Raw genomic sequence first — 59,495 nt, forward strand, 5'->3', positions numbered from 1 at the left:
ATATATATATATATATATATATATATATATACACATATTGTCTCTGGATTAATTTTAATATTTGTATTGTATGGAACAAACTTTTTTTTATTAATTTGTCATAAGAACTACATTATTTGTGTCATAGGATTAAACACCTACAGCTATATTTCATAGCAAGCCTTGAAATTAGGTATGAAGCCCAATTCTGAAAATCATAGATCTCCTCATTAAAATACAATCCACCTCATTTAATGGGGCAATATTTCCATATGAACTCATTTACGACGTTTTAAACTGACCCTGGGGTTGAAAAGTATAATATTGATTGACACATCCTTCCCCCCGGTCCAATGAGTGCATTATCACAAAGTGGAATCAGTTGTTTATTTCTCTCTGAGGTTGAATCAGTGTGATTCATCAAATTGAAAGACACTCATCTGATACAGATTCATGACACAGCGTCACATCAATCTAAGACAGTCTGACAGCTGCTCTGGGTCTCTCGATTGTGTTGCTCACCCACCTGACTGACTGGAGCCCGTTCCCGCCTGGTGTGGAAACTGGGACACTGGACACTGGGGGGTGTCACCAGTAGTGTTCTCTGTGTGTCAGTGTTAGTGTGCCTCCCTGCTCAGGCTGCAGCGCCACCACTCTGCACAGCTACTGCCCTCTCCAGCCTGTCCACCACACTGGTGTCTGTGGCCTGGCTCCGTGTGTCCTCTTCACTGTGTCTGTGGCCTGGCTCCGTGTGTCCTCTTCACTGTGTCTGTGGCCTGGCTCCGTGTGTCCTCTTCACTGTGTCTGTGGCCTGGCTCCGTGTGTACCCTTCACTGTGTCTGTGGCCTGGCTCTAGGTGTCCTCTTCACTGTGTCTGTGGCCTGGCTCTGTGTGTCCTCTTCACTGTGTCTGTGGCCTGGCTCTGTGTGTCCTCTTCACTGTGTGTCCTCTTCACTGTGTCTGTGGCCTGGCTCCATGTGTCCTCTTCACAGTGTGTCCTTTTCACTGTGTCTGTGGCCTGGCTGAGTGTGTCCTCTTCACAGTGTCTGTGTCCTCTTCACTGTGTCTGTGGCCTGGCTCTGTGTGTCCTCTTCACAGTGTGTCCTTTTCACTGTGTCTGTGGCCTTGCTCCGTGTGTCTTCTTCACAGTGTGTCCTCTTCACTGTGTCTGTGGCCTGGCTCTGTGTGTCCTCTTCACTGTGTGTCCTCTTCACTGTGTCTGTGGCCTGGCTCCATGTGTCCTCTTCACAGTGTGTCCTTTTCACTGTGTCTGTGGCCTGGCTGAGTGTGTCCTCTTCACAGTGTCTGTGTCCTCTTCACTGTGTCTGTGGCCTGGCTCCGTGTGTCCTCTTCACAGTGTGTCCTTTTCACTGTGTCTGTGGCCTTGCTCCGTGTGTCTTCTTCACAGTGTGTCCTCTTCACTGTGTCTGTGGTCTGGCTCCATGTGTCCTCTTCACTCTTTAGTTGAAAACACAACGAAATGCATGTCATTAGTCCACAGCAGCTAGCAGTGGACAAATGCAGAGCTATATTAGCAATGTATTGAAAGCAAGGAATGAGTGAACCTTGAATAAGATTTGAGCAGACGTTTGCAGTCCCCCTGGAAGCCAAATCCCCGCTCTCCCTCCCCGTCCGTCTTGAAGAAGGAGCCTCGGCCTGTGTGGAGCGACGAGGACAACAATAAATTTGGATGTGTATATGTATTGTGTAAATAAAGGTATACATTGGTGTGTGTTAAGTCTTACTAGAAGTGTACTTAAGAAGGATGAGGTGATGCCAAGGGTCGGGCCAGAAGGTAGTTTGATGTGTTTGCTGCACTGCACAACAATGACCAACTGGGAAAGCCCCACCGAAGATCTATCATATATATGTGTTGGTTTGTCTGTGTGTGTGTGTGTGTGTGTGTCTGTCTATCTCTCTATCTGTCTGTGTCTGTGTATCCGTGGGTGTATGTGTCTCTGTTTGTGTTGGTAGTTTTAATTGCAATTGAATTGTAAGCACTGGCGGATCCAAGGGTTGGTAAGGGGTAACAGCTTCCACCCCAGTAAGAAAGACTTGCCACCCCAATCTCCCCATGCTAAAATATGTATTTTTTTACATTTTAATCCTGTCCGACATTCGCTATAGAATAGTTACTGTGTAGTTTTTCTGCGAGACGTCTCTGACAAGAACGTGAACTTTAGTTTAGTGAACTCTCTACAAAATAGTTAAGGTGTTGGATGGGGACGGTGTGTGGTGGGGACTGTGGTAGTGCCAGTTCCCGTTGAGGCGGAGTGTGAAGAACCCAGAGAAGGTCTGCCACCTCCACAATATCATATAGATAGGAGAAGCTAGGGGGCTGGTCTACTATGATGGGATGCCAAAACTCTGCAGGCGGTGTCAGGGTCAAGACCTCGGTGTTGCCCAGTGCACAGCGGTGGTCTGTGGCAAGTGTAAGGGAAGTCATCTGACACATGCCTGCAGAGAAAAGATACTCTGAAACCTCTGGGGCTGTGAGGGCCATGTTTATAAGAACTGCCCCCAGTCGTACGCGGATAGAGTCGGGTCTACCTTCTCACGGACCAGCAATGCAATAGTCAAGCTGTTTTGTTTGCCATTATTGTTGAACTGAATTTTAAGAATTTTAATCATGAGCATTAAAATTTGTATTGTTTTAATTTGTAATGTAAAAAACTAAACCAAATAAACAGTATTTTCACTATTTTATCAGTATTTTATGATTCTATCAGTTGTTTATTGTTTTGTCTAGTGTGGAAGTGTTGTTTTATAGTCCGTGTCTTGGCCTGTTTTAGACTTTCCTCACAACTGCTGCATTCAACTCCACTCCTCCCCCACCTGGATTATTCACCAAGACCATTGCAATGCTCTCAATTTTTTCCAATCAATCTCCTCCACATTCATTGCTGTTTACACTGGACTTCTGCTAGGTGAGCTCACTCCATTCTTTTGACATTGGCTTGTTTTTCATGATCATTCTCGTCAACACATTGTTTATTCTTTTGTTACTTTGCAGAACAGTTCATTTTGCCTTTACTTTGTTACTTTTCTTCAGCCTGTTTTCAATTGTGCATCCATTTCAATCTCATTTACCCCATTCCAAGTGTCCTAATTCTTTTCTATAGGGTGTGTTACGCTCCTCAGTGAAGGGGAACATAACCGCCCATGCACACACACACTGGGGTAGGAAGAACAAATGTAAAGGCAAGTGCACTACCAAATGTACCCGGAAACAAAACAAGTCTCCCAAAAGAGGGATTTTATTTCCTTTTTAACAAGCAAAGAACTACTTGTTAACCAAGTTAATGAAAGTTAATAACAAACAGGTTTAAATATATAGAACATGGAACAGGGTTACACAATATAACAATAGTCAGGTTTTACAAATAACAATAGACAGATAAGGTAAATAAAGGGGTGGTGGTTAACTGACAAAGGGTAGGAGAAGGACCGTGCGAATGGTCTGTGAAATCAACAAAGTAACAAAAAGGCCCTGACTTCCCTACACCTCTATCTCTACCTATAACAATACTAAGCCCTGAATCTAACCTACCTGCTACAGAAAGATGGTGACATCCATTCGTTCCTAACCTAGTGTATATAACAAAAAGCTATGTGATGCAGAGTTTACCCATGGGTTTCTTACCTAGCCCTTCTCCATACTGACAGGAGCCGGAGCCGGGCAACACAAAACTAAAACAACGCCATACCGCTCTCTCTCCACACACTAAACAGCACAGGTATATATAGGTGATGGGTCCTGCTGTGATTGGCCGGCAACAATAGATGGGGGAACCAATGAGGACAGGTAAAGCACCCCCTCTTCAGCAACAAATCCCCACAACCAAAAGAGAGCTCTTCATCAGCAAATTGCACCTAAAAGAGAACTACAGACAAAATCAAAGACAAACGGCAACACACAGATTCACAAGAGACCAGGAACGTAACAGTGTGTTTGTTGGGTTGTTTGTATGTGGATGGTCTGAATGCTTCAGCCCAACACTTTATTTCTTCCTTCTTTTTCTGCTGTTGTATTCCATGTGCTTTTCTACCTTTACCAAGTTATTTTCCATATCCATTCATATCCCTTCTATATCCTTATATACTATAATTGTACTCTGCAGTCTTTCTCTTGTCCTATATTCTATACTTCACTTGGAGTATACTATACAGCTGTCTGAGTTGTGGGAAAGCAGCCCCAACTGTGAAGAGCTCCTGCATGGATTTATTCAAGCAAGTTTTGCAGGGGTAGACCACCAGATTAAGGCAGCCATTTCCATTTTTGGTCTTTTTGTCTCTAACAGCTCTGCAATTGTTGCTCATTCTTCTTGGCAAAATTGCTCAAGCTCTCTCAAGTTGGATGGGCACTGTTGGTTAAGAGCAACTTTCAAGTCTTGCTACATATTCTCAACTGGATTGACGTCTTGGCTTTGACTGGGCCGTTCTAAGACACTCAGCTTCTTCTTTTTAAACCACTCCAGTGTAGCCTAGGTTGTGTGTTTTCCACAATTGTATGGCTGAAAAGTGAACCTTCACCCAAATCCAAGGTCTCTTGCAGACTGAAGCAGGTTTTCCTCAAGGATTTTTCTATATTTGGGTCCATCCATCATGCCCTCAATCCTGACAAGTTTCAGTCCCTGCCGATAAAAAGCTCAAGGAGATGAGTAGTGTTGTCTTCGTGCCACACATAGCGTTTTGCATTTAGGTCAAAAAATGCAATTTTGGTCTCATTTGACCAGAGAACTCTTTGCCACATCTTTGCTGTGTCTTCCACATGCCATATGGCAAATTTGATGTGACTGATCTTCAGCAATGGCTTTCTCCGTGCCACTCTTCCATATAGCCCAGCATTGTTGAGCACCAGGGTAATATTTGTCAGTTTACCCCATTCTGTCAGTGAAACTCTGCAGCTCCACAGACTTAACATGGGCCTCTTGCTGGCATCTCTGATGACTGACCTCTGTACCCAGTCAATTAGTTTCAGCAGACAGTCTGCTCTTGACAGGCTTGTGGATGTGCCATATTCTTTCATTGTAATGGATTTAACTCTGCTCCAGGGGGATGTTCTAAGTTTGGGATATGTTTGTATAGCCCAACCCTGACTGCTGCTATCACAAAACTTTCTCTCTGGCTAGTTTTGAAAGGTCCTTGGTCTTCATGTTATGGTGGTTGCTTGTATATGCTCACTGACATAAGCTGGGGCCTTCTAGAAACTGGTGTATTCAATCTGAGATCATGTGACACTAATTGCATACAGTTGGAATCTATTCAAATAATGATATGACTTCTGGAGGTAATTGGCTGCTCCACAGCTTATTTAAGTGTGTCATAGCAAAGGGTGTGAATACTTATGCAAGGAAGACATTTCATTTTTTTATCTGTAGTTAATTAAAAAATATAATTCCAACATCAACATTATGTAATACTTTGTTTTGATCACTGACAGAAAATCCCATTTAAATATATTTTAGTTCCAGATTGTAACACTACAAAATGTCCAAAAGTGCTTGAATTCTTATCCAATCCATTGTACCTTTTGTTTTGTGTTGTGGGACAGCACCTATCCAGTCATGGATCTGGGTGAGATACTAATATTTATATATGAGTAATATTTAAATTATATCTTATACTCATCCAACAAAACTAAACTCACTGTTTTTGAATATATATTTGACTGCATCAAATTGGACTTGCCAAAAATAAAAATATGGAATTAATATTTTATTTTATATTTTAGACTGTGATGGCAAACTGCCTTACACCTCCCTACAGAGGTGCGAGAACAGAGCAATTACTAAGAAGAGCAGGATTTAAAGAATGATAACGATATGGCCTTGAACTTTGGATAATGGAAGCAGATTAGGGGCTTTCTTGGTTGCTTTGTGTTTGTGCTTATGATTAGTGATGTGTTTAGAGAGGGACCTGTGCTATATGTGTAATTAGGCTCAACGAGGAGTAAGGGTTTGTTGTATGTTTTTTGACTGTCTGTTTATTTTGAACACCGGGAATAATAAATTGCCACAAATTCACCAAAATACATGCTGTTTTGCTGAGCCCCACCTTTCAGAGACTTTACATTTATATGTAAATAAGTGACTGGTTAATATGTGCCTACCGTCCACTTGCTAATCAAGCCAACCATAAACCAACGTTGGACCAACAAAGTTTCATGTCTGCAAAATGTTTGCACTTAAATTTGTTAATTATATGTTTTTTCAATATTAATAGCACAGGCTATGCAACCAGTGGCGTAGGTTTCATTTCAGAAATGAAGGGGAAATGCATTTTCATTCCGTTGAGGGATGGGGTGGGGGGGTGAGGGATGTCATAGAGTGGAGGCGTTAATTCAGTCGTGAATAATGACAATGAATTAATGTATTTTTGAAGTTAGGTGTAAGGATATGCACCACCCTAAATGTGCAAATGATTGCCACTCTCTCAATATTTAGGGGGGGATCTCACACATCACACACACAGAAGTCCACAACACACATTCACAGAGTATTGCAGAATGACTTTATTATTATTATTATTATTATTATTATTATTATTATTATTATTATTATTATTATTATTATTATTATTATTATTATTGCTAATTTTACGATTATTTTTGCAGTGTGAGGCATGGTAATGGCCAAGACAGTGATGCAAAACTAACACACCTTCCATGTCAACATCTTTGTCACCTTCTTTATCATCATTGCCTGACTTTCAGTCGTCATCCCCCCGAGTGACATCCCACTCTAGCTGGCTTTACCTCACTCAGTCTAAATCACACTTTTGCTGAAATTGCCCAAACAGTTCAAACACACATTTTTAATATCTGGTAGAAATGTGATCCTTAGATATGCCCCAAAGTGACCCTTCTGTGTACATTTCATAGTCATACACAATGTATTTGGCAACATCCTGGAGTTTTAGCAAATATCAGCAAATGAATGTCATAAACGGAAATACAAAGCTACTCAAAAACACTCCATGTAATAAAGAGACATTGAAAGACTCCTGTTTAGGCAGAGGGAATACAGAAGGGTCACAATTTGTAACATACATTAAAAATTGTGGTTTCTTCTATATGGGGAAATGGGGATATGTGAAACTTCTACCTCTTTGCCCCCTTTCCTGCCTCCACCCCCCACCCTGCATCAATACACACACACTTCTTGAATCGCCCCTGCCCCACACTGATGACACACGTCCGTCTGACAGCGGAAGAGCTCCACCTTGTGCTCGAAGTGCTGGAAGGCCTTGCGTCGTTTCTTGGCAATTTTCTCATTGTCTTTCTTCCTGAAGATCTTCAGGGAATTCCCACTATACAGCTTGTTGAACACAAAGGCTTTGGGTCCGGTCCACTGCTGGAACACGTCCAAGTCAGACAGGAGGCTCTGATTGGAGTTTTCAAGACAGTCCTTGTCACAGAATGGACTGAGGGTCAAGAAGACAAGACACTGGCTCTTGTCCGCTTGAGCCATCATGAGCTTCTCCAGTACTCGGCTGTGGAGCAGCTGATGCTCAGGGGACTCCAAAGTCTTCTTGAAGTACTTTGATCTCTCGGGCACAGCCGCCACCAGCTCCTTGCTCTCATACAGGGACTTCTTCTTCAGCACCTGGGTCATTGCAGAGAGTGCAGTCATCAGGGGAGTCTGATTCTGGAGCTCCTCAGATCCCTTGCACACGCCCACCGAAACCACCACAGCAATGGCGAACAGCTGATCTTTGGGCCTGGCATCATGGAAACAGAGATGAGAATTGGGGTGTGAACATCAGCCATGTCTGTGAGTGTCTGAAGCGCACCTTGACATTCATAAACTGAGTTAGGGTCTGGCTCTCTCGTCGCCTCTCTCTATTTGCATCTCTCTCTCTATCTCTCTCTCTCTCTCTCTCTCTCTCTGTCTCCCACACCCTCCTTCTCTCTCTCCCTCCTTTCTTTTTGTCTCTCCTTATTTGTTCCCATTTGTCTCTCCCTTCCTCTCTCTCTCATGCTTTCTCTCAAACCCTGTGTCTTTCACTCTAGTAATCTCTGAGCTTCTGTTTTTCTCTCCTTTCCCTTTTCTATTTTTTGTTTTCGTTCTCACTCCATTTCACTCCCTCGTTCGTTCAAGACAAAATCAAATTAGCTGTGCTACTGCAATTTCCCCTTTGCTTTCGAGAAAATAAACATAATCAAACATAAAATACTCACTTTGCAATGTTCTTGCTCTTGGCAGTTTTTGGCAGCTTGCTGTGATACATGGGAGCGGGAGACAGAACATAAAACCATTTCAAGTTACATCAATACATCCCCATCAATTTGACCCGCCGACATTTGGTCCCCATGACAATTCACTACTGCAACAATTCGTTCCCGCAGCAATTCGTCCCCACAACAATTTACCAGATTAGCCTACTATACACAAAACAATCCAAGTCTGAGGATTATAATCAGTAGACCCGTTCGCAACATGGAATAAACATAAGTCATATGAGCACACCTCAGCACACAGAGTGCAGAAAAAATCACGACAAAAATAAGGAATCTCTTGCTTCCATAATACACAACGGTCGCGTTTGTGTAGCACAGATTTCCGCAGCACAGTTCTGCACAGAAATTCAGAGATGTTCGTTCTTCGAGTGCTGCTCCGTGACATCACAAAGGATAGGAATATATAATGATGGCAAGGGCAGGTGTAACTGGGTGTGTAGAAAGATGGCTGAAATGGGATGATTAAGGTGAAGGTGAACAACAATCCATGGGGAGATGGGATCAGGGATGGTGACCTATTCTTTTAGCTTTCTATTTTGCCCTCTCTCCCCCACTCCCTCCATTTCTCCCTCTGCTTCTCTTCTCCTCTCTCCCCCTCCCTTCCTCTTACATTCCTCACATTGCCACTCCTGTCACACACTGTCTCTTTCTATCCCTCCCTCGCTTTTAGTTTCTCTCTCCCTCTCCATCCCCCACTCACCTTCTCAACTGAGCAACAATTTTAGAAAGGGCAGTGGGGTCCACTCCATCCCCCGCCCCTGCTTCAGTAACCTCTCCTCCATCTGCCTTGTCCTGATCCTCCTCTTTCTCAGCCACATCCTCTGGCGCCTGATCATCCTGCGCAAAGCTCCGCCCCCCCAGGCACAGCAAAACAACACACAAAGCAAATCTCTGGAGGTGAGAGAATGGACAATTATAGAAAAAATAATACAATTACACCAATATGCAACCAAAAAATTAATGTAATATATGGTAAAAATATTTGCTTTTTATATATATTACAGAAGAAAAAGTATGTTTTAAGTGAAAGTAATTCCTGACAAATGCAAATAAACCTCTCTGAAATGTGTTAATATTTACCTTAGAACAATGGTTCTCTTTCATAGACCCGGGGACCCCCCTTTGTATGAGAGAGAACCCCTGACAACTCTGTGCTGAATGGGGTCATATATACATTGAAATTCATGCCAGTAATTCATCTCAGAATAATCAATTCTGGAATCTATTCTGTTTTTTTAATCATATGGATTGGACTCCAGCACTATATTGATCTTGAAATCGATATGAATATTTTTAGTAATTGATAAAAAGCAGACACAATGAGAGTGCAAAAAGCTTTAATTAATTAATACAAACCATTACATACATTAAAATTCCCAAAATACTTGGGTATTGCATTACAGGATTTAGCCGATTTGTTGCGTCATAATGAAATACTAATCACACGTTAAACTGTACAAGCTTAATTCAGTCACTACCATTGCGCTCAATGTAAAACATTCAAGACAATAAATATTGGTACAGGATTCTTGCCTTCTAAGCGAAGTGATTCGTTTATATTTACACCAATCAGCCATAACATTATGACCACCTGCCTAATATTGTGTAGGTCCCCCTTTTGCTGCCAAAAGAGCCCTGACCCATCGAGGCATGGACTCCACTAGACCTCTGAAGGTGTGCTGTGGTATCTGGCACCAAGACGTTAGCAGCAGATCCTTTAAGTCCTGTAAGCTGCGAGGTGGGGCCTCCATGGATCGGACTTGTTTGTCCAGCACATCTCACAGATGCTCGATTGGATTTGGGGAACACCCCAAAAGAGCTGCAGTTTTGGAGATGCTCTGACCCAGTCGTGTAGCCAACACAATTTGGACCTCGTCAAAGTTGCTCAGATCCTTACGATTGCCCATTTTTCCTGCTACTAACACATCAACTTTGAGGACAAAATGTTCACTTGCTGCCTAATATATCCCACCAACTGACAGGTGCCATGATAACGAGATTATCAGTGTTATTCACTTCACCTGTCAGTGGTCATAATGTTATGGCTGATCGGTGTATGTATTTTATTAAGTGTTGATAAAATGAAACATTCACACATTCATACACTTTAACATTATTTTTACAGATTTCAATTTTAATTAGTGTATCTGATATGCAAGAAAACGGTATAGCTGTAGCTTTGAGTTTCTAATAGAATTCATCTGCTTATTATTATGTACTGTATATGTGTGTAATAAACTGAGCTTTATTTAAGTTTACATAATTGTTTAATTGGTTTGTAGCCAACCACATAATCCAACAATAATTAAATCTTGATAAAGTCTTGCATGTAGCCCCAGAATAGTTTTAATAGTTATTTTGATATTACACATGTATGTGTGTATATTTGTATTTTCTTAATATTAATGATACAATATTATCATTACTAATACTATTACAATACTACCAATACTAATGATGATAACAATAATAATATCAAGACTACTAATAGTGTTATAACCAGATGGCTTGTTGATTCAGTGGCTCTGTCAATACTCACCATTGCTGTGTTGTCTTCGGGTCTGTATCTGGCCGTACGGCTGTATCTGGTGTCAGTATTCTGTAGAGTGGGAACCAACACAGGGTTATTATAGTGGAGTCAGAGGGAAGAAAAGACTTGTCCTGCCTCTCTCTCTGTTTGACAGCCCCTCCCTCCTTCCATCTGTCTCTCTCTGTGGGTGTCACTCACGGGCGAGGGTATTAATATTGCCTCCTGTGCATGTTCCTGTCCTTAGTTATTCCCACTCCACTCCAAATCTCACTCTCTCCCTTTTATGGTCTCTCTCACTCCCTCTCTCTGTCTCACTCTCTTTTATTATTAATATTATTATATTTCTTATCCAGGGCAACAATATATCACATTATTTACATACATTAATAAAGTAGCTTAATATGCAGAAAGATCCCATTTGACCAGACAATACTTGATCTCTTTGGACCCTTGCATTAAATAAGTAAAATTGCTTTGCATGTGCCAGACAGAGAGATGGAGCTGAATAGATAGAAAGGAGTGCGATAGAGAGAAAAACAAATAGAGCTCCAGAGAGAGGAGTGAACAGATAAACATACAGAGAGATAGAGTGAAAGACCTACAGAGAGGACTTTATTTGAGTTCTGTCTTATCAGGCTAATTTATGAAACAATGAACAGTGAGGCTCACTTAATCACTTTTTTACTTAATTGCTTGTATTGACTATTCATTGCTATTCTTTTTGGCTCATTCACTTGTGTTATTTTCATTTGTATCATTATTGCCGATTATCATTAAGGTGTGCATTTTATTTTACTCTGTGTTTCAATAATTGTTTAATTGTTCACTTGTATATTTTCCTTTGAACATCACCTTCTCCCCACGCTCTGCCTGTTAACGCACCTGCTCCCCGACACTCCGAGAGAGGTTTAGCCCTATAAAAAGAGGGCTGGAGCAGGACAAAGGAGATTTGACCTCTGATTGCAAGCACAAGCCCGAGCACGAGCACAAGCACTAGCTCCAGAGAGGGGACGCTGGACCTGAGCACGGGAGTTCTTTGAAGGACTGAAATGGCATAATTGCATTGGAAGGATCCCTAGAACAGAAGACTGTGGAAAGTTGATTATACTGGCTTATTTGGCAATCACTCTTGTTTACATAGACCTGTGATAAAAACAAGAAATGAGAACTGAGATGATATGAAATGTAGCAAAACATAACTTTTTATACATTTCCAGTCTGTTGCTGAGGTCTCTGGTATCTTCTCCCCAGCATAGCAACCCCATCTCTCCTCTTATAAAGACATTATAATATTATACTATATTCCAACAAAGGCACATTCTATACACCTACCTGGTGTGGTTTGTCTTCCAGCCTTCCCTTACGTGGTGGTGTGGGTCCAGTGGTGCAGTGGCTCCCCTGAGGAGAATACAGTCAGTCAAGGCAAGGGGCGCAGACAGCACAAGTGAAGGACACTGCCTTGCCTGTGCCTGGCTGTATCCAGCGACCGGCCCTGGAGGCCATGCTGGTAAAGAGGAGGAAGACCACGGAGCGCAGCTGCTGGGAGATGAGCAAATTCTGTTCAGGACAGTGCTATTATTTTATTTTTCTCTTCTTTTGAGAATTTAGGAGGGGGAGTTTGTATTAGGATTAGGGGGATGCTTTTGTAGTTTTTAGGATTAGTTAGAGCAGACATAACTTTTATCTTTTAGGAACAGTTTTTATATTTAATTTTAGAGCCCAGTGAATTTAAGGCTGTTTAGAATAGAATCATAATTTGGTTCTCCCTGGATATATCTATACCATTCATAGAGTATCCTTGCCTTGCCTCTGAAAGTGAATACTGTCATCAATAAATTCTGTTCACATGCCCGGCACACAGACAACAGGGTAAAGTGTAAAGTGTGTCGAAGCTGCATGTGGAGAGCGTACATTTAGATGGTGTTTGAGGTCCCTTCTCATTAAGTACTAGGCGTGCCGTAGTCGGCTCATTAGTGCACCGGTGCCATCTCCAGCTGTAGACCCGGTGACATACCTTTATCATACAAAATGGTATGGCACAAACCACAACGGACAGGAGAAGGGAGAGAGAAAGTGGGGGAGGTCTAAGTGAGGTGCAGAGGGGTGTGTTTCAGGGAGAGGGAGTGGGTGAGAGAGAAATAAACGTACTCAGATCTTTCATTTGAAACATTTAGTTAATAGTTTATGCTCTGCCTTACAAAAGTATTCAGACCCTCTCACAGTATTCACATTTTGTGGCTTTAAAGCTTGCAGTCAGAACACTTTGAAGTAGGCATTAATGTGTGTTATATACACAGTCTTCTCCACACATTCAAAGCAAAAACAGAAATAAGTAGAGACTTCATATAAAAATAAATCAGGATTGCACAAGTATTCTAATTATTCTAAGTATTCTAAATTAATTTAGATGGCCATAAGAAGCCACATAATTAGTTATTGGCCTCTGTCTGTGTTCAAATTGTAGTTCTCATGATGTCAGAATACAAACCCCTGTCTCTGTGAGGTTCCTCAGTCAGGAAGTAAATTTTAAGTCTCAACCATAAAGGCAAGGCAAGTCAGGGATAAAATAATTTTAAATCATCAAGAAATGGAAGGTGCATTGTACCACCTAGCCACTGTCTAGATCAGACCATCCCTTTAAACTGAGCAGCTGGGCAAGGAAGAAACTGGTGAGGGATGTAACTTTGAGGGTAAAGACAGTTTTGAAAGAACTACAGAGTTCAATGGCTGAGATAAATGAAAAAAATGTGAATCAGTCAACAATATCCAGAACACTTCACAAAAACTAGCCTGTATTGTAGGCCTTATCTTACTCTTATGTCTTCAGTTTGAGCATTAAAGTGTTGGATACAATAATGTTTATGAATTTTGTAACTTCACAAAATGGGACAGCATAGGAACGGTCTAAACACGTTTGCAAGACACGGCATATAAGTGAGTGAGTGAGACAGAAGGTACACAGATGGTTGTGCTTTACAATTAAAATAGTCTGTGAATATGTGCCACGGGAGGTAGTGTCACGAGCAGGGCATGACTGGCCTTAATCACTTGATTATTTAATTATTGATTGTTGGGGTTTTCCTTCTGGTGGCCACTCCCAGATACGCAACCTGAAAAGATAAATGTTGTAAGTCGCCCTGGATAAGGGCGTCTGCCAAGAAATAATAATAATAATAATAATAATAATAATAATAATAATATAGGATGAGACATTATTATTTCAATTTGCACAATAATAACTACTTCTGTCAAGGGACATTACCTACTTCGATTTCCTTGTGATTCCTGGTCAGTCAGCGTGGTGCCAGTCCGGGTTTTGCCTGGCCCAAACAGCTACCGTCCTTGGAGGGTCTATAGATTAAGCACGTTCTGCAGCAGGCATCTCACCAGGGGCAATTCGAGAATTTTGAAAATTGCGGGGGCATAAGGGGGAAATGAGTCCATCCCTGAGCATTTGTTCAGTGCAAGAGGGAATGGTATTAGTGAACAAAATAGGGTCCCCTTAATGTGCAAAAATAAAGAATATGCCTCATTGGACAGAATGGGTACACAACCCCCCCAAAATCACTGGAATGCATCTTTAAAAAGCCCATTTTAACCCATTAGCTAAAGTTTCTGCTACACTGACAATTAGTTGAGAAAACCAGAGCTTGCTAGGGTTACCAAACCTGAACTTCCAATAAAGAGGACACTTCAAAAGGTGGGAGTGGCAGTGGGGGGGCTGGAGCTAAGTGTTATGACCTCAAAAAATCTCATCTCATCTCATCTCAACCTATCTTTTCCTTTTGTAAACTGTTAACACCCCAGCTAAATAAAACGTTCCTTATTGGTTGTTGAAGTCTTTACAGACGTAAGTCATTTATTAATAACCAATAGTTGTTCATAAAACCATGACATCAGTGAACACTATCACCTTAAACATCATCATTCATACATGATGGAATGGTAGCGTTGCAGGAGTGGAAGGGTTAAACAGGCACCCGGGAACTGTAGTGTTGGAAAAAGATCAAGGCAAATCTCAGACATTTTTAGATCCAGCTGGACGGAGATTAAAGGACTGAAAAGTCTGTTAAATACTGGCTATATGGTAACCCAAAGATAGTGTAGTTTAACTATCACCATTGAGTAAATTGTCAGTGTTATAGCAGGAATAAAATTCAGGATAACAAGAGTATTTAAATGATCGATTTACCATAAACTGTATTGTCTTGAAAGTAACCTGTAGTGTGTCAGTGGCTGTGTGCATGCGGAGCAAATACAGTGTATTTGTTTACAGTAAGGGGGAAAATAGTTTTTATATTAATAGCTTTTACTAGATCATTTAGTTATTATTTCTACCCCAGGCACCATGCTCCTGCCTCCAGGCCCCCGTGATCCCCTCGCCTGAGTAAGCCCCTCCGGATACATTTTCACCCGACAGAAGGAGAGAGACGGAAAGGGAGACCAGGATTTGGGAGCAGCAGCGAAATCTAAATCCCACTTGAGAGGGAATCTATGACACGCTGCAGCCGAGGAGGAGGCTGTGTCAGGATGGGATACTTGGGCTAAAGACAGTGGACCTATAGCTCATGGTTATTACCAAGTGGAAGAGGGCCTGGAGAGTGTGATTGAAGTCTACATCCACCTTCTGTCGGGTATATCATCGAAGGCTTTAGGCTGGTCCGGTCCAGGTATAGGAAAAGACACAAGCAGTCAGTGTATCTGTTAATCAGTCTTATTTTTAAGGGACTGGGTCAGAGCATTGAGCTCAGCTGAGGCACAATTACGCACAGACAAGACTGGGACAGACCAGGATAGGACACAGACATGCAGACACACAAACGTACACAGACATACGGACAGAAAGGCAAGACACAGTCAGATTCGGCCAGAGACAAAGAGCGATAAACAAGAACAAGAGGACACATGTAGGTACACAGATACAGATAGAGATGCATAGAGAACCAGAATGAGACCAAGACATAGAGACTGCTGCATGTATTTTTTGCATTTATAATTAAGTAGCAGACCCCTGTGTATCAAGGGGCTTCCTTAAACAATGCAGAGGATTTCCATGCCATCTTACAGAAATATTAATGAGAAGCTCAACAATATAGGAACATAAAGTAACCTAATATGCAGCGAGATCCCATTTGACCAGACAATACAAGTTCACTTTGCATCCTTGTACAAAATGTGCAGAATTGCTTTGGATGTGATACACAGCTGAAAAAATAGAGAGGAGTGTGATACAGAAAAACAAAGAGCTCCAGAGAGAGAGAGGAGTGGAGAGATAGAGACAAACAGAGAGGACTTTGTGAGTGCAGCATTTTCAGGTTAATGTATGACATTGAGCAATGAACAGTACCTATCACAGGGGTTACAAGGCTCACTTAATCACTTTATTGCTTACAGTTCTCGATTGTTTGAATACATCTCAAAACAGAATTAACTTTCAAAACAATTAACGCGCCAAAAAACTGAAATACGTTTGGTCAAAATGACCAATCCTTTGCAAAATGCACAGATAGGGGAAACTAAGGTGGCGGCTCTCCCTGGGCCACGTGGCGCATGGAGTGAGGTCAGGGAAGAGGCAGCTGGAGAACCACAGATAAGTACTTCTCTCACGCTCCAACAGAGTACCCTTGTGCACGTTCCTATCTCTCCCTCCCAGCTGCCTGAGTCCAGTCTCCAGAGTGCCTTCCACTGCAGAGCGACCCCATATCAGTAGCACTGCAAGGTAAGAGAAAGAAAAGTGTGTTTTGTCTGATGTGTCATTTAAATTCTCTTTTCTTTGTTCTGGGTGCTCAGTGGATGAAAGCCAAGACAAGGGATTCTCCCTTCGGTGGACGCGGGGTGGAGGGAGCTAGATACAAGGGCACTAAGGGTCGGCTGGCTATCTCAAGGGTTACTCTAAATTCTTATTCCAAAGTAAACATAGCTTCGTTCGCTGGCCTTCCTCACAGCAATGCTCAGCAACCCAACACTTGTGGACCTCGCAGCTCTCAGTCCTGTCTTTTCCAAAGATCTCTTCCGCACTGTCCACCTGAGTCTCCAGCTCACTCAGCTTCCTCACTCTATTTGTGCTGTTGCTGTCCTCTCCTTAGTCGAAGTGCAGTATAAACTTATCAAAATGTATCACTGAAGTCACGGATGCTTTGATGAACCGATTCTGAAATTCGGTTCAACATGACTCAATACATTCACTTTCCCATTTCAGACAGAGATCACGTAAAGACCCAACATGAGTTGTACAATATGTCTGGAATTCCAAAGGTCATGGGATTAATGGACTACAACAAAACATACACGTTTATCGGGCGGTGTTACGTCTTGACTTCCATCCACTGCAAACCCGAGCGCATATGCCTCATTTAAATATGGCGTTTCTTTGCAAATTAGCTGAATTAATTACAGCTGCACTGATTTCAGTAAGAAGCGTACAGGTAGTCCCAGGGGAAACAGGTGATTGGCTAATTGTAAACTGAATAAACCAAACATGTGGCAATAATAATGAAATAATAAAGCAATTTGTGAAACACAAACTATATAGTGAAAATTGATAAATATATAAACAATAATACATGAAGTGCATAAAAAGGAATAATGAATTTAGAAAATAAACCAGTAAATAAATAGAAAGAAATTGTAAAAAACAACATCATTCTGATAATGAGCTGTCACACCGTCTGTGACACTCATTCCTTCTATCATTTTACTCCTGCCATTGACAAGAAAGCTGCTCCTTTATACATATTCTTGGTGGGAGCTGCGCACATGAAGAAGAATGCCTCACTAGCTTGGACTCCCCAATGTCTGGAGGCTTTTGAGGGTAGGCTAGTTAGTGCACCCATTTTATGCTATGCAGACTTTTCTCAGCCTTTTGTCTTATATACAGATGCCAGCCTGGATGGTCTAGGAGCAGTCTTGTCACAAGTTCAGGAAGGAATGGAGCACGTTATTGCCTACACAAGCTGCAGCCTGCACCCTCCCGAAAGGAATGATAAAAATGACAGCTCCAACTGTTGGTCCTAAAATGGCCAAAAGACTAAGGACTTTCTCTGGGGAGCTTCCTTCGTGGTGTACACAGACAACAATCCCCTAGTCCATCTAAGTACAGCCTGGCTGGGGGCAGTTGAGCAGAGGTGGATGACTCAATTATCCAACCATGATTTTGAAATCAAATATTGTCCGGGCCGGAACAACCAGAACACCAACATTTTGTCTAGGTTGCCGGGAGAAGTGCTGTATGAGGGCTTTGACCAAGTGCAGGCTGTGGCAGCAGTGAATAGGACAGTGCTAACAAGGGCAGAGGAGGGAAAGGATTTCCCCTGGGTCCAGTGGCAACAAGAGGACTGGGCAATATAGCAGGTAAGGGAGTGGGTAGTCGCTAGGTGGCGACCCTCCCCTGCTGTCCAGCAGTCATTGGCCACCGAGACCAAACAGATCCTGCAGTAGTGGCCAGAGCTGAGTCTACCAGGGCCTCCTGGTATGGGGAAAGTCATCTCTCCGCAAAGGAACAGCCCACATCATCATTCCATGGAGCCTCAGGAAGGAGCTGTGGATAAGATACCATGAGTGGGCTATTCATGTAAGTAGCCTCTGGACTCTATCCATCTTGTGGAAGTGCACCCAGTGCTCCTTGGCAAACATGCTACGCCTGGGCCATCCCAGTTCGTAATTCAACAACCGCAGCTACAGTAATAGCCCTAAGGAATGCTGTAATTCAGTTGCTTGGGTGCCCAGAAAAGTTCCTTAGTGATCGCGGAGCCAACTTTGAGGCCCAGTTAATGGCAGACTTGAGGGAATATGTATGGGGTAAGGAAGAGCAGGACTTATAGGCTGGTTGTTGACAGCTTTGACCTGGAGTGGAGGCTCGCAGGGGAGAAGAGGGAGTCCAAGTCGTCTGACTGTAGCACGGTGGATAAAGTTCCCTGCCGAACCGAATCCAACAAGGCAGAAGCAAAGATGCTCTTAGAATCCCACATGACCCTAACTCGTATTAAACTTTGAGAAAGAGTCAGAAGTGGGCATAATTCAGTGTTCACTGTGGGGTCTGGGGAAACACATTGATGGACTGGACAAGCCTCACGAAAATGACCTGCATGGCCACAGTACAGACAGACGCACTGTTGTAGGTTGTGTGTACTTGTAACAACTCTGCTGGGTCCATAGTTTATTACGGGGAAGTTGGCTGTAAGGATGGGGATCGCTGGGTGTGGTGATCCCAGATGCAGAGCACAATGAACAAGTCAATTTGGGCGAGGGGTCGAATGCCGGCAAATGGGAACAACAAGGGCAAAGCTAAACTCCAGGTCAAGGGCACTAGCTGGCTGGTCCGGAGAATCCAAGAATCAGGGATCGAAGGACAAAAGCAGAGGACTGGTACACGAGAAAACAATACCAGAGATAAGGCTCGGAAATGTGACTATAGAGATGACAAGACTTCGCGATGAAGGCTGGGAACAAAGGGCTATATATACACAAGGGGTAATTAGCAGGAAACTAGGAGCAGGTAAGTTGAGAAACGAGAGACGAGGTCTCATAAATCAATAATGAGGTGAGTGAAGTGATGATCATGGGAAAACACTGTGGCAAGGGTAGCCTCTGCCGGTGATCATGGGTAGCGGTTGTAACAAAAATACAGATAACGTAATAACATTTTCTTAATGATAACGTAATGTATTACTTAATGGAGACCCGTATGTTTGAAATTATTTTTTTAGGATATTGTAATTATACTGATAATATAATGAAACTCAAAAGTCAACACAAAGCTGTAGCTGTACTAGCATTAGCATCACATTAGGCTTAAGCAACACTGAATGCCACTACTACCACAGCTGACACGGGGCAAGAAAGAATCTGTAAACGTGGCATTTTATTATTTATGGATAATTTGCCTGCTTGTGGACTTAATCTGCAGTTAAACAGCCATGCAAATTCACTGTTCAGAGCCATGCTGATGTTCAGCAGTAATCAATGAATGGGGCTCAGTGCAATTGCTTTAAGGTGTCTCAATGGAAAGGGCTGTGAACAAAGTCTTAGTGTTGGCCCAGATTATCTTCATCATGCAAGAGCTGTTTTGCAAATGAGAGAACAATATGTCTCAGAAAGATTTTGAATGCTGGAAATTGAACTGCCATCTCCTACTGTCAATGCAAACCTCCACAGTTGGTGGAGACAGAAGCGGGAGAGTCTGATGAAGGAGAAGGTCAGTGTGAGGAGAAAGTGATAGAAATGGAAGAGGGGCAAGAGGGACGTAAACAACAAGAAGAGAGGGTGACCGAGACAGAGGAGCGAAAAGGAAAGAGGAGATGAAATCCCCAATGAATGGCACAGGACTAACTGCTTACTTTACTGTACTGCTGTACTGCGAGACATGCACACTGTGACTAAGTTGTTTTAAAGACACCACAGTTACAGGTACATTAAATATACTGTACTTACACTGTATTACATGGTGAATGCAATTCATGTTTAAATCATTTAAGCTGGCCAGTAATTACACTGCATGTATGTATAACAACATGACATCCACAAATTATGCTATATCACAATGTTTTATATCTACAATTAACCATTTATACAGCTGGGTTTTTACTGCAGCAATCTAGGTAAAGTCCCTTGCTCTAGGGTACTACAGCAATGTCCCCCACCTGGGATTGAGCCCACCACACTGCATACTGGAGTCCAGAGCCCTAACCGCTACTCCACACTTCTGCCTGTGGGAATGTGTAACGCACTAATAAGAAGCTTATTCCTCTATGAAAGATACACACCAGCAGTACCTGGTACGGAAAAACATTTGCAAATGTAATTACAATGAGTATCTTGATGATTATCAATTTTGTAATTCAATGTAGTTCCTTTGGAAGTGTACTGTATTTTAAAGTGATGCACAGTTCCATGGTAATAAAAGATAACCTGAATGTAGTTGCATTGTGATTAAAATAAAGCAATGTATTTAAATGCCATTCCCCTGGAAGTGTACAGTATTTCTAAACGAACAGGAGCTAGTCAATTCCTGTTTGATCTGATCACATGTATACTTATCTTTTGGGGATCTGACATTGCACTTCAATAATAAGAACGGTAGCCTATTTGTTTTAAATGCTTGTGTTTTATGTACATTTCAACACTGAAATGGCATAAATCTTCAACAGACACAATAATTTACTGAACATGTTCACTTAGTTTAATCATTCGGCCTCACTGATCATCATACAAAACAACAAGCGCTTGTGAGTTTTACAGACAATGATCTACAATATTTGTGTTGAAAGCATTGCAAGTCAATATGAAAGTTCCTTTACTGAAGCTTCTCTGGTGCCTCCTAAGGCAAAACACATTGAAGAAGGAACTATACAGATGTATAGTGAGGAGGTTAGGTTACATGTTGTAGTGTGGTTTCACCAAGAAAACATGGAATACAACATGGTGCACAATTGAGCAAACGAGGTTTTATTATTTGACTGGGTGTGAGGCGCAGATAACTGGAAGGCAAGTTTCTGTACTTCATTTGGAAAAATACCAAAATAAATATCAGACACCTTGGATATGTATTCCACTATTTGCCTCTCCATCTCAAAAGGAAAGATCTGTCTATTCTTAATGTATCCAAATTATGCCGTTCTTCCCTGTATGTCCTCTACATCTTTTTGCAATCTCGACATGTGACAACCAGTCCCAAATGTCATGTGACAACTTGCCTCAACCAGACTGTTGTGCTAACTTTATGCTGACTACCTGACGTGATGTGTCATAGCCTTCCTGTCATGCACACAAATAAATATGCCTCTGGGTTTTCCAAGAGTATTCAGTATTATCAATTATGAAAAAATGAGCAGGACTGGCATCTGTCTCTGGTGAATAAAACTGTACCAATAGCACCATCTGGTGATTTTATTTATTTTTCTTTATAAGACTCTTCAAGCAACTAGTGAATGAAATTCTGCCACTGAAGAGTCACTTAGATAGAATTACTATCTGATGCACTGTCCTAGCAGATCAAAAAATATATTTTAAATAAAATCAAATGTTGTATTTCTCTCTGCTGGTGTATGGTTAGTTGTCTTCATGAGAAAATTAACACAATATTTGTTTCCTATTAAAGTCTTCTCCTGAATCACAGGACAATACAATCAGCTGGTAGGATCCAGCACATAGAAGCAGGTCTGCAGTCCAAGGAATACACATATTGTGTCGACTGCAGACTGCCACACAGTCCCTGCTTCTCACTCCTAGGAGGGTTTTTGATTGGTGGTTTCAATTATTGGCACTAATTTCTAGTCTAGCAAATGAAACGCATAATAACCCACATTTTCACAGAGCAAATCAACCATTCTTGTTTATTAACTTTATTTCACTTTAATACATATGTTGAGCCAGGAATAAAACCATCTCTTGTATTGACTGCACCATTATTTTATTTTATTTATTTATTTATTTATTTATTTATTTGTTTGTTTGTTTGTTTGTTTGTTTGTTTGTTTGTTTGTTTGTTTGTTTGTTTGTTTGGTCCTGGGTAGTAAGTGCTATTTCCTAATTGCTTATGCCTCAAAAGAATACAAAATGGCTATTATTCCCCACAAACTTTGCTATTGTGACCAGGACAGTGATATTTTGAAATGTAATTATTTCCAATGAGAAAACGGGTGTTTCGTTCACATAAAGTCAGAAATAAATGACTCCAAAAGATTTAGAAGTCAGTCATTATTCGAGATTTAGGATTATACTCTAAAGACCCTGTTCGCCCGTTTTCTCACTGGAAATTGTTACATTTAAAAATATGAAACTTTGAGAAAATGGGCGAATTTATGTCTTTACAGTATAATTGTAAATCTCGAAAAAAGACTGACTTCTAAATCTTTTGTAGTCATTTTTGTATTGCTTTAGTATAAATACATGTTAGTTTGGATTCATATGTTGTTATTTTCTGACTTTATGTGAACGAAAAGACACAAATTTGCCCGTTTTCTCATTGGAAATAGTTACATTTCAAAATATCACTGTCCTGGTCACAACAGCAAAGTTTGTGGGGAATAATAGCCATTTTCTATTCTTTTGAGGCATAAGCAATTAGGAAATAACACTTACTACCCAGGAACAAAAATTGTATTACATAGTGTAATGAATTTATGAAAAGTAAATGCATGTGGAATGTCTTGTGAAGTAATTAGTTTCTGCTAAAGATGTTTACTGCTCACATGGTATCTAATTTCCTGTTACTAGTTGTTTTCTGCATTTCCTCAAAACCCTGATGATTGTCGGTTTATTAAATGATTCTAAATAGGAGATACTGAGTGAGTTGCTGGTATCCTCTTCTCTACTTGTATCTCGCTGGCCTGCACCTCACTAATCCAGGTGTGTGTCTGTTTTCAGTTTTTACGAGTGTCTGAATGTAACCGGGGCTCATTCGTACTATAATGAGCCCGTTACAAAGTGACGTAACCCCTCGGTAAAAGTAGTACAGTGTTAAGCCTCCCACGGTAGGGGGCCCGGCCTTTTGGCATAGAGGGCTTAACGCTGTACTGCGCTGGAGCCGCTGCGGTGCGGAGCGCTCGGAGGAGCGCCGGTGGTGTGTGGCTCGAATCCCAGGGCGTGGAGCTCTGACCCGCATCAGCTACATAAAGGCTAACACCATGTTGCTGTGTATCCAAAGTCACAGAAGTTCTCCTCCTCCTCCTCGGTGAGTATGATGGGCTGCTGAGGTGGAGTCAGGACTGGTATATTTTCTGACACGTATGCGCTGCTGAAATTCCTGACATCCTTGTTCCCTCTGATGGTAGGGATGAAAGGAGGCTTCACCTTCCTTTCCAGCAGCCCATTCCAATCCACTCTCTGAAACGAGACAGAAGAATGAAAGGACGGTCATGATAAGGTGGTGCCACCTTCATGTGAAAGAGTGGTTATAAAACGGATGGGTGCGCCAACATACCGAGAAGTAGGGATGCTTCTTCACCTCTGCAGCATCCCATTCACCTGACCCAAGGCGCTCAGCTGGAGTTTTATGCAGAAGCTGCAGAGGATTCAAAACAAGAAGGAGACCACATTATTTTCCATTAATGTACTTCAAGTTGAAACATGATGTTAGAAATAAGTTCCCATAGTTGGAAGTACAGTGAGTGAGTTTGCGTTGTGGTTTGGAACCTCACTCCACTGCTACACAGTCACTGGGTATTGCTCCAATTCCATAACATTGACATTAACATTTAGGATACAGAGAGACAAACTGGAGGCAAGAACTTAAAAAACAACCCTGGCATACAGACCTCTTTCATTATGGAGTTGGCCTTTGAAGAGACGAACCAAGGATATCGCACTTCAGCCTCAACAATATTCCGAAACAACTGCTCTCCATCGTCACCGCGGAAAGGAGGCTACGGGCACAAGGAGAGAGGGATGAGAGCACATTAAAGGGATACTCCAGACCAGACCTTTGAATATTCACATTCTGAGCCCAGGGATGCAAAAACCACACAGACACAAAAATTGTATACTACACAAAAAAATGGTAAATTCACACCTTAGACATGTCTTATTCATCGCTGCAATAACTGTTAAGAATACCCACCCTGCCAACCAGCATATGAAAGATGAGCACACCCAGGCCCCACCAGTCCACTGCCCGGGTGTAAGATGCTTGGGTCAGGACTTCTGGAGCGAAATACGAGGGAGTGCCGCAAGGTGAACTGGTGTGATCTCCGAAACCGATGCCTAGCAAGAATAATGAAGAGGAGTCAGGGAAAAAAAACACATTGTAGTACCAATGTAAATTATACATAAACTGCTAAACTAGGAAACAAATACACATTTTTTTTTGTACCTTCTTTGCAGAGCCCAAAGTCTGCAATTTTCAGAAAGCCCTCTGAGTCCAGCACCAAGTTATCTGGCTTCAAATCCCTGAAATAAAAACACAGTATAATCACTTGGACTGCCGGATATAGAGAGAACTTGCCAGAAACACAAGAACTATTTCACTGTCAACCATTAAAGGACACATACATTTCTCAAACTTTTTGTATTCAGGTACATGTGTACACTGATTTTAGGACATGACGTCTATTATGAGGATTTGTGAGCATCACAATAAATCATGTACACAATCTAATAGAAATTACATTAAATGTGTGAATAGTTTAGGCTTGATCTCAGTGAGACTGTAGATTTTTTGCTTCTAGAAATTGCTGATGTGTGATAACTTACCTGTACACTATTCTGCGCTCGTGCAGGAATTCCAAGCCCAGCACCACGCAAGCCGCATAAAATCTGTTCAAGAAAAAGATCAACAACAAAGAAAGGAGTTAAAATAGTTTTCCTCTTTGGTTCTTAAGCTCGGATTGCACTCAAATGTCAATGAGCCAAACCAGCCAATTTCCTGTCAATGCAGGAACTCCAGCAATCCATGTTATCTGATTTAAACACAAAATACAAACACCACAAACTGCCAATTTGGTCATTTTTTAAAAGTGCATCTGCATTCCTTTTGTGATAATGATCATATTATTTAGTTGTACTTAGTTTTGTTATTTGGAGGTTGTGTGCTGATGTTTAGGAATCATAACCTGCAATAATGTCTGACCATATAGGTACACAGTCCTGAAACACACCTCAGGCATGACATCACTACTGCGGGCAGAGCGAGCTTATCTACTGAGATGGACGATTCTGCACACGTCACACGACTCAAAGTTTCACTTACATGGCCCTGGGCTCCTTAAACCTGGCTGCCTGCATGTGTGTTGAGAGGTTTCCCCCTGCCGCAAACTCCATAACGAAACAGATGTGAACTTGCGTCTGGAAGCAGGACAGGAGGTTCACCAAAAAGGGGTGCCGGACACTGCTGACGGTCTCCAAAATCCTCCTTTCACACATGACGCTGAGGCGAGACAAAAGACAGACAGCATGTGAATATACATTTATAAACAGCATTGGTGAATAATCCTGCAGCTGCAACAAAATGCCGACTTTCCTGCATAGTAAGAAAGTAAAAAAGTCAAATAAGACCTTGCTAATGCAGTGCATTGGTGTATTCCATAAAAACACTTGACTAGATTTATCCATCATTGGTCTGCTTTCAAATCCAGCAGCTTCACTAGAGTCAAAATGAAGCCTTACCTCTCAACATTACCAAGGATTACAATATCTCCTTTTTTCAGTGCCTTAATGGCCACCATTTCGGATCTATCTTTGTCCTCAGCAAGCAGCACCTATGAGAGCAACACAGAATCAAGATGGTCAAACTCCACTCTCAACCCCAAGATCTACATTGACAACACAAGCATTTAGTAACACATCCTTCCTAATGCTGCACTTTAATAAGTCACACGCAATGCTTGTGTTAAAGGTTAAAAAGTGCAAATAATTTCAAAATTGTCCACACAGATTTCTTAGGAATCTAGTGTCGTGCAAATATCTATTCTCCACATTTCCTATTAAATTACTGATCGTTGGTTCTGCCCCACATTATATCCATGATAACTCTGATTACTGGGATTTACCTTCCCAAAAGTGCCATGCCCCAGCACGGCAACAGATTTGTAGTTCTTGACACCAGAACCCAGAAGCCGCTGCCCCCTGCAGAAGAGAGAGGGGGGAGAATAGTCAGTTGCAAAAATAAAGGACAATTCACTTAATTCAATAATCCAAAGAGTTACTGTGTCGTAACTCCTGACATATTGCATTATCATAGATGGACATTCAGAATTTATTTTAAAATCACAGGAACGTCTTCAATGTATTTTGCATTCTCCAAGAGCTCTTACCAAATCCATGAGTTGTACTGCACTCCAGTCACTATCTTATGCAACGTTTAAGAGATCGAAGTGCTAATTTAATTTAATATATAATATCCTGTCATTCTTGTATTTTAGGAAGTTTCACAATGGAGTAAAATGTTAAAAAGTACCTCATATCTGTAGATGATGGAACAGCTAAGCTCCCCGGCTCTGGAACGTCAATCTCCTCTCGACGGTGGGCGTCTGGTTTTGCCACATCACTACTTCTGTCAGTCGAGATGTCAGTCACCACTACATCCTGCAAATTGAGCACTTTCATATTGAGAGGAGGAACAACAAAACTGTGGCCCTAGAAAAGTTCTGTTCCCTAGGGATATTACTGACGAATATTATTTCAAAATAAAATACATACATAGATACATATATAGTTATTGGCCAATGTAATGGTCAATTCACAGGGTCATTTATATTGCCTGATCTCTATAATCACTTCAAACACACTTGAAACTAATTAGAAGCCTGTGTAGGGCTTTGAATAGTGAAACAGCAGTAAAGCAAATGACTCCTGATTGTAAAATGTCTGCATAAAAGTAAGTTAGAATATCCATTTGCTTTGAAACATGCTTGGCCCGGCACCTCTGCCATCGGCGCAGCCACCGCTGTGTAGGGCTCGTTACTGATAAAAAGTCATATATTACATTACATGCTGATTTTGATATGGCGCACATGAGTAAATGAGTCTTGTTGGCTTTACAGCTACTTCCGATTTAAACACCTCATCATTCACATGGAGAACATATAATATAGCATCAAAACACCCATGCGTTTGCTAGAGAAACTGTAATATTATCACTCAAATTAAAACTCTAACGCATTACATGAACTTGTTATTAAGAAATGCAGTGTTATTACATTGTTATTACTGACGCCTCCCCCAACTCTGGCGCCGGCACATGAATTTCTGCTATAAATTTGCTTTTCCACCTGGTTCATTTGCTTTACCTTCTGACTCGGTCTTTCCACGGCCGTCGTGCTGGTCGCCGGTGAGATGTCGTGCCTGGAGGCGGCAGTGAGGCCCTGTGCCTCAGGCAGACCCTCTCCAGCGCCTTCCTCTACCTGCCCACCAGCATCGGGCTTTTCCGGGCGAGACGTGAAGCGCCTCCATAGCATGAGTGCCAGCACCACAGGATACACGTAGGACTTCCTCAAGATCGCCTTCAATCCCATCTTGTCTGCAAGCAGTTGCACCTGTTGGCCAAGAGATTCACTCTTGCCAGGTGGCTTCCACAATGTCAAGGGATGTGCACTGTCTGTGAGCTCTTCTCGATAATGAAGGCTTTGGCACAAGCAGAGCCGTTCAAGGTTCTGGAGTCCCTGTGATGTCACAATGGGATGACGCGCGTGCCGTGCAAGCCAGCAAAGTATGTCTGTTTAACGTCTCCATGGTTACGGTTGACTGCGCAGACCCTGCTTTATATACAAATATTAATGTACGCATATTTGTCATTCATGTTAATTAATTGCAGGCAATGGGGAAAATGTATATACATATATATATATATATATATATATAAAATGATCATTATTATGATGATGATGATTATTATTATTATTATTTGAAATGTATTGTTATGGAGGTTTGTTGCACTCAGTGCTTGTTATTGTGTGGAACCCAGTAGCAGCCCTTCCTGGTTATTAGCCAGTAGGACGTTAGTATTATGGGATGTCCCATGGCTGATTGCTCGCAGGTTCCCGGTCCGGACTGGGGCAAGAGCGGCACTTTGTACTCGTCAAGCACAGGTACTGGGTTTGTTTTCCTGATTTCTATAATTAAACAGCTAAACTGCGGATCGTCTGACCTGTGGACATATTTCAACCTCGCGTCCAAAATATAAAAGTGCGCACACGAGCAGGCAGGGGGGCTGGGGGCTCACGGTGCCACAGCTTGTTCACCAGAAACTCCTCCATCAGGGCTGGAAGCGGCTGCTTTCAATGAGGTCGCATATTTGTAGCGGCGCACGAATAGAAAACGGCGCCTCAGCCGATACAATCACAGCTGCACCGAAACAGCTGGTTGACGAGAAAGCGCGCCTCGTCTGCAGTATAATGGCGGTTCAAATGGGATATTTCGCTGCTGTATGTGGTTGTGAAGCAAAGATGTGTTTGAGTCCAAATCCGCCTGATTTCATGGATCGCATGGAGATTTTGAGGCGAGTTTATTGACTTCGAAATGAATTCCTCAATCCTCATTTTGCAGCATTAATTTTGAACAGACAGTGATCAAGGGAAGTGTTAAGACTTGAATGTAATAAGACACGAAATGCTTGAAAGTTGATCTATCTGCCTACAGTAATCTTTAACACATTAAAACAATACAAGTGGTCTGAAAGCGCTGTAATACTTATATGCACATCTATGTAAACGTTTTATTTTGCACTTTGTCAAATGAAAGTAATAAATATGTGTGTGTGTGTGTGTGTGTTGGAGGTGTATCCCTGGTGTCTGGACCTTGACTATACCTTGACCAAGACATTTGCACCCTGGCAAAAAGTAATTGACTACCCGTGCCGTAAAACGTCAATTAACACGCCTGGCGTTTAATCCAAATAACTGCGAGGAGCCGCGGCGTCAATTAGACCAGCGTTTGTATTAATAATCATCAGTAAAGAGACACCGCGGACACACGCAGGGTAAGAAGAGCCTGGAAAGATAATAGACCAGGCTTTTATTGATTGAGTTATTATGATCCATTAATCATTTGCTTTCCAAAGATGCAAACAAATCACATTCAGTGTATGGTGAAGTACACACTGGATTGGACACCAGATACCGGTGATTGTGTTAGCAGTGTAAGAGTCCATATACTGTGAACTGTCGCTAAATACACACAAAGCACCTCAACACGACTGTGGAAATACGCTTTAAACCCAGCCATCAACATTATACTTCATCAATGCATTGTTTATGTGGCAATGGACACAATGTACAGCAATACAAACATACAGCAATATATGGGTCAATGACGTGACACATGCATTCTGGAGTCCCAAGCATATTACAAATATTAGATGTATTTATTTGTTATTAAATAATATGTCTCAACACTCCTATCTTTATTCACTGATTGGAGTATTTTTCACGAGTATTTAAAATGTTAGGATCTATTAATCTCCAATCATCCAAAATGTCATACTGTCCACACCTAAAATGAAAATTCAAAAACTACAATTACAAATTACAAAAACGAATTAAGAAAACTATAAAACCTTAGATCTAACAGTTGGACATAATTGTGTGAGTGTTTGCATTGTTGTATAAAAATATTGCAAAGACTCTTAATTTCATTTAATTTTTACATGAAAGATACTTTTGTCCCCATATTGGGATTTGTCATTCCGGACAACAGACACTCAGGAGCATTTTTACATCATTGCATTTTGCTGGCCATGTGATGGACATTATCATTTAGAAGATGATGAAGGACCCCCAGGCTGTGCAGAAAGTTTAGTAAGTCTCTCCTAAAATGTTGATAATTTGACCTTTTCGATCACTGGTGCACTAGGGTACAAAATTCTGTGTCATACAGGGCAACACTTAAAAATCATTTATAATATAGTTTTTTGATATGTATATTTATTTGTGAAAGATGGCATTGAATAGTTGTAGGTCATAGTAATACATTTATATAAATTGTCAAGTAATTGCCTGATTCATAAGTTAAAACTTGTATTTTGTCATAGCAGGAAATGATCACTTTCTGTTATCTAACAATATCACTCATTATCTGGAGTGACTTGCTTATACTTGTATTGTTTTTAGGAGTATTATTAAGCATGTAGGCATCACATTTACATTGTCATGTTGTTTAAATAACACAATGAAATATTTATAACATTATTTCTGTAGTTTTAATGTACATATTTTGTGTGGATGTCCTTAAATAAGAAACAAGATGGCAACATGGTCATTATTGTTTTGTTTTAATTTATGTTTATGCCATGAAGTCATTTGCAAGTTTTAAGAGAATATAAAAATCCAAGATCAAAAATAGCATAATTCCTATATATTTAATATGGTATGATATCAAAATGTTCAATATACTTTTTAATCTGTTGAAATATTACTGAATTGACTTCATGTCATTAATGACTTAGAACATTGTTGTCGCAATTTGTTTTTACATCACAAATGTTTACATGTTTGTTGTATAACCTAAAAATACTTAATGTGCTGAAAATTATTAAGTTAATGTTTTGAAATCTTATGTTTTACTGCTATGGTTTTATCAAATATGCCTTGAGTGGAAATGTATTGCTCACCTCTGATTATTTGCTGTTAATTTAAATAAATTATACATTTAGTAACTCTCACTCTCAGTTAAATATAGAATTATTTTTTAACTACATCTTTGTTGCTGAGACTATCTTGAGATATCATCCCGTATGAAATCTCACAGTATGTCATTCTGAGTAACAATATCAGTCAGGTAGGACAACACTGAATATTCTTGTAAAAATACAGAAGTCAGTAACAATAATGATATACTTTTTACTAGAAAGCATTTTTAGACATTTCCCAGCATTTTCCACTATTCAGCGTTATGTTTTGAGTGACTAACTTCACAAAATGTGCCGCTGTCAATAGAAAAGCCCACATTTGTGAGATTAATTGTGTTTTTTGTTTTTTTCTGGGCTGAATATGTTTGTTGAGATACATATGAATACTCATAACTCACTCTATGCTGACAAAAAACTAAAGTCAAATAATTTGCAAATCTATCTATGTTATCCGGTATGACATTTTTGATACTAGAAATAATGATTTATAATACAAAAGTATACATTATTTTCAGAAATAAACCTTTGAAATATATGCATAACATTATAATGAAGAGCTTTAATTTGTATTTTAAACTGTTTTTTTTTTTACCATTTTAAAATCCTTATTCATCACTGACCCATATATATATATATATATATATATATGAGTAAATGTCTATAATTTTAATGGTAGGTGTATTTTAACAGTGAGAGACTTATAATGCCTTGCGAATTTCCCTCATTAACATGCAAATCCATTTATAACTTTTTGAAATGCATTTTTCTGGATTTTTTTGTTGTTATTCTGTCTCTCACTGTTAAAATACAACTACCATTAAAATTATAGACTGATCATTTCTTTGTCAGTGGGCAAACGTACAAAATCAGCAGGGGATCAAATACTTTTTTCCCCTCACTGTGTATATATATATGTATACACAAACCTTTAAGTTGGAGGTATGGCGCCATCGAGGGAACCTCACAAAGAACCTCGACGACATTTAAAAATAATTGAGTGGAGTCATTGGTTAGGCAGAAGACATCAAATGGTGTTCTAGGCAGACTTTTCCATGATGTGAAAAGGTTCAAATTCTGAGTGTTTAACTTATCTTACTTTAAAAGAAGAAAAGAAAAACATTGATCAAACATTTGTGAGGTTTGATTAAAAGTGCAGTGACTCTGACCTACAGAATCTTTTCTGTTTGTTTGTTTTAAATATGAGGACACACCTACACACAAAACAATGTATCTAAGAAATACAGCAACATGTAAATCTATATATGCATATTTTTGGTTGTATTTTTTACATTGACAGAAAAGGCCAAGCTGTACATTTCCCTATGGCAAACTAGCCTTTTTATTTTGTAATAAAGCTGTTTACTGTCATTTGTGTTGAGTGTGTTATTACTCTGTATTCAAGCAAATAACACAGGAAGAAGGGTTTATGAAAGTGATACGACCTATAATATTTATGTCACTTTATTTGAATTGCACAAAATCCTTCATAGCAATGTAATGTGAGTGTTATAACTCTTGCAGCACCTTATACCAGTGTTATAATACATGTTAATGTCCTGGTTTATTGAATATACTTAATCTACATACTGAAATGAGTAGCTTACTTCCATTTAAGCAGCACAAAAAAGAGCAGCAAGTAAAAGATTGACATGGTCCTTCATTTGAGCTACAAAGGTATATATTTATTTTAAAATAAGAAAACAGTGACATGATCAAACAATAAGATACAGATGTACATCAATAATCCATTTAGGTCCACAATGAACAGAACACAATATTAATTATGATGAGAACAATATGTACCAAGCTGTGCATACATTTTCTTCAATTGAAATCTACAATTTTCTTTGGTGTCCTATGGCAAGATGTTATGTCCCATGTTTCATAGCAGAGTGTTATAACATTATGTCTTGTATGTATTTATACCTGCATTATGACGCTTTACCCCCAAAATCAGGACGAATCATTTTATGACATGTGGCATGCATGGTTATGTCAAACATTTCATAGGGAATGCTACAATCAGTGTTGTGAATACTTATGTGCCTGTTATGTCAGTTGGAAAATGGTTATGGCTGGTTATGAATGTATTATGGCTGTGTTATGTAGCCTTTATGTAGGCTACATAGAGGGGTGTTCAAATAAAGCGTTACCATGCGTGCACTGCTTCGAAGCACTGGACACATGCTCTCCATAGTGACATCAGCTGCTCAATACATGGTATTGCGACTGTATCGAGTGACTGGAAAGACAATAGTCCTCGGACATCAGCCAGGCAATATACAAATGAACCCATCGTCATCATGTCCACAAATATTCGGTCATTAAACCTGCTTTGTCAGCAAGGTATAAGTAACATTATGTAATAGTTTCTCTGTGATCAATATAAAGACTCAAGACTAGATGATGAATTTAGAGTAGGCAGTCACATTTACCTGATTAATGTCGTATGTTAAGTAGCCACGCCAAATAAATGCAATTAACTATAAGCATAGTCTACATTTCATATAGCCTAGATATAGTCAACAGTTACATGTATTTCCTGTTCATATATTTAGGGATGTGGTTGTGTGATGATCCAAGTGATGCTGATATAGAGTATCGCCTACATTTTGTTTATGACAGATATTGTGCACCTGGGAAAGTGATGGTTTATATAACAGAGGGCAAAGACTATATTGGGAAGTACAGAGAGACATGCTTGTTTAAACCAGAAGTGTCGATACTGCTTCGTGAAGCCTGCTTCGAGTGTCACATCACTAATTGTCGGTGGATATTTTAATGCATTTTATTGATAATGTGCTCTTCTCACACCCAGGGTGCTACAAGTCTAGAAAAAGATAAGAGTTGTGTTGCATCCATGTCTTAATGTCCAGTAAGCAGTTTGTAAGGACTGTATGAGTGACTGTCATATCAGGCTTTGTGGCCATGTAGATTTAGGAATAATTCTGAGGTCATGTGGTTTGTGGGTTTCCAGGGAATGGCATTTAAAAGAGGACATTTTATGATAAATACAGGTTGAAAGCTGCAAGAGACAGATCTTCAAAAATAAATGCAAAATCTATTTTAACATTGGAAAAAGCCTTTCTAGTGAATACATTCAGGGCCTGTAGACAGTCCACACCCCCTTGAGCTTTATTCACATTTTGGTGTGTCAGAGCCTCAGAGTTTCATTAATTCATTTTTTCCACTCATCTACACAACACACTCCGCACTGCTGAGGTGAGAAATTTTTATCATGAAAAAAATCTTAAAAATACAGCCTCCTCCAGCAGCAGCAGCCATCCCTGAGACTGACCTTGAAATAACGGTGCAGGCAGTCCTGGACGGAGCTCTGAAGGAGGAGGTCCAGAGCCCGGTGGGGGGAGGCCTCTGAGGAGACAAGTGCAGCTCCGCTGCTGCAGGAGAGACACAGATGGGGAGACACAGGGGCCACAGTTATTAAACACAGCCCGTGAGGAGTCAAACACATTGACCCCACTGGTCTTCCATCAGCCACTGATTTTTTTCATTTGAAAAAGATCAGACACAAATGGGGGGTTTGTTCTTAAGTTCTGTCCTTCACACCAATTTCATTTTTCAGATCAGTGCTCTTCCTGCAGGTCATTATCTCTGACCACAGCCCTGCCATTGACTGCAAAAAAGCAAAAGTGCCTCAAACTTATGCTCTGACATCGGGAGCAGCCTGGCTGTGAGTGCTGTCCTCTGATCTCTATTGCTGGGGTGTGAGACTGCAGTGGGGAGCCCATCTCCTTCCCTGAGGGAGTGTGGCACTTATTTACCCTGGGGGCTGTCTGGCAGGCTGAAAAGAGCGTGTGCATATTCCCTATTCCACCTTGCACAGTCAGTCCATGATTGTCATACGACGGTGAAATTAGTTTGATTCTATCGATTGATTGATCATTTGTAAACTTTCTTATATTTTACGTGCACTAAAAGTGACATGACCAATGAAACACGAGAGGAAGACCTGGATTGGTGGAAAAGCTTATCTGCGTGTCTAACCGCAAATAACTGTACAACAAACCAAATAAATATAGACAGACAATATATAACAAGCTATCGCGGAGGAGCTGGGGATGAATGGTGCCTACTGATGTAGCTAGAATTCTCCTAGGAAATGGGTAAGCACAGATAAACAACAAAAAGGAGACTTACATTACTTACAAAGATTTGCAACTTCAAATAAACACACTGAAACATGCTCTCTGCATTTGTGTCTTTATGGTGAGGGTAGTCTGAGTGAAATCTTTATTATTTAATTTTTTACATATTTCTAAATGATGTAAAAGCTCCTGATTTCTTCAGCAGCCCCGTTGTAACCTCAAAACATGTCAGGTGACAGAGCTTTCTGTAGACATGCCTCGCAGCTGAAGCTTCCAGAAATGTCTTAAAATTCACCTATTTTAAAAAGCTTTTAAGGATCTCGGTTAGTTGCAAGTTTTTAAATCCTCATAGGCATTCTTACATGCTTGCTCCCCATTATTGGCTGACCTGCTTGTTTTGTCAGTATGTTTAAATTGCCACTATTGTGCTGCTTGTTGCCTTTGCTAACTCACAGAGTCCCGAAGCTGAAGGTCATGCTATCCGTTCTGCATATCCCCGTCCGTACACACGTCTTGCTTGTGGCTCCTGACAGTCTGCATGGGCTGCACTCGATGGTATCAGTTCAGGTTTGACAATCGTGATTGCAACCATTGCACAGAATCTGATACGCAAAAACAATAAACATTCAAAACAGAAGTTACAAAGAAACATTATGCATATTTAGTGTTGATTGTGTAATCTCTAATATAGGACAGTTCCTAGGACAGACAACAGACAACACATACAAATCAGACAAAAGGCGTCCAGAAATGGCTTGTACCCATTGATCGCATAATAAGCAAGAGTAGTCTGTTCCTGCTCCCTTGTTGTGGGTCCAGGACATGTAAAAGAAAGAAATACTCATACTATAGTTAGAGCATCCATTCTAGGAATAGTCTTGATTGGAAGAGACTGAGTTAATTAATTACATTTGCCATTATATTGTTTGATCTGAGCCCAACATTTACAGCACACCCCTCTATCCTGTCCGTCCACAAACACCGGTAACAGCATTGTGGGCCACTTCAGGTCTTTTCAACCATTTCTACTTGAAATTTTGCTAAAACATCTTATAACAGGATAAATCCTATGAATTGTTTTGGAAGAAACTTCTTTAACTTCATTGGCGAGATGATACCTAACAGAAATCTTAAAAAAACTAAATCAGTTTATATTTTTAAAAATTGCATTCCAGTAAAATGTTGCAGGGGGAATAGAAATACATCATTTCCTAGTTTGTTTAATGTCACATTTCCTATTTAAAATATCCACGTCCTCCAGCAATAAGGATGATGTCTGAACAACAGTCTCTAGCTGGCAAACCTCCTTATATAATCTTAACAGTAATAAAGTCCCTCTGGGAATTGCAACAAAAACTATTGCAAATTAACTGGATTTTTAAATGCATTGAAGAATTCTGAGTAATTAAATAATTATATTTTAATTTAATAATTATGTTTATATATTCATTTCCAAGTCAATTGTACCCGTTTATGAACAGTAGCAAGTTTAACAGGGATTTTATTCACATCAAAATTACATAAGAATTCAATATCACCAACCTTCTGAAAGATAAATCTAGTGAATACATAACTGATCTAGATATTCCTTCATTCTTCCATAATAGAACACGGTCTGATACAGATAAATCCCTTGTTCGTGATGGGTTAGTGAACCCAGGTGCGCAGCGACATGGCAGATCAGGCTAGCAGGAGGTCAAGGGCCGGTGAACAGTACAGTGTAGGTCATGGGATCAGACAAACAACACTAACTAGGTAATCCAAAGAGCGATGATCAAAACACAGAGCGCTCTACAGAACTAAACATTCAGAAAAGCAAACTCCTAGAGAAGGCAAGACTTCACAGAGAACAAAGGGGTATATATACAGGAAGCAGGTGAAGCAAGGAAATGAGGAACAGGTGTGCTAATGGATTGGGGAACAAGGGGCAATAATTCAATAATGAGGTGAAGAGGAATGAAAGAGACAGGGGAGACATAACACTGGGGAAAACTAAGACCTCTGGTGGTGAAATGTAGACATGACAGGAACCCCCCTCATGCTATATATATCACAAACCAAGAATTACAATTATTATTTTTTTCTATAATGGGCATGAAGTTCAGACTACTTCTTTCTTCCAGATCTTAACATATCTTGGAATTAAAATGTGTAATCACCTTTTAATAGGAATGTCACTGAAAAGCCCAGTAAAGAATTTATGTCTTGAAGCACAGAGGATACAGTATTTATTTAACATGCCCGGCCTGGAAGCTCTCCACCTCAGCAGAGTCTCTCTGAACAACACAATTTAACAGCCTTTTATACAATGCATGACGCATGGTTCTGTGGGCAGGGTCAGTCACATGCTTCCAAGAAGCGTTGCCCCAAGGTCAGGTCGTGGACCTTTGCAAAGAGGTTGTCTTCCTGGTGGAAGTTGAGGGATGCAGAAACCCGAGGTTTTAATTGCTTAATTGAATCCTTAATTGACCTAAAAAAGCAATATACCATTCAATTAAGTAATTAAGACCTCGTTTGGAACAAAAACCAGCAGAAGGAAGGATCACACCCAAACACTCGAGTAACTGATGTAAAAATTAGGAAAAATTACAAACCATGCCCATTCCAAATATAAACAGTATTAATCTTATATATCCTTAAATGACCGCATTATAAAAGTGTAAGATTTCAAGGTAAAGTAAGATGCTGATGGACATTTCATTGTTAGCAATGTTGTATTTTATGTTAATAATGGCAAAGCTTTTTTTTTTTCTATGATCATTGTTTTCTATCCTGTGGGTCTGCTGTGTACCGTTAAGATACTTTACATCGTGTTGTAATCCTACCATTAAAACACTAATACAAAGTTTTAAAGCTGCAAGGCACATCTACTGGTTTAATTTGAACACGTTGTCACATGACAGCCATGGATTCCGGGATGGAAGTGTTTTAAGTGTTATTCTCACGCGTGTAAACCAGCCTTTCTGGCACTTTCCTGCAAAAAACACTAGACCACTGCAAAAACTGTACTAGAGCTGATTTGTGAGCAAGTTAGTGGTTAAAACACACAAGTCAACTCTGCCATAGACGCCATCAACACTGAAAATACATTCACTTTGTAGGGTGGTACAGAAAGATGCACTTCAGCCAATCTTGCAAGGACAGGTAGTCGATACTGGTTCATTTTCCACCACAACAACAGGCTTTTCTTTCGTTTCATTATAGTTACACCAAAATGTCTTCAACCTCAGTGGGGTAGGAGCGGCTGCTGCATGCAGTTATTATATTAATTGTTACGTTAATAAGTGGGCATTATTACTTATTCTGGTCATATTATTTCATACAAATACACAGCGCAAGGAAATGTTTAAAACACATTTATTCATACTTTTAAATATTTAGAATTGGGAAGCATGGACAGAGAGATTCTAGAGTCTGTAGGGGCCCTAGGCAGAATATTTCCGGGGTGTGTGTGGGGGGGATGCCGATGTGTTTTCTCCTGTGAGAGCGGAGGGGGGGTGCTGATGGTGTTTTCTCCAGTAGCGGAGTTTTTCTGGTAGCGGAGTACTATTGAAGATGGTGCCAAGATATTTGTACTGGTCTACAATGTCCACCTCCTCGCCATGGATGATCACCGGTGATTGCTTCTTTGTTTTCAAGAGAGGTGGTTCAAAGAATTCCAGTGGCTCCACTACAGTCCTAGTGTGAATGGAGTGTTATGCTTCTATTCCACAAAAGCTTTCAAAAGCCAGAAATCACCACTTGCAAAAAACTCTGATGCTGCATTTGTAAACTCTTGATTCAGAAACTGGAAAAGAGCAATAGAAACATTTGCTTTACATTCAAGCACCAGTCACACAAGGTTGCCATGAATACACAGTCATCAAACAAGTCCAGTTGATACCCAACTGTCCACAGTTAGAGCTCTCCAGCAAGAGAGAGCAAGATCATGCCTCTCAAAAATAGTGGGTACTGTGCAACTTTTAATTAGACCGAGTTTAGCTCTCAGGGGCCATGAGGACAAGGATGGAAATCTATACCAAACACTGAAAATGAGATCTGAGGATGACCCAGTTCTTGCTACATGGTTGACAACACAGTGCCATGATTATTCAAGCACAAAAGTTCAGAATGAAATCCTGTGTTTATTGGCCAACTGCATTGTCAAAGATATTGCCAGTACAGTCCTCAATCTACCACTGTAGCAATACTCGATTATAACAGATGGAACTCAACAGGAGTTATTCTGTGTCCGTTGTGTGGATCATGACCTGATCCCCCATAAAGCATTTGTTGGATTATATCTGGAGACAACCTGGCAAAAGTTGCTATGGATGTCCTGCTGCACCTTAACTTGCCCATCTCAAGTCTGCGTGGACAAACATATGATGGAACACCAACCATACTAAGAGAAAAGCAGCCACTTGCTCTGCATGTCCATTGTGGCCCTCACTGTATAAATCTTGTCACACAGGCTGCCTGCACATCATCACCTCTGACATGTATTGCCCAGAGTGAATACACAAGTCTGTATAGGCAATTGGGGAAATTAGCAATCCACTCAGTAATAAGCCTTAGTCTGTAGAGTTCAGCTTGGAGCAGATTGCTACATCTGATGGCTCAGACACAGTAACAGCAAGAGGGCTTCTTGAGAACTTTGAGAAAGGGACCACAGTCCTGGGACTCCTTTTAGCCTCTATGGTCACAGAGGAGTTGGAGTGCCTGAATAGCAGCTTACAGAAGAGAACAGCTGCAGTGGCTGGAATGCTTGCTGCAGTTGAGTGTGTGAAGAACACATTACAGGCAAAGAGGTCAGAGGATACATTTAAACAGATATATGACAGAGCAACAGAGGTGATTGGAAAGTTCAATTTACAATCAATTCAGATGCCTCACATCTGGAATCCATCTAAGCACTTCACTGGAAATGCTGCTTCTTATTCTCCCACATCTTCTCAGGAATACTACCAGGCTGAGTTTTATAAGATGCTTGACACTGTGGATGTGCAGCTGAATGAGCGCTTCAATCAGGCCTGCCTATAAGAGCTTGACAAACTTGCAAGGATTCTCCTCTCAGGAGAGGTTAATACTGTGGTGGACCAGTACCCAGAGCTGAACAAGAGATTGATTGATGTGCAGTTGTCCATGTTACAAATTCACCACCAGTATAGCACAAGTACTGAAGCTGCAACTATCCTCAGAGACCAGCTGCCTGAGGTCCGTGGTCTTTTCAGCCCAGTAGAAGCACTTGTTAGACTTCTTTTGGTTGTCCCTGCTTCCTCTGAAGCAGAGAGGAGTTTCAGTGCTTTAAGAAGGCTTAAGTCCTGGCTCCGAAGTACAATGAAGCAAAGCCACTTAAACCATGCAGCAGTCTGTCATGTCCATCAGGACAAGTTGGATGGATTGGACAGAAAAACTATTTGCCAGCAGTTTGTCTCTACAAATGAACGAAGAAAACTGGCGTTTGGAGCTTTCAATTAATAAAGAAAAATGTTAGGATGTAAGAAAATGAAGAGAAGGAAAGAAAAGTTGATAAAAGAAGGGTGACAGATAAAGAACAAAAAGGAGGAAGAGAAAATTAGGAGTGGGAAATTAGGGTTAAAGAAAAAATTATGGTGATGGATGAGAAGATAGCTTAAGGATTGAAATATTTTTTCTTTTGGGAGGAGAGGTCTGCATATAGTGTAGGCTAAATAATTGTATTTTATTGTATATTCATTTTTATAATTATTTTAAAGAAAGTATTTGAATAAAGGTCATCAAAAGTAAGTTATTGTACTTTGATTTAGTAATGTATCAAAATTACTGAATGTAGCATATGAACCTGGTTTTTAAATATACACAAACATATTGATATCTTACATTTACTTTTGGGCTATTTTATACATGTTATAATAATGTAGGCCTATAGTACTATTACCTTTTATATCTAGAAATAAATACCTGACCTAAAGGTATTACCTGCAGAAAAATATTTGTCCCCCTCACATTTGAATTCAAACCTACACCCCTGATTAAAATGCCAACAAATTACAAACTACATCTTTCATAGTTGTTTTGCAAAGTTACCTCTGTATGAATTCCAGCGTTGATGCCAGTTCTGCAGGGCACTTGATGTTGAAGATTGATGTAGTAGGATGCCATCATCACAGTGAAAACTGTTTTCCTTCACAACAATCCTGTCAATGCTTAGCATGAAGCATGTCGCTGTCAACAGAGAGACTCCTGAGATGATAAGAATAAGAATAATTAATATTCTGCATGAACGGTCATGTTCATTTCTTAAGGAACATTTTGAACAGCAGAATATGTATATGACACCTCAGATGATACAGAATGTTAAATAACTCAACACAAAACATTATGCGATTATTATGTGAGACTGGAAGACTTGGTGAAGGTATTTCATCTCCTAAACAAGTGTCACTGGCCTCAAGAAACATCAGCCTGTCATCTTTGTGAAAGTATGCAAGGATAAGTAATATTGTCCCTGGAACTTCTGGAACTTGATTTTCACTGCTTTTTCAGCATTTTCCAGTAGTGCGTTTACTTCAGTTACCTTTTTATTTTTCCCATTACCAATTATTCTAATGTAGGCAATAAGTCTCTTCCCTTTAGATGACAATGTCTCTGTCAGAGTGTCTTCAAAATGTTTCCCCATAAGTTCCTTGAAATGAATAAGCATGCCTGTCATCTCAAATAGAAAGGGTCAATCTCTCAACTGGGTTTCAACTGGCATGCATCACAAGAAATCCCTTCTCTGGGAATAATAGGTGTAACAGTCCTTCATAGTTGCACTTCTGTGGTGTACTGCTTGAAGAAGAGGAGCTTTATAAATCTCTCTTCGTCAGTGGAGCTGAATGAACAAGGGAGTCAAAGAGTCACCGTTACAATTTAAGAAATAGGCCAAATATTAATAAACAAAATATAAATGTTTGTACGTATGTAGGATTACTACAATTTACACAGGGAGATACATGTAGTCACTTCAAAACTTTTAAATAAACCTAAAGTGCATTTACAGATTGGTCTTTGAACAATTCATTGTTATATACTAAAACATTACAACAAGAATAATCATGTTGGCTATAAACCACAACAGAAAACACTGATATCAGGGGGGGAGGGACAACTAACTGATGAGTAGCTTAATTTAGACATTAGACAAAACAAAATGCAAAACAGACAAGGAAAGGTTTAGGCAAGGGCAGATAACACATTTGTTGTCTTAAAAGCATACTGTACTTATTCTTTCCTTTCAGTGCAGGTAAAATAATTTGTAGGATGAATGCTGAAATATACAATTCCACTTAGAATGCAACAATCAAAAATGTCAAATTACATAAAACAAAAGGGGACATACTGACATGTCACAGTACAGCTGGATATCAGTTTTCTTGCCGGAACTGGTTTAAGAACCGTGAGCAGATCCTCCTCTTCTATGAATTTCAAATCTTCAGCAGTATCTACACCCAAGGTCATAATGGTGTTTACTGAATTGAATTCTTAATTTCTCAGGTTTGGCAACACTGACTGGATACAACTCAGCAATGTATGAGTTTCTTCCCTGACATTTTCCATGCCTTTTCATAGAAGAAAGAATACACCTAGATTTAGTCAATTGTTCACAGCTAATTATGAAACTACTATCACTTAATCTAGTCAATTTAAGCAATGGCTAATCACTTAACCAGGCTCTTAACGGGGGGGGGCTTAAACTGAAACTGGAGTGTTTTTTTAAAGAAATTACTTGAAACCCACAAGTTGTGAAAGCTGGTAATGGATAAAAGCCACTAAGGAAATTAACATGCATGGTATAGTTACCATTTGTAACTCACAATCCTAGAAACCTCAATATCTGAAACTGACTTGTCATTTTTCAGTGCAAATTACAATGTCTGTTGTAAACAGACAGGTTTTTAAGTACAATTCTGGCACATTTTGTGGCAACACACCTAACTGGCTTTCCAACATGCTTTCACCTGGAGTGTCTTCCGCATTCAGAGCATCAGTCACGGCTACCATCCAGCGCTTCCACTTTCCCCACTAGATGTCGCCATCACGCTGCCTTAGCAGTCACTTCTGCCAGCTCTTCAATCATTCAATTATCATTCCTGCAACCCTTGCACTTGTTCAGTCACCCTCTGCACCTCCCATCCCGGTTCTCAGCTCCACATATAAACCCTCCACTCACTCCCAGCCACTGTGAAGTTTTGTACTACATTGCTGAGCTTTACTGACTGGGCCTTGATTAGTGCCGTGTTCCCTGGATTCCTTGCCTGTGGCCACGGCCCGTCTTTGCCTGGCCCTTGATCCGCTGCCCCGCGGTACTACACCGGTTCTGAGGACGGAGCCAACATTGTGACTGACTAAGAAAACCGGTTGAGTTTTTTCTATTTAGTCTGTGATAATAATAAGAACAACCATGCATTCTTAACCAAATATATGCTAAAGAAACTGAACAGAAATGGGTCCCGAACAGTGTTCCCAGACCGGACTTACTGGGGAGCAGAAGTCTAACCTGAACGCTAGTGAACAACCGGGTCGCCAACCCCGAGAGGCGCAGCAGCGTTGAATGTCTTGCTGGGTTCATCCACAGGACAGAAAAATCAATGCCACTCACCCGGCGAAAACCAAACGACAGTCATTGTGGAGCCCCTTGGTACCGTGGACCCAACCACTAACGCACAAGTTGTATCTCTCCATGTGTGTGCATGCGTGTGTTTGTTTCCTTGAGTAGACGGATGTCTGGAGTACAGGGCAGTCGCTTGTATCTACCGCCTCGATAGCAGGCAAGTCTTTCAATTCAAGTGGAAAATCGCTCCTCTTCATAACCTAAGGATCACGCCCAACATTTGTTGTGATTTTCTGTTCATACCTTTCTCTCGCAATAGCGTCTAAACTAGTACAGGACGGACTGTCCTTCATCTCGTCCATTTTGCTTTTCACTCCCGGCCTCCTTCTGAATTTCGCGCGTCATCAGAATCACGTGACTGCACACACGCGCTCCCTAAGCGCAGCGACACAAAATGGCGTCCAGGAGCGGGTGGCAGCAGCGGCGTAGGCAGCTTGAGAGTGTGGTGCGTCAGAAGCACAAAGTAGTTCCTTTGTTAATTCTACTTTTTCTACTTAATTCAATTTTTTTAAATGTTCGCTTATATAATAGCTGGCACACATACGCGTGTGTGTAATATATATATATATATATTTATATATATAATAGTGTGTGTGCTGTGAGAATATCAGAGCAACCATCTACTATTGATCTCGCTTGTAGCGCATGGATATCACATCTGAAAGTATGCTCCGGACCTATTGTTAACAAAAGAGAGTTGGCTAAGGAGGGTAATCCGTGCCAACATTAAACTATAAATAAATGTAATAGGAAATACATCAATAAATACGAAATGAATAAATAAATGCAGTTAAAAATTAAATCGAATATTTATATATTTAATATCGTATTTTATTATTTTATTCATTTCGTGATTTATGTATTTACATCCTGTTTTAATTTTGGCACGGGTTACCCTCCATAGTAAGGGCAGTAGTTAAGTTACTCTTCAAAGGAAAATAAAAAGTAATGTTTAAGTATAGCTTTACCGTAAAGCAAAGGTAAAATACAATTAAAAAAAAAAAAACGTTTAAGTTGTTACCATAACTTTACAACAGAACAGTATTTTTGCAGTCAGATTACATTTTTAAAGGTTTCAATTGAATTCAGGGGAATGGCAGTTCTACAAAATGGTTCTGTACATTAAAAACAATTATGGATAATATTTGTAAAACTACATACATTTTGTTTTTTAATAGTAAATGTCCAGGTTATTCAGTGGATTTTAACCATATTTTAAAATGCGTATATATATTAACATTGGAACAATATAGTTAATTATATATTTTTAGAGTTTTATTTTTATTTTTTTACAGTGTAGATGGACATCATTTCACAACATTTCAGAATATTTAAGACTTAAAACATACGTTATAGTTAATATGACTAGCATATGCCCCAAAAATACTGGGCACTCCACACTACACACTATACCAGAGACACGATGGCCTCGACTCACAAATCATAAGAGATCTCTTAGTGAGTGAGGATTGGAGTTCCTCTCAGACCACTGTCACACTATTTTGTTTTTAGAAACTAAAGGAAACCGAGATTTTCCAACCCTGAAACCAAAATGCTTATAAGAAACCACACAGCAGACACTTTCACCCAGAGTGACTGGTTGCAACTAGGTGGTGAACTGTACATTAACAGCTAATGCTGCAAAGTCAGTTTTCAATCAATGGGAGGGATGAGGGACAAGGAGGAGAGAAAACGAACTCAAGACGACACGCAGGGAGCACCTGGTAGAGTCGAGAGAGAACCTGTTCTGTGAGCCTCCTATTAAAGTCTTCTCCTGAATCACAGGACAATACAATCAGCTGGTAGGATCCAGCACAGAGAAGCAGGTGTGCGGTTCAAGGAATACAAATATTGTGTCGACTGCAGACTGCCACACAGTCCCTGCTTCTCACTCCTAGGAGGGTTTTTGATCGATGGTTACAATTATTGGCACTAATTTCTAGTTGAACTGCAGCAAATGAAATGCATAATAACCTGCATTTTCTCAGAAGAAATCAACTATTCTTGTTTTGTGTTAATAACTTATTTTTTCTTTTATACATGTGTAGAGCCAGAAATCAATCCATCTCTTGTATTGACTGCACCATTATAGTAATGTCTTGTTCTTGCTGTTATGATTGTTTATTCATAATGTAAATGATGATTAATTTGATTATGAAAAGTAAATGCATGTCAAATGTCTTGTGATGTAATTAGTTCCTCCTAAAGATGTTTACTGCTCACATAGTATCTAATTTCCTGTTACTAGTTTTTCTCTGCATTTCCTCAAAACCCTGACGATCGTTTGTTTATTAAATGATTCTAAATCGGAGCTACTGAGTGTGTTGCTGGTTTTTTCTTCCCTACGTGTGTCTCGCTGGCCTGCACCTCACTAATCCAGGTGTGCGTCTGTTTTCTGTTTTTACGAGTGTCTGAAGGTTAACAGAAGTTCTCCTCCTCCTCCTCGGTGAGTCAGGACTGGTATATTTTCTGACACGTATGCGCTGCTGAAATTCCTGACATCCTTGTGCCCTCTGATGGTAGGGATGAAAGGAGGCTTCACCTTCCTTTCCAGCAGCCCATTCCAATCCACTCTCTGAAACAAGACAGAAGAATGAAAGGACGGTCATGATAAGGTGGTGCCACCTTCATGTAAACGGATGTTGTGCCCCAACTTACCGAGAAGTAGGGATGCTTCTTCACTTCTGCAGCATCCCCTTCACCTGACCCAAGGCGCTCGGCTGGAGTTTTATTCAGAAGCTGCACATGATCCAGAACAAGAAGGAGAGAGAACGTTATTTTCCATTAATGTACTTCAAGTTGAAACGATGTTAAAAATAAGTTCCCGTAGTTGGAAGTAAAGTTGAGTGAGTTTGCGTTGTGGTTTGGAACCTCACTCCACTGCTACACAGTCACTGGGTATTGCTCCAATTCCATAACATTGACATTAACATTTAAGATACAGAGAGACAAACTGGAGGCAAGAACTTAAAGAACAACCCTGGCATACAGACCTCTTTCATTATGGAGGCGGCCTTTGAAGAGACGAACCAAGGATATCGCACTTCAGCCTCGACAATATTGCGAAACAACTGCTCTCCATCGTCACCGCGGAAAGGAGGCTACGGGCACAAGGAGAGAGGGATGAGAGCACATTAAAGGGATACTCCAGACCAGACCTTTGAATATTCACATTCTGAGCCCAGAAATACAAAAACCATACAGACACAAATATTGTATACTGTGCAACAAAATGGTAAATTCACACCTTAGACATGTCTTATTCATCGCTGCAATAACCGGAATCCTACCGAGAACCTAACCTGGTTAACAAAATGTCCTGAAGGGGTTGCCATCGTAACCTGGCAATAAAGGCATGTGCTTCCGGTTCTGTATGCAGGAGAGATCTATTTTTGGAACTATAAGATCGGATTTCAAATAGTCTAATTAAGTCATCAAGGCTTATGAATCCTAACTGGCCCTCGGTGGTATAGATTTAACTTTGCTTTGGTGACATTCAATGAAATGGTTTTAACCGTAATGGATCCACGAGAGGATTACGCTCTTACTTCAACAGTGGCCCTCTGCTCTCACTTTAATACTGCATTACCTTGTATTTTTCGAGGCACTTGTAGGAATTAATTGGCAATCCTCTTTTCATACATGACGCTGAGGCGAGACAAAAGACAGACAGCGTGTGAATATACATTTAGAAACAGCACTGGTCAATAATTCTGCAGCTGCAACAAAGTGCCGACTTTACTGCAGAGTAAGGAAGTAAAAAAGTCAAAGAAGACCTTGCTAATGCAGTGCATTGGTGTATTCCATAAAAACACATGACTAGATTTATCCATCTTTGCTCTGCTTACAAATCTCTCTACATCACCAAGGATTACGATATCTCCTTTTTTCAGCGCCTTGTTGGCCACATTTTCGGATCTGTCTTTGTCCTCAGCCAGCAGCACCTATTAGAGCAACACAGAATCAAGATGGTCAAACTCCACTCTCAACCTTAGGATCTACATTCACAACACAAGCATTTAGTAACACATCCTTCCTAATGCTGCTTTTGTTAAAGGTTAAAAAGTGCAAGTAATTTCAAAATTGTCCACAGAGATTTCTTAGGAAACTAGTGTTGTGCAAATATTTATTCTCCACATTTCCTATTAAATTACTGATCGTTGGTTCTGCCCCACATTATATCCATGATGACTCTGATTACTGGGATTTACCTTCCCAAAAGTGCCATTCCCCAGCACGGCAACAGATTTATAGTCCTTGACACCAGAACCCAGAAGCCGCTGCCCCCTGCAGAAGAGAGAGGGGGGAGAATAGTCAGTTGCAAAAATGAATGTCTCACCCAAGATTTGACGGTACATGGCCCGTCCATCGTCCCTTTGATACGGTGCAGTTGTCCTGTCCCCTTAGCAGAAAAACACCCCCAAAGCATAATGTTTCCACCTCCATGTTTGACGGTGGGGATGGTGTTCTTGGGGTCATTCCTCCTCCTCCAAACACGGTGAGTTGAGTTGATGCCAAAGAGCTCGTTTTTGGTCTCATCTGACCACAACACTTTCACCCAGTTCTCCTCTGAATCATTCAGATGTTCATTGGCAAACTTCAGACGGGCCTGTACATGTGCTTTCTTGAGCGGGGGGACCTTGCGGGCGCTGCAGGATTTCAGTCCTTCACGGTGTAGTGTGTTACCAATTGTTTTCTTGGTGACTATGGTCCCAGCTGCCTTGAGATCATTAACAAGATCCTCCCGCGTAGTTCTGGGCTGATTCCTCACCATTCTCATGATCATTGAAACTCCACGAGGTGAGATCTTGCATGGAGCCCCAGACCGAGGGAGACTGACAGTTATTTTGTGTTTCTTCCATTTGCGAATAAGCGCACCAACTGTTGTCACCTTCTCACCAAGCTGCTTGGCGATGGTCTTGTAGCCCATTCCAGCCTTGTGTAGGTCTACAATCTTGTCCCTGACATCCTTGGACAGCTCTTTGTTCTTGGCCATGGTGGAGAGTTTGGAATCTGATTGATTGATTGCTTCTGTGGACAGGTGTCTTTTATACAGGTAACGAGCTGAGATTAGGAGCACTCTCTTAAAGGGAGTGCTCCTAATCTCAGCTCGTTACCTGTATAAAAGACATCTGGGAGACAGAAATCTTGCTGATTGATAGGGGATCAAATACTTATTTCCCTCATTAACATACAAATCAATTTATAACTTTTTTGAAATGCGTTTTTGTGGATTTTTTTGTTGTTATTCTGTCTCTCACTGTTAAAATACACCTACCATTAAAATTATAGACTGATCATTTCTTTGTCAGTGGGCAAACATACAAAATCAGCAGGGGCTCAAATACTTTTTTCCCTCACTTTATATATATATATATATATATATATATAATTTATAATAACCATTCATTGTTTTAAACTCATGATTGCTATTGTTAAGGTGCAGTGTATCAGGCACCCCAGTGAATGCTTCCAGTAACGGATGAGACCTTTCTGCAGGAGACGAGCGCTCGGGAAGGAAAACTTCACAGACACTGAAGTCTGTTTGTTTATCTTCGTTTATTGAAAGTTTCACACAGCCTTTTATACATTTACAAGCAGTATTTCAAAGGAGTTTGGGGGCACTCCCGAAACTGGATATCTTCTTGGCATATGTCCGGGGCAGTTCCGAGACATGGGAAGCGATAATTAATAAGGTATTCTTTATAATTAGTTTAAGCAGGGAGGCGTTGATATCAATGACACAGGAAACAAAATTTCGTAAGGTTTTCTTTGTAATTAGTTCAGTTATGGAAGCGCTGGTACCAAGGACACACTGTACTAATAAGAACGTATTAATACATAATTTTGGTTCGTTACCCAAGGAATTTCCACGTCAGCAGAAATTGTTTCTGTCTGCCACACAGATAAGTCTGAGCAGAGAAATCATAATGTGAGCAGAGAAATCCTAATAAAAATAAGTTTTAACTAGTACCTTTCTGGAAAGTTTCTTATATTTTCTAACAGTTATACAGTGGGTATATACAGTACATAGGGGGCAATTTTACCCCAACAGCTATTAAGTGGTAGGTTGATTAGATAATCATCTTACTTCAAAACCAGATTTAATATTCTTGTACCTCCACTAGCTCTTGTGGGCAGGGCTTTGACCAGTTCTTCCCAAGATGCATCATCATGAACCAGAGTTAAATGTTTGATTATGCTACCAACACTATGGAATTGAACTATCCCATCCATGGACTGCTCTTCAACAACCTCTCTCAGGAAGAGTGAAGCAGCCTGTCTCAGCCGAGTTATTCTGTTATACTGTAGCTCAATGGAAAACATGGAAATAATAATACAGCGTTACATGACTCATACAACCTTGCAGATCAGTACACATGCACACACACAAAATACATAAATAAAACAGAAAATGTGTTAATAAATGTATGTTCTTTTTTTAATTGTTATAATTTATTTTAAAAAATTGATTAACAGGGGGAAACATGCACAGGCAACATGTATGTGAAATAGATTACTGGATGTAGTTTCATACACATAACAACAAGTGTAGCTTTTGAATATTAATGTGCTAGAGATGATTACCCATATATTAATACATTCAAATTGGCAATGATTTAATTTACAGGACATTTGTTTACCCAGCTGGCCAGGATTTAAGTGCAATTGTTTTCAACACTGGTCCCCTCTTTCCAAAGGATTTTATTTGTCACCTTAAAATTATCAATTTGTAAAGATTTATTTAGCAGTTGTGTTGGTGAATTATGTAATTTAAAGGTAATTTGGTATAAACATCTAAACACTTTTCAGCTCCCAGGGACCAGAGCTTCCACTGTTATATCACTTGCTAAATTGATTAATAACTAACTTATTACAAACTACATTTATTCTAGTGTTTAGATATTCGTGATTTAGAGTGACCTGTACAATTAGCTGGATCAGGGCTGTTTAAGCATCTATGTAGCTTTATCGGAGAAATACGTAAGTGTGATAATGTCTGTGAAAACAACAAACAAAAAACCATGGTAGTATCTTAGTAGTATGTTGGATATATATGCTAATCTTATGGCTAGTGTTTACTATGTTCTGTTTAAGACTTTGTCCATTGCCCTTGCAGGAGTTATATATTCTATGTAGGGTGTTTTGTAATCTCCTAGGTACATCTTATTATCCTCCACTTATGATTTAGATATAGATACATCCGTCTCAGTGTTAATTGATTTCAATATTACAATAATGCTTTAAGGACTTACAATCATGCTTCCTGACACATCCAGCACCAAGCACATTTCTCTCTGTCCCTTCTGTAACACTGTGAACTGGGGTGCAGGAGGAGGGTTGACCAAAACACCAGAGTTCCTGAAGTCCTCAGAGCTGCCAATCACACTCCATACACTTCTGTAGTTGCACATTCTGTTCTGCATGTTCTGGGCTTCCGTGTTATGTTCTTTTGTCATTACAGAATCCAGTTATCTATAAAATACAAGCATTAGTGTACCTGCAATTTCTATTCACGTCTGTGCTAAAATTTCAAATTGTACACTGGAGCAAACAGCTTTGAAAGTTTGTCCAGTTCGTTAGTTGTTGGGCATCTCTACTGGACTGACTGGGAAGGATAGAGAACACTGAGCTATACTAACCAAAGAGGAAGTAATAAATGTTAATTGAAAACAAGGAATGATATTGGACAGATATTTTGTTTCTTGAGGACTTGTCAAATATCACACATGTAGATTGGTATGAGAACATTTAAAACTTAGTTTTACTACTTACAGCAGGCAGGCTCTTGATTATTTTCTGGGAAAAACTGGCAGGTTGTATTGGGTAACCAGTAGCTGGGTCAATGGAGCACTGCCGCACAGAATTGCCACAGGGGACACCTATGGTGCTTTTGAGATCTTTGAAACACCTGAAAAAATGTGCAATTTTTAAATATGAATTTCATATTTTAAATGGTAATTTATATGAATACCATAATAATTAAGAGCAAAACCATATCGAAAGCAAATAAATTATAAATTAGTCATGTTTTGAGTATCAAATTACTTACTATATTGGTTATTGTCATGATTACCTTCGGGGGCACAGGAACAGGGGATCCCAGTGCAGTGCTGGATCGCGGGATGGTCGGACAGGTGTGGGTTGGGTACCAGCAAAGCAAGGCAAACAAGGGCTAAACGAAGACAAGGTCGTGGTAACAGGTGTTGGTCGTGGGATCAGGCGTACAGACAGGCAAAGGCAAGACGGATTCGTGGTCGGGAAGACAGGCAGGAAGTCAAGGGAACACGGGAAATCCAAGGCACAAAGAGGACAGGGATACGTGACCAAGACTGGAACAGGCACTGGGACAAGGCTAGGGATTGCAGTTGGAACTGACAACACTTCGCCCCGACGGAGGGAAGTGAGGGGATTATAAGGGAAGCAGGAACCAGGCTTGGGATGTGCAGGGCGAATGGGAACAGCGGGATAGAACAGGAGTGCACATGGGTGACCGGAATGTTAATAGACAGAGTGACGAGAGCAGGGAGAAGGCAGGGAAATGGCGGCCCCTAGTGGGGATAGAGGGGGAGCGCTAGGGGACCATGACAGCTATAGACTTATATAACTATTGCAATATTATGATGAATAGGAATGTAGTGTAATTAAAGTGTAATACTGTAATACAAATGTGTATGTTTCATTAATATATATAAACACAATCATTATTATGTATACATACAGTACATTAAACTATAATGTATTGAAGCTTTAACTAAAATAGTTTAAAAATACCTTGTTGCTTCTCTTTTGATATGTAAAATGGCATTTGCTGGTTGTATTCATCATAGACCCCCATCTCAGATGAGCCCATTCGTGTATAAAGACATGAAGACACTGTATACACACTTCACCTATCTTACAATGTCATGTTAATATGGTAAACATTGTTTTATAGCACTCGAATAAACATTTACATTAATAAGCAAGTTGTTATTTTTCTTTAATGATATTTTGCTGGCAGGCTGAAAAGGATGGAATTTAGAAACAGGAAGAGGTCATGAACTATTACTCTCCAATTAAACACATTGTTTCAGAGAATCGGTAGTTTAAGCATATATATATATTATTTTATAAAAACTTAAATAAATGCTAAATCTCAATTCTTAAAGAATATATATTTATCATTTGATATTTTTTTTAGCAAATTAAATATATAGCTAGCATGCACATACAGTCCTGCCCATCTGGTGCAGGTCAGCCTCTCACAGCAGTGAGGGCGGTATTTCAGTAAACTGTACAATTTGAGCTGCGTTTTAGTGCATCGTCGGGGCATCAAATTGTCCGACTCTGTTTTCGTGATGTGGTCAGTGAATCTAGTGGTCACTGATCCACTGAGTGGAGACTCTCTCCAAAGTAAAAAGCAAAAGCAGCCCAGTAAAAACTGAATAAAAAAAATCACAGAACTGCGGATGGGGCAGGAAGGGTCAGGGCAGAGCTTTATATACTGTGAGTGGTCAGAGGACCAACAAGCCCAGGGTGTGAAGTAGTAAACTCACAGAGAGCCATTTCCCCCTTTGATAAGCTGGCACACAATCCCATCAGCATAATGGCCTGGCTCCATGTGTCCTCTTCACAGTGTCTGTGGCCTGGCTCAGTGTGTCCTCTTCACAGTGTGTCCTCTTCACTGTGTCTGTGGCCTGGCTCAGTGTGTCCTCTTCACAGTGTCTGTGGCCTGGCTCAGTGTGTCCTCTTCACAGTGTGTCCTATTCACAGTGTCTGTGGCCTGGCTCTGTGTGACCTCTTCACAGTGTCTGTGGCCTGGCTCAGTGTGTCCTCTTCACAGTGTGTCCTCTTCACAGTGTCTGTGGCCTGGCTCAGTGTGTCCTCTTCACAGTGTGTCCTATTCACAGTGTCTGTGGCCTAGCTCAGTGTGTCCTCTTCACTCTTTAGTTCAAAACACAAAGAAATGCATGTCATTAATCCACAGCAGCTAGCAGTGGACAAATGCAGAATGTATTGAAAGCAAGGAATGAGTGAACCTTGAATAAGATTTGAGCAGACGTTTGCAGTCGCCCTGGAAGCGCAATCCCTGCTCTGCCTCCCCGTCCGACTTGAAGAAGGAGCCTCGGCCTCTGTGGAGCGATGAGGACAAGTATGAAAAATAATTATTAAAGCTGTTATACAGTTTAATGGTTAGATTATGCCTTAACTTAGATATGTGCAATACCAAAAAAACTAAACGTTGACTTTTTATGCACCAAAAACATGTAATTCTTTAACAAATTCGCCATCTTGGATTTTCTTAACCTAGTGTAATTAAAAAGACGTTTTAAAATGTACTAAAAGTAAACGTATAAATAACGACCACATTTATCATAGTACAAGACTCTTGTCTAACATTTGGATGGGATAGTTGATGCATTTGTATCGATTTGTATGAAACAACACATACATTGTCAAATGGTATGATTTAGAGCATCTACAAAACTGCAGCTCTTGTGGGGTGTTCCCGGTCTGCGGTGGTCAGTACCTATCAAAAGTGGTCCAAGGAAGGAAAAGCGGTGAACCGACGAAATGGGCGGCCAAGGTTCATTGATGCACTTGGGGAGCAAAGGCTGGCCCATGTGGTCCGATCCAACAGACGAGTTACTGTAGCTCAAATTGCTGAAAAAGTTAATGCTGATTCTGATAGAAAGGTGTCAGAACACACAGCGCATCGCAGTTTGTTGCGTATGGGGCTGCGTAGCCGCAGACAAGTCAGGGTGCCCATGCTGACCCCTGTCCACTGCTGAAAGCGCCTACAATGGGCATGTGAGCATCAGAACTGGACCACGGAGCAATGGAAGAAGGTGGCCTGGTCTGATGAATCTCGATATATCATATGAAATGTAAATTTGTAAATTTGATATCTATATATCAACATTATTCAGCGTGAAGAATCCCCTTTTTAATTACTTGTAACAGAAATCAGACTGTAGAGTAGATTGAATCAAACACAGTCTTTAGTCAAGCTGCTTGGAGAAAGTAAAACACACACACACACAGTTCTCTGTCCTTACTTCCCTAAAATCATAGAGCTTGTATGATGTTATATACATACTGCGCTATCCTGGACAGGGTGAGTTTGAACCAATGAGGGGGAGACAACTCCCTATCTTATGATATCCTCACTATCTTCCTGATTAAGCTTAAAACAATGTTTTCTAGTTTATGCCCAAATATGGAGACATATGTAGCCATTTTGTTATTTATATTCCACACATATCTAACGCATGTCTAGATAGGCAAAGGGGGGTCGTGTGCCCATTTCCCCATCTTCTTGTGGTTTTACTAGAACATATGTTCTGTACTAAATTTGTATTGTGAGTCTGCAGAGAGATGCATCTGGTACAAACCGGTAGAAGCTGGTTTGCTCTTTGGTAACCTCATGTACGGACGAGGAATTTGGGGCCTCTTCAAGCTCAACATGTTTTTGTAACTAGAGTACAACTCCAAGTATGTATTGCTCTTGTTTAAATGGTTTGTTAAACCCAATTTCCAGGGTAATGACCCCCTCTGAATTTTAGCCTTTTCACACTTCTTGGATATCAAAACCAGATGTTTGGGAAGCAGGGTATCTTTAATTCCAGCGTCTGTATTGACATGGATCCATCATGGCAGAGACACAAAGTAAGAGCTGTTGTAATGTAGCCAGGTGTAATACTAAACTAAAACAGATCTATCTGTGATTTCCCGATTTCCCAATTAGGGAACAACTTAAAAGAATATATCATATTGATCATCAGTTGAACTCCCTAGTTTCTGTGATCTGGTGTGAGTGAGGTAGCTTATTCTTCCTCATGCACCTGTAGCACTCGACTCTCGCTGCCACATCGTGGGCACGGTTTCGTGTTTTGCCCACAACAAAAACAGGTTAAGCCACCTTTGACCAAGAATGTGTGAGGAGGCTAACTTTTTAGAATCTTAATGTTTATACCCAACTGTCAGACTGGCAATAAACTAGTCGAACTATCAAAATAAGATGATCTGAACTGTCAAATTACAGTTGTGTAGGATCTTGATCATTGTCATGTAAAAAATGAATTATTCATGATTTGAGAATTCAATTAAACTTATTAGGTATTATTACAGTATATTTGTATTACAATAAATGTTACATTAAACCATATTAATATTATACTGTATGTATTTGACTTTCTTCCATTAACCCACTTATAGGTAACAGTACAGACAATACATCAAGTGAGGATCCTAAAGGATTGTAAAGGATCCGACAAGATTCTGTCAAGATTTTTATCTGTGAATCCAAGGAAGCAGGGTGTTGTAGGAGGGTTGTCTGAATGTGGCTTTACAAACAAGGCATCAGTACATAAGTACTTCCTAAATACTAAATACTTACATAACATATTCAATGTGACTGAATTGTAGTTTGTTATTAGGCAAAAAAAATATTCTGGACAGGATTATGGCCAGGATCAATCACATCGCTGGGGAGTTTTTTCCAGATTGTGACGCCTCTCTGTGTGAAGAAGTGTCTCCTGTTTTCTGTCCGTGTGTCCCTGCTGATGTGGAAAAGCTCCTCTGGTTTGATGGTGAAAAGGTTCAGTTCCCTCAGTCTCTCAGTAGGACATTCCCTTCAGACCTGGAATAAGTCTGGCTGTTTTATTGACTGTTCCTTTCCTTTACCACTGTTTATTATTTACGTGTGTTTCTTGATGTAATCGAATTATTGAGTGCTGTGTGTTTTATCACTAACCATGGTCCTCTGCCCTTCGCCAAGCACCTGTCCCTGATCACAGGTGCCCCCCAAAGCTGGACTGCTCTCACCTGTTCTCTGGCCCTGTGAGAGGGAGCTGACCAGTGAAAAGGGGAATGGAGTCAGACGGAAAGGAGACACACTGGGTCCGCAGTCTGTGAGAAGCTGAGCGCAAGAGCCAGTCGAGACGCAGAAGAGCGCTGCAGGGGGAACGGCGCAAGCTGCAGCAATTGGTAATAGACTTGACTCCCTGTTCCTGTATCTATTTCCTGAGGTCCCCTACTAGTGTTCTTAATACAAGAACAGGGGGGAAAGAATAAAATGCACCTTTCTGGTTAATTTAGAGATTCAAAAGTAGTCAAGAAAGTTGTTGACTTTTAACTTGATATCACACTTCAGTGTTTGTTTTAAAAGCATCAAGTCTTTATTTGGCACAATCTGGCATTAAGAAAATGTGCTGAGGAGGGCCGCCCAGAGATGCACTCCAAGCAGTGGTGTCTGTTCACACAGGAGGGGTCCTCCAGTGCCCTGCACAGGTGGTCTGGCCCCAGGCGTGTGGTGCAGGAGGCGTGGCCATCCTCCGGGGGCAGGGTGCGGTGGCCGCATGTGGAACCATGTGCCGCAAGAGCGTGCCCTCTCCCTGACTGGGGTCTACTGTGTGTGCACCTTGGGACGCAGGCAGGAGCCCAGTTGCCTGAGGGTGGACAGCGGGTCCATGACAATTCATCCCGTGACAATTTGTCCCTGTCAATTCGCCCCCATCATTACATGTTCTCCACTTGATCATTTGTAACCAAATTATTGTAGAGCCATAGAACACATATATGTGTATATATACTAGGCAGGCTATATAAATATATATATATATATATATATATATATATATATATATATATATTGTAGCAAAGTGCATGGCCATGTAGTGGATGGGCGCTATTATAGGAACTACAAACTACAAAATCACTGCTGCTAAAAAAACTACATTCCCCAAGAAGCATCCAGGTCCTTTGTTTCCAAAGGGCAGCAGACTCACCTGTCAGGCATTAAGGGCTAATGCAATGCCTATATAAAGTGATCTCTGCTCCTGGAAAGGTGTGGTAGTAGGAGGACACTGTGTGTGAGAGTTTGTGTGTTGTTTGTGTGTTGTTTGTGTGTTGTTTGTGTGTTGTTTGTGTGTTGTTTGTGTGTTGTTTGTGTGTTGTTTGTGTGTTGTTTGTGTGTTGTTTGTGTGTTGTTTGTGTGTTGTTTGTGTGTTGTTTGGAAGACAAAAGGATAGACCTTACTGCGTATGACCCTTGCTTGTTGGGACTTTCTTTCTGGCGTGATATATATTGTTTGGAGGAGGAACTGTACTGAACTTTGGACTGGCTATTGGAATATGAGACTTGTGCTTTATAAGGCAGAAATTATAGACATTGACCCAGGTAACCCAGAAACCGCTTTGAACAGACAGTTTCTGAAGAATCCCCTAAGTTATTTTCAGAAATCAGATTCAAGATGTTTGAATTAAATAGAGTCTTTATTAACGAGCGCTCGGAAGGAAGATCGACTGGTGACACGCAGGTATTTGTCTCAACTTCCTTAAAGAGTTCAGAGAGCATACAGTTTTATACACACACAGTCCTGTGTCTCATACCAATGCTAGGGGACTACACCCGTATATTTTGGGTGCCAGCCCACCGAATAAGAGAATGATATCAAGGCAAATAATCTATGGCACAAACAAACATATATCTAGTACATCTTGTCTTCACAGCTTTGCAGAGCCCCCCCTTAAACGGGAAGAAAGCTGACTCATTTCAATATGTTTACAACAGAGGCTGAGAGAGAGAGAAGGGGGTTAAGGGTGGTCTTAGTTCTATTTTAGTTGTTTCTCATTTAATCTTTGAGATGCTTCTAGAGGCTTCTACAGTATCCTTCCTGCTCAAGAGTGTGCAAGAAGCACCTGAGGGAGCCTCTTTGTCAAAATATATATATGTAAAAATATACACACAGACACACAACTATTTTGTATTATTTATTATAATGTGTTTTTAATTGATACATTAATTTGAGACTATAACCCCAATAATTACGTTTTATAGAATTAGTCAGAACAGCTGGCAGCAAAGGCTGCAGGCTACTTAAAGCAGGTTTCACATTAAAGTTGTACAGCAGTTGCTACAGTGGTTGGAGAACAGCATTGTGAACTTGGTGATCTGGGTTTGATTCCTGATCAGTACTTGTTAATTTCCTGGAGTTATATGTTATCAGAGTAGAACGAACAAATACAAGGCTTTTGAAAATACAGTGCTACATATGGAGGGTCAGTCCTTCTGACAAATATAATTTATAAATTTGTTTATTTTTTCACTTACACGTTAAATTCAGTGCATATGTGGATTCCTTATTATTATTATTATTATTATTATTATTATTATTATTATTATTAATATTGATTTCTTACATTGCTTGGTTAAATTCGAATAATGATCCAGTCTAACTGGATATTAATGAGTGAATTTGCCTCGCTGTCTGATTTGCTACTAGTTCATGTTACCTGAACCATGTTATTGAAACAAAATTCTAATTAGGAGAATTTAAAATCTGTATTAATCGCCTTGTAATTGTTCGTTTTACTCTGATACCGTTTAACTCAAGGAAATTTAACTTTAACATGAAACCTGCTTTAAGTAGTCTGCAGCCTCACTGCCGGCTGTTCTGACTAATTCCATAAAACTTAATTATTGGGGTTATAGTCTCAAATTAATGTATCAATTAAAAACATTAATTGATGTTAAGACAACGAATTGTAACAGGATTAATTGTTGGGGATGAATTGAGGCGCACACGTGGTCAGCGCCAGCTGGTGTGGGCACTGGTCAGAACTCCAAACTTGAGACACTTGTGTGGGCTGTAGTGCAGAGGAAGCTGGCAGAGAAGCCCCCCACGCGGGTGAGACCTCCAGGGCAGACTGGTGAGCAGCTGGGGTGAGCAGCATCCGGGTTGCGGGTTAACTGCCGCCGTTTCATATTAAAAAAAAAACGTAATTTGCAAGCAGTCAATCTGCTGTGAAGCCAAAGTCCTGGAACTTCTCCTCCTCCTGCTCGGTGAGGACCCGGTGCTGGTGAGATGGAGTCAGGACTGGGTCTTTTGAGGTGAAGTCCTTGTTGAAATTGCTGACATCCTCCCGGCCTTGGATGTTAGGAATGAAAGGAGGCTTCACCTTCTTTTCCAGAAGCCCTGGCCA

At 40.4% G+C, this 59,495-nt stretch overlaps 3 protein-coding genes and 1 long non-coding RNA gene across 4 annotated transcripts in view; all 4 read right to left on the reverse strand.

The window, feature by feature from the left end:
* Window positions 1-6,473: 6,473 nt before the first annotated feature.
* On the reverse strand, window positions 6,474-10,909 carry LOC136714870 (uncharacterized). Its single transcript, XM_066692495.1, has 4 exons — window positions 10,761-10,909; window positions 8,922-9,112; window positions 8,162-8,200; window positions 6,474-7,701 (listed from the first exon to the last, which is right to left on the reverse strand). Exons 1-4 carry the CDS (start codon window positions 10,761-10,763, stop codon window positions 7,125-7,127), a joined length of 810 nt encoding a protein of 269 aa, XP_066548592.1. The 5' UTR covers window positions 10,764-10,909; the 3' UTR covers window positions 6,474-7,124.
* Window positions 10,910-23,041: 12,132 nt separating this feature from the next.
* Window positions 23,042-27,697, reverse strand: LOC136715009 (serine/threonine-protein kinase N2-like). The gene is made up of 11 exons (XM_066692674.1): window positions 27,473-27,697; window positions 26,641-26,768; window positions 26,234-26,309; window positions 25,851-25,942; window positions 25,435-25,611; window positions 24,939-25,001; window positions 24,559-24,635; window positions 24,307-24,449; window positions 24,005-24,112; window positions 23,671-23,751; window positions 23,042-23,573 (listed from the first exon to the last, which is right to left on the reverse strand). Exons 1-11 carry the CDS (start codon window positions 27,695-27,697, stop codon window positions 23,367-23,369), a joined length of 1,377 nt encoding a protein of 458 aa, XP_066548771.1. The 3' UTR covers window positions 23,042-23,366.
* A 4,770-nt stretch (window positions 27,698-32,467) lies between these two features.
* On the reverse strand, window positions 32,468-43,885 carry LOC136714864 (uncharacterized). Its single transcript, XR_010805063.1, has 4 exons — window positions 43,771-43,885; window positions 40,962-41,117; window positions 35,367-35,515; window positions 32,468-34,205 (listed from the first exon to the last, which is right to left on the reverse strand). It is a non-coding gene; the product is annotated as an uncharacterized LOC136714864 (long non-coding RNA).
* A 15,421-nt stretch (window positions 43,886-59,306) lies between these two features.
* Window positions 59,307-59,495, reverse strand: part of LOC136714905 (serine/threonine-protein kinase N2-like) — a 3,270-nt gene continuing 3,081 nt past the window's right edge. Inside the window, exon 9 of the mRNA XM_066692533.1 lies at window positions 59,307-59,495. This exon is cut by the window's right edge and continues 9 nt beyond it. Coding sequence (XP_066548630.1) covers window positions 59,307-59,495 — 189 coding nt within the window.

The sequence above is a fragment of the Amia ocellicauda genome, chromosome 19 (assembly GCF_036373705.1).
Source record: "Amia ocellicauda isolate fAmiCal2 chromosome 19, fAmiCal2.hap1, whole genome shotgun sequence".
Lineage (NCBI taxonomy): Eukaryota > Metazoa > Chordata > Actinopteri > Amiiformes > Amiidae > Amia > Amia ocellicauda.

Excerpts from the sequence above, each read along its gene's own strand:
- LOC136714870 (XM_066692495.1), bottom strand. Across the intron at positions 8,201-8,921 it reads ATTGTTGCTCAGTTGAGAAG|CAAGCTGCCAAAAACTGCCA; the intron begins GTGAGTGGGGGA and ends CATGTATCACAG. Across the intron at positions 7,702-8,161 it reads AAGAGCAAGAACATTGCAAA|GCCCAAAGATCAGCTGTTCG; the intron begins GTGAGTATTTTA and ends CCATGATGCCAG.
- LOC136715009 (XM_066692674.1), bottom strand. The coding sequence starts at position 27,697 with ATGGGATTGAAGGCGATCTTGAGGAAGTCCTACGTGTATCCTGTGGTG. Across the intron at positions 25,943-26,233 it reads GGCATGGCACTTTTGGGAAG|GTGCTGCTTGCTGAGGACAA; the intron begins GTAAATCCCAGT and ends TTGCTCTCATAG. Across the intron at positions 24,636-24,938 it reads GAGCGCAGAATAGTGTACAG|GGATTTGAAGCCAGATAACT; the intron begins GTAAGTTATCAC and ends TTTTTATTTCAG.